The following is a 72,089-nucleotide window of genomic DNA, read 5'->3' on the forward strand; positions in this document are numbered from 1 at the left end:
CTAACCCTAACCCTAACCCTAACCCTAACCCTAACCCTAACCCTAACCCTAACCCTAACCCTAACCCTAACCCTAACCCTAACCCTAACCCTAACCCTAACCCTAACCCTAACCCTAACCCTAACCCTAACCCTAACCCTAACCCTAACCCTAACCCTAACCCTAACCCTAACCCTAACCCTAACCCTAACCCTAACCCTAACCCTAACCCTAACCCTAACCCTAACCCTAACCCTAACCCTAACCCTAACCCTAACCCTAACCCTAACCCTAACCCTAACCCTAACCCTAACCCTAACCCTAACCCTAACCCTAACCCTAACCCTAACCCTAACCCTAACCCTAACCCTAACCCTAACCCTAACCCTAACCCTAACCCTAACCCTAACCCTAACCCTAACCCTAACCCTAACCCTAACCCTAACCCTAACCCTAACCCTAACCCTAACCCCTAACCCTAACCCTAACCCTAACCCTAACCCTAACCCCTAACCCCTAACCCTAACCCCTAACCCTAACCCTAACCCTAACCCCTAACCCCTAACCCTAACCCCTAACCCTAACCCTAACCCTAACCCAGTACTCCAACCCTAACCCAGTACTCCAACCCTAACCCAGTACTCCAACCCTAACCCAGTACTCCAACCCTAACCCTAACCCTAGTACTCCAACCCTAACCCTAGTACTCCTGAAAAAATTAATACTCACAGGAAATTGAGTACTCTGGAAAATATTGGTACTCATGGAAAAATGAATACTCCTGAAAAACAAGTACTCTGGAAGAAATTAATACTCTGGCAAAATGGGTACTCTCAAAGAAATGAGTACTCTGGAAAAAGGAGTACTCCTGAAATAGTGCTACTCTGGAAAAAGAGTACTTCTGGGGAAAAAGGTACTTGTGAAATAAAGGTACTTAGGGTTAGGGATTAGGGTTAGGGTTTGGTGCTGGGGTTAGGGTTAGGGAATGGGAATGTAATGTTGGGGTTCTGGTTAGGGTAGGGATTTGGGGTTAGGGTTAGGGAATGGGAATGTAATGATGTTGGGGTTCTGATTAGGGTTAGGGGAGGGAAATGGGGTTGGGGGTGGCAACAGCTGGGGGAGGGCTAATTAGGGTTAGGGCAGGGAAGGGGGGATGGGGGTAGCAGCAGTGGGGGAGGGCTAATTAGGGTTAGGGCAGGGAAGGGGGGATGGGGGTAGCAGCAGTGGGGGGTGGACTAATTAGGGTTAGGGTAGGGAAATTGGGACGGGGTTGAAAACCCCGTTAAAGACAACCCTAATGGTCAAAATTAATGGTTAAAAGTAACCAACCCTAATCCAAGATGGCGGCCCCCATGCGGTCACGTGATTTATTTTCGACATGGCGGCGGTCACGTGATGTGGAGCAAAATGGCCGCGCCCGGCGTTCACTTCCGGCAACAACATGGCCGTGCCCGGCGTTCACTTCCGGCAACAACATGGCCGTGCCCGGCGTTCACTTCCGGCAACAACATGGCCGCGCCCGGCGCTCACTTCCGGCAACAACATGGCCGCGCCCGGGGGTAACTTCCGGCAACAAGATGGCCGCGCCCGGAGGTAACTTCCGGCAACAACATGGCCGCGCCCGGCGGTCACTTCTGGCAACAACATGGCCGCGCCCAGGGGTGACTTCCGGGAAAAGCAACATGGCGGCGCCCAGGAGAGCACGTGGTACGGGGACAAAATGGCGACGCCCGCCGGAATGACGTCACTTCCGGTAAAATGGCGGCCGGCCGGGGCCGGCCTGCTCTTTCGGGTTTCGGGGGGTTTCCGAGGGTGCCGGTGGCCGCGGAAGGCTATTCCGGTTCGCGTGCGGTCGGCGGCGTGGCGGGGAGCGGCTTCCGGGGCGCGGGGCGGGTGCCGGATTTTCGATCGGGCACTGGGAGGGACGGCTATACATGGGGGGTCCTTGTGGGGGTGTGTCGCTCTCGTGACGTCATGCGGCGACGCTGTGCATGCAGTGCGGCGGTGTGGACGGCAGGGGGCGCTGCAATTGGGGGCGCTGTAATAATTGCACTACGCGGAGTCGGACAGCAGGGGGCGCTGTTTCGGTGCTGTGGCGAGCAACGGGGGGCGGGGGCGGTGTGCAGGGTGGGGTGCTTCGTGACGGGGGCTGGTGGATTGGCAGCTAGGGGTGGGGGCTGTGTCTGGGAGGGGTGGCAGCTAGGGCTGGGCGGGGACAACAGGGGGTGGGGGCTTGGTTATGGGGGGTGGTGCATTGGTGTTGGTGGGGGTGGCCTCTGGGGAGTGGCAGCTGGGGTGGGGGACTAATTACCGGGTGGGTGCTGGGGCATCGGGGGGCACTGCCTCGGGGTGGGTGCTTGGGTATGGTGCCTAGTGACAGCTGTGACTCATCAGGCTTGATTGGCAGCAGGTGGGGGTACTGATTAGGGTTGGGTGGGGTTCCTATATAGTATATATAAAAAGAAGAAAAACTATATGTCTGGTGCAGCAGTAGAAAATTTCAGGCTCCCGGGGAGTAAATGCTTTGTTTTATAATTTTTTTTTTTTTTGCTTTACTCCCAGGGAGCCTGAAAGTTTCTACTGCTGCTTTTTTAAAACGAAAGCTGGAAAGGAAAACAAAGTTAGAAATAGAAAGAAATGAGAGAGAGAGAGAGAAAAGAGAGAAAAGAGAGAAGAGAGAGAAAAGAGAGAGAAAAGAGAGAAGAGAGAGAGAGAGAGAGAAAAAAGAGAGAAGAGACAAAAAAAGATTAAGAGAGACAAGAAAAAAAGTCAGAGACGACAGAAAAGAAAGAGAGAAAAATAGAGAGAAAAGAGAAAGAGAGAGAGAGAGAGAGAAAAGAAAGGATATGGAGAAAAAGGAGAGAAGAAAGAAAATAGAGATGACAGAGACACAAAAGAAGACAGAGAAAGACAAAAAGACAGAAGAAAAGACAGAGAAAAAAGAACACAGAGGAAAAAAAAGAAGTCAGAGAGACAGAGGAGAAGAAAACACAGAGAGAGAAACCAAGACAGAGACAGAAAAGAAAAGGAGGGTGGAAAAACTGAAGAACGGGAGTTAAAAGGGAAAAAAAAGTGGTTAGGATTAGAGTTACAGCAAAAACTCAGGGTAGAGTGAAAAAGGAAAAGACTAAGAGCAAAAACAGACAAACCAAGGAAAAGGAGAATGCAGACAGAAAAAGAAGCAAGAAGAGGACAGGTGAAAGTTATAAAGGAAAAGAAATAAGGTGCAAAGTAAAGAGAGAAATAGAACAGAGTTACAGAAGCAAGACAGCGTCAGAAAGAGTGAGACACAGAAACAGAGGGTGGGAGACAGATGGAAGTTAAGTGAAAAATAGAAAAGGAAAGTAAGGAGCAAAAGGAAGAAACACAGAGGAAAAAAATTACAAAACCACACCAAAAAAAGACAGGAGCCGTAGGGGGAAGGGGCGGTTTAGGGAAGGGCAGGGGGTATCTCTATTAGGGGTGATTCAACTTTATTACAGGAAATCAGCAAAAGACATAGACATAGAAACAGTGCATACAAATGCAAGCACAGATACAATCCATAGACACAACAATAAAATCTAATTCACGTACAAAGCAGTACAAAGCAGTACAAAGCAGTACAAAGCAGTACAAAGCAGTACAAAGCAGTACAAAGCAGTACAAAGCAGTACAAAGCAGTACAAAGCAGTACAAAGCAGTACAAAGCAGTACAAAGCAGTACAAAGCAGTACAAAGCAGTACAAAGCAGTACAAAGCAGTACAAAGCAGTACAAAGCAGTACAAAGCAGTACAAAGCAGTACAAAGCAGTACAAAGCAGTACAAAGCAGTACAAAGCAGTACAAAGCAGTACAAAGCAGTACAAAGCAGTACAAAGCAGTACAAAGCAGTACAAAGCAGTACAAAGCAGTACAAAGCAGTACAAAGCAGTACAAAGCAGTACAAAGCAGTACAAAGCAGTACAAAGCAGTACAAAGCAGTACAAAGCAGTACAAAGCAGTACAAAGCAGTACAAAGCAGTACAAAGCAGTACAAAGCAGTACAAAGCAGTACAAAGCAGTACAAAGCAGTACAAAGCAGTACAAAGCAGTACAAAGCAGTACAAAGCAGTACAAAGCAGTACAAAGCAGTACAAAGCAGTACAAAGCAGTACAAAGCAGTACAAAGCAGTACAAAGCAGTACAAAGCAGTACAAAGCAGTACAAAGCAGTACAAAGCAGTACAAAGCAGTACAAAGCAGTACAAAGCAGTACAAAGCAGTACAAAGCAGTACAAAGCAGTACAAAGCAGTACAAAGCAGTACAAAGCAGTACAAAGCAGTACAAAGCAGTACAAAGCAGTACAAAGCAGTACAAAGCAGTACAAAGCAGTACAAAGCAGTACAAAGCAGTACAAAGCAGTACAAAGCAGTACAAAGCAGTACAAAGCAGTACAAAGCAGTACAAAGCAGTACAAAGCAGTACAAAGCAGTACAAAGCAGTACAAAGCAGTACAAATATTAACACAAACATATAACCTTTTTCTATTTCCATTACATGTTAATCTATGGTTACAGGAAACCCAAAACAACAAAACCACAGAGAAAACAACACTCACCCACCACAGACACTCGCTTCAAATAGCACACAAACCCACCAGCCCTCTCACCAAAACTACTAAATTAAACCCCAGCAATCATTGGTCCACGGGAACGTGATTCCCGGGAGCCCCCAAAAAATCCTCCTGCCTGACGAAAACCCCGGTCCCTGGCCGTCCCGTGCCCGAACTTGGGCGATGAAAGTCGCCTCGCGGACCGACCGGGACCGAGGAAAAAAAAACCCAGCCGGGGGGAAAAAAAAAAACCCCCGGCTGGGGATTTTTTATTCTAATTGTAAAAATGAGTTGAAAAACCTGAAAAGCAAACAGCATACAAGATTACAACCCTACAGACCTTCAACAGGCACACACACACACACATAGACACACGTCAGCTTACACACAAACACACACTACCTCCCACATCAACCGCTCCGCTAACCCTCGGCACACATTCACACCGCTCCTCGGGAACGTGGTTCCCGGGAGCCCCCAAAAAATCCTCCTGCCTGACGAAAACCCCGGTCCCTGGCCGTTCCATGCCCGAACTTTGGCGATGAAAGTCGCCTCGCGGACCGACCGGGACCGAGGAAAAAAAAACCCAGCCGGGGGGAAAAAAAAAAAACCCCCCGGCTGGGGATTTTTTATTCTAATTTTAAAAATGAGTTGAAAAACCTGAAAAGCAAACAGCATACAAGATTACAACGCTGCAGACCTTCAACAGGCACACACACACACACATACACACACTTCAGCTTACACACAAACACACACTACCTCCCACATCAACCTCTCCGCTAACCCTCGGCACACATTCACACCGCTCCTCGGGAATGTGGTTCCCGGGAGCCCCCAAAAAATCCTCCTGCCTGACGAAAACCCCGGTCCCTGGCCGTTCCGTGCCCAAACTTGGGCGATGAAAGTCGCCTCGCGGACCGACCGGGACCGAGGAAAAAAAAACCCAGCCGGGGGGGAAAAAAAAAAAAACCCCCCCGGCTGGGGATTTTTTATTCTAATTTTAAAAATGAGTTGAAAAACCTGAAAAGCAAACAGCATACAAGATCACAACCCTGCAGACCTTCAACAGGCACACACACACACACATACACACACTTCAGCTTACACACAAACACACACTACCTCCCACATCAACCGCTCCGCTAACCCTCGGCACACATTCACACCGCTCCTCGGGAACGTGGTTCCCGGGAGCCCCAAAAAATCCTCCTGCCTGACGAAAACCCCGGTCCCTGGCCGTTCCGTGCCCAAACTTGGGCGATGAAAGTCGCCTCGCGGACCGACCGGGACCGAGGAAAAAAAAACCCAGCCGGGGGGGAAAAAAAAAAAAACCCCCCCGGCTGGGGATTTTTTATTCTAATTTTAAAAATGAGTTGAAAAACCTGAAAAGCAAACAGCATACAAGATTACAACCCTGCAGACCTTCAACAGGCACACACACACACACATACACACACTTCAGCTTACACACAAACACACACTACCTCCCACATCAACCGCTCCGCTAACCCTCGGCACACATTCACACCGCTCCTCGGGAACGTGGTTCCCGGGAGCCCCAAAAAATCCTCCTGCCTGACGAAAACCCCGGTCCCTGGCCGTTCCGTGCCCGAACTTCGGCGATGAAAGTCGCCTCGCGGACCGACCGGGACCGAGGAAAAAAAAACCCAGCCGGGGGGAAAAAAAAAAAAAACCCCCCGGCTGGGGATTTTTTATTCTAAATTTAAAAAAGAGTTGAAAAACCTGAAAAGCAAACAGCATACAAGATTACAACCCTACAGACCTTCAACAGGCACACACACACACACACATACACACACGTCAGCTTACACACAAACACACACTACCTCCCACATCAACCGCTCCGCTAACCCTCGGCACACATTCACACCGCTCCTCGGGAACGTGGTTCCCGGGAGCCCCCAAAAAATCCTCCTGCCTGACGAAAACCCCGGTCCCTGGCCGTTCCACGCCCGAACTTTAGCGATGAACGTCGCCTTGCGGACCGACCGGGACCGAGGAAAAAAAAACGCAGCCGGGGGGAAAAAAAAAAAAAAACCCCCGGCTGGGGATTTTTTATTCTAAATTTAAAAATGAGTTGAAAAACCTGAAAAGCAAACGTCACACACACGAGGTTAAATCCACTCACCCTGTGCTCACACACACAGAGACAAGCACACAGACAAACACAGCCACAGGCTCTCACACATGCTCACACGCTCTGCCCGCTTACACGCTCGCTGCAGCCCTTACCTGAGACGCTGAAGAACGTGCTTCGACGCATCTTCTGGCTGCCCCTCCCTGACATCAAATGGTAGATTAGGGAAATCGGTAGCCTCGGGGACCTGTGAGACAACAGAAAGTGGTCAGCAACTGCCAATCTGACAGCCGGGAATTGTCCCCGCTCTGAACCGATAAGTTTTCTACCCAAAACCCCACAAAACACAAAGCAACATAAAAATGTCTAGAACTGTTCCACCTAACTATGACTAGCTGCCAGGGCAGGGCAGCTCCGACCATAAGTGCTACAACATAGGTACACATAATATAAGCCAATGCACAAAGTGCCAGTACAGACAATAAAATGCAATGCACTTACATACATTATAAGTACATACAGTATAAGCCAACACAGGTACACACAATATAATCCAAGACAGGTACAACCAAGATAAGTACATACAGTATAAGCCAACACAGGTACATGCTAGATAAGCCAACAGAGGTACATGCAACATAAGTACATACAGTATAAGCCAACACAGGTACATGCAACCTAAGTGCATACAGTAAAAGCTGACACAAGTACATGCAATATAAGCCAACACAGGTACATACAATATAAGTACATACAGTATAAGCCAACACAGGTACATGCAAGATAAATACATAGACTATAAGCCAACACAGGTACATGCAAGATAAACCAACAGAAGTACATGCAACATAAGTACATACAGTATAAGCCAACACAGGTACATGCAACCTAAGTGCATACAGTAAAAGCTGACACAAGTACATGCAATATAAGCCAATACAAGTACATACAATATAAGTACATACAGTATAAGCCAACACAGGTACATGCAAGATAAATACATACAGTATAAGCCAACACAGGTACATGCAACCTAAGTGCATACAGTAAAAGCTGACACAAGTACATACAGTATAAGCCGACACAGGTACATACAATATAATTACATACAATATATGCCAACACAGGTACATACAATATAGGTAGATAGATACAATATAAAACAAGACTTAAGATCACTCTGGAAGATGAATTCCTGAGACCTATACCCTTTCAGAAGATGGAACCCACAGAACTACTGCAGTCACATCAGGAGGGTATAAGACACTGCTCTAGAAGTCAAAGAAAATGTCATGGGAAAAAAGGCACTACCGAAGCTGGTAGTGAGAAGGAAGACGGATGAGAACATCTTCTCTAATCCTACCTGGCTCAGAGTAAAAAGATAAAGAGGGCAGAATAAGGAAGATCCAGAAAGGCACAAGAGTAGAATATAGGCAATATAGCACACATTAGTGCCGACAAAGCGTCGAGACGTAAGAAAGGCCTTAGGCGTGAAAGACAATGGACACACACAACATAACACGGACGCAGATGACCTGACGCAAAGGCAAGCGGGAACTTTCCCCTTAGCGATCTGATATTGCAAACGCAAGATGAGCCACAGGAAAGGAAGACCTGGGATGATGGCACGTGATGATGAAATGTAGCTCGCAAAAAGAAGTTAGTGTCACAGCAGTTAGGAAGACCCTCCAGACGCTCGGCCGGCCGACGGAAGGAAGCGGACTTCCTGATGACCGTGGCGATGGCTGCGGACCCGAAGGCGAGCCCCTCGGGGGAAACGGCCGTGACTATGCCTAGTCGAGGAAAGCTGACGACGCAAAGTCCACGAGAACGTGGAGATGGGTCGGAACTGCCCTGCCCGGCAAAGGCTCTCGTGAGGCTGAGGACAAACCCTCTCTCTTTAATTTCAAAGAGCCCATCCCACTACAGACCTCTCAGCTAAGCTGACATGAAACTGCCCCCTGTGATAGTAAAGGCTTTTCCCCTTCTCCCAACCACTGGCCCCGACACTTAGCTTTTGGAAGACGAGCAGACAAAATCCATCCTCGGTCGGATGTGCCCGTTGAGATGTTCTTGATGTGTGTGCTTCGGTGCTGCCGCTTCCCAGCTGTGGCTACGAGCCTGCTCAGGGTACCTAAGATACAACAGAAAATGTGACTATTGCCCTCAAAAACAGTAATCCCTGGAACTCCTCCGCACCGTGGCCCCAGCTCACCTCAAAACTTGATTTGACTCAGGAGGCATCCCAGAAGACACCTGCAAAAAGAAAATGTACACACTTAGCATGCTGCTGCATAACGCTCCCCTATGACTCACCCTGCCTAAACACCGACTCACCTGCCCTCCTCTGTTCCTTGGTCATGCTTAGGGCAGCGACAGCACCTGCAAGGAAACAAAGCAAAAAAGCATGCTGACATACTGGGAAAACACAACCTCCCTACCGTGACAAGTATGCCACATCAATACCTTAGGCTTGCACCCGCCTCGCATGAGCAGCCTCGGCCGGGATAGATCACAAGTGGACCACCTAAAAGAATAAAAAAAAAGAAAAAAAACAAGAGGAGACAGTTAGAGCTGAACCAGAAACTGAGACCTCAGCAATAAAACTGCGTGTGTACGCTACGCAATGCTCACCTTGCCCGCTGGCCTGGACTGCAGCTCTCTGCCTTGACTTCCTAAAAGGAAAGGCAAAAGAGCTGTGACAGCCAGAATTTATGCTTCCTCTACAGAGGAAAACAGTGACTGACCTGCTTGGGGGAATCCCCTCACCCTAGATGCGGGGCTCTGCCCTGGAGTTGATCCTTCTGCATCTGAAAGACAGTTAGGAGAAAAGTCAAAGGGCTGCAGGATAACTTAGAGGCTCCACACATGTCATGTCCATTTACAAATCCCATCTAGAGGCCAACTAGACCCCACATTACAAATTACAAGCCCCCGAGACGCCTCCGATTGCACCCGGCTACGGGGCAGGGCGGAGCAGCTCCGGCACAAATGTGTGCAGACACCCGTGACACGGGACGGAACGAGACAAACAACGAGGACAAAACACACACAGAAACCTGTAGGCAAGGAAAATGACTGCAATGACTGATAAGATGAAAAATGAGATGACCAAGGTTAGACTGATGGTGAGCTGATGAGCCTCAGAGATGCCTGGCAAAAGAAAATGCTAAACTTAATGATTCAGTCCAAGAACTGCAAAGATGAATGCCCAGGAGCCCTAAAGTCACAATGCTCAAACTCAGCTCACATGCTCACAAGTGCTAGTCAGCCATAACGGAACCTTGCAGGGTGCAAGTGTCCATACAGCTGAGAACAAGACCTGAAAAGACCTCTGACAGGCTGCTTCTAAAAAGAGACGCAATTCTGATGCCTGTCTGGGCTCCCGGGTGAAGAGTTCCGTGGCACGGCTGCCAGGGCAAAGAACGCTGAGATCACGGATGCTAGGAAAGGTTACTGAGAGGCCCCTCATAATACTAAGATAAAGAGACATGACATATCCAGACAGACAACACACAAAAGACAAGGGACACAAGACACAACGGGACTGCTCTGCCCTGCTGCCCACCTCAGCACCGTAACCAAAACTGAGGCTTTGCTTTTGTGAGGCCTAAGGGGCCACATGTTGGCTACCCTCATCTCCAGAGCCAATTCAAACCCCCCACCCTAGGAGTCTGACCTAGCACCCCACTTTCATCCCCTCTGTGGTTCATAGCCCTCTACTTATCTCACAAACATCTGGCGATACTGCTCTGTATCGGGTGCGAAGGAAGGCGGCCTCAGCAGCTGCGGAGTTCCTGCTGCCACCGGGCTGGTGTCTCTCAGGCAGCTAGATTAAAGAAAACCAAACATCAGTGCCTGATCTTGGCACCGCATGGGCCAAAAGCCACAAGTCTGCTACTCACTGTTGTCCTACCAATGGCCGATCGCCTGGAGTCACACACATCAGCCATGCTGAGACACCGATGCCACCGTCACAGAGTACACCTGCATGAAGAGGACAGGAGATGATGTGGGATTGCTCAAAACTGCATGGACCCACGCTGCTAATCCCTACTTGCCCGACTTACCGGAATTCCTCAGTGGATCCGGACACCTACCCAGAAGACAGGGCTGACAAAGTCAGCGAACCCGGTCCTTCTTCTGGTGGGGGATGGCGGCTTGACGTGCTCAGAGCGGCTTGACTAAGGCACAAAAACAAGAATGGAGACTTAGACTTGCCCCGGGAAGTGAGACCTCAGCAACAAGGAAGGCTACTGATCACTGCTCACCTTGCCTTCTTGAACTTGACTGCTGAGATCCAGCTTTGCATCCTAAAAATAAAGACAAAGAACAGACCTGGAACAGGGTCACACTTACCACACACCCTGCACAGACAACTGTTGACTGACCTGATTTCAGGAACCCCCTCACCCAGGATGGGATGCACAGCCATGGATGCAATGCACCTGCACCTGAAAGAAAGTAAGAACATAGGTCAAATACCAGGAGGATAACTCAAAATCTGCAAAAACCTTCTATCAACCTAGGAATATCATCTAGAGTCGAAGTACACCCAACATTACAAATTCCAAGTCCGCAGGATTACTCCAATTACACCAGGCTAGGCAACAGGGCAGAGCAGCTCCGACACAAATGTGTGCAGACACCCGTGACACAGGAGACGCAGAACAGTACAAACAAAGGGCACAACACACAGACAAATATCTCTTGGCAAGGAAAATGGCTGCAAGGACTGAGAGAATGCAAAAGGAGATGACTGACTTCAAACTGACGGTCAGCTGATGAGGCTCAGAGAACCCTGGAGGAAGAAGATGCTAACTGAAGGATTTATTCCAAGAACAGCAAAGATCGATGCCTAGGAATCCTATGCTCAGAATCCTCTGCCTGCCCTCACATTCTTACAAGTCCTAATCCACCACAAAGGATCCAGGTGGGGCATAGCTGTCCGGACAGCTCCGAACAAGACCTGACAAGACACCTGACTGGATGCGTCCAAAGAGAGAACTTTTGACCGGGGAGCTCAGACAGGTATCAGAATCGCATCTATGGCCTGGGTGCCAGGCCAGGGAATGCAGAGATCACAGATGCTAACAAGGATGCCAGGTTTTCTGACAGGCCCCCCTAAGGTAAAAGACATGGCATACACAAACAACACATAATGCACAACAGACAAAGGACACGAGACACACCGGGACTGCTCTGCCCTGCGCTCCTCAGCACTGGGACCAAAAGTGAGACGTGGCTTTTATGGGGCCTAAGGGGCCACTTCATGAACACCCCCCACCTCCAAATTGGACTCAAATACCCCTCCCAGTAATTCCCAAACCAGCAACATGCCTTCATCCCCTCTGTGGGTCACAGCCCTCTACTTATCTCTCAGACATCCGGGGATGCCAGTCTGTCTCAGGTGCAGAGAAAGGCCACCTCGTCAGCTGGGAAGGTCCTGCTGGCACCGGGCTGATGTCTCTCAGACAGCTAGATTAAAGACAACCAAACATCAGTGCCTGACCTTGGCACCGCATCGGCCAAAACCCCACCACTCTGCTACTCACCAGGCTCCGAAGAAGGCCCGGCACCTCCGAACCCTGACCCTCTGCCACACCTGGAATGCAGCTGCACCTGAAAGAAAGTTAGAACATATGTCAAACACCACCAGGATAACTCACAAGCTGCAAACACCTTATGTCAATCTAGGAAGAGCATCTAGAGCCCAAGTACACCCCACATTACAAATTCCAACTCCCCAGGGTTTGTCCTATTGCAGCAGGCCAGGCGGTAGGGCAAAAGAGCTCCGGCACAAATATGTGCAGACACCCGTGACACGGAACGTGACCAACAGGGGGACGTGAAACACGACACATCATGCTTGCGGTGAGGGCCTCGAGGGAAGAGGGCAAAAGGGACCCCAAAGACACACCAGGTAACAGGCACAGATGACAACACCAGACACACCGGAGCTGTTCTGCACTGCCCACCTAAAAGCTGCCATCAAAAGTAGAGTCTCTCCCTTCACTTGTCCTAACATGCCCTTGGACATGATTGCTTCTGCCTCCGCTATTTGTTAAATCCGGCCCAAAAACTCCCAATCTCCTACACTCCCATCTCCAGGCCAAGGCCCCCGACTTATCTTTTGGATGATGAGTGATGGCAATCCACATTGGTCCTGAAATGAGTCTACCTCGGAGGGCCCGTGATAGCCTGTTAGCCTCTTGGTCAGCTACAAGAAAGAAAACCAAAACCAAAGTGTGAGTCCAGAATTATGGGGGACATACCCCAGCCAGTCAGCTACTTGCCCGTTCCTGAGTGTGCCTGGCTCCCTCAAGCTCCAGCTTCATCCTGATTCCAAGGCTGTGGCCTTCATTAGGGGTGGCACCTGGGTAAGAGAAAGGCAAAGTTAAAAGGCATTCCTGTGAGTGCAGTGGAGGACCTTGTGTGCTGCAAGACATGGGAATGCCTCTGCTAGGCTTCTGAACAGCCTTGTGTGCAGGGGCCCTCAAATAAACACCCTTTCTCACCCTGCTGCCTGCAAACCCCCTCCCAAGAACTCCTAACTGGATACCTGATCACCCTCTCTCTCCCAGTCACAATCCTCAACTCAGCTGAAGCCTCAATCTCAAACATCATCCTTGACACTGGGCAGATCTCTCCTGCAACATGATCAATCCGCTGAAATATTGTTGTTCTTGAGAGCTGAGCAATAACAACCACTTCTCTCTGCTGCTCACCTAGGCTGCTGGTATCCACATTGACTTCCTAAAAAAAAGACAAAGAACAGTGCTGTAACACAGTCACCATACACACTTCTGCTGCAGAGACAAATGGGGCCTCACCTGCTCGGGGCAACCCCCTCAATGGGATGGGGCCCTCTGGTACAGATTTAATCCATCTCAATCTGAAAAAAGAGGTAGGACAAGAGTCAAACTGTTGCAGGATAACTGAGGAGCTCCAGATATCGTGTGTCCATCGACAAATCCCACCTAGAGTCCAACTACACCCCACATTACACATTCCAAGTCCCCAGGACTTCTCCTATCGCACCAGGCTATGCGGCAGGGCAGAGCAGCTGCGGCACATATGTGTGCTGACACCCGTGACACAGGACAGGCAGGACAGGACAGACAACGGGGACACAACAGGAACAGTAATCTCTTGGCAAGGAAAATGGCTGCAAGGACTGAGAGAATGTAAAAGGAGATGACTGAGTTCAAACTGACAGTCAGCTGATGAGGCTCAGAGAACCCTGGAGGAAGAAGATGCTAACTGAAGGATTTATTCCAAGAACAGCAAAGATCGATGCCTAGGAATCCTATGCTCAGAATCCTCTGCCTGCCCTCACATTCTTACAAGTCCTAATCCACCAAAATGGATCCAGGTGGGGCACAGCTGTCCCTACAGCTCCGAAAAAGACCTGGCAAGACACCTGACTGGATGCTTCCAAAGAGAGAAGAGAGTCTGATGCCTGTCTGAGCTCCCCAGTCAAAAGTCCTCTGGCCGGGCTGCCAGGCCAGGGAATGCAGTGATCACAGATGCTAACAAGGATGCCAAGGTTTCTGACAGGCCCCCCCTAAGGTAAAAGACATGGCATACACAAACAACACATAATGCACAACAGACAAAGGACACGAGACACACCGGGACTGCTCTGCCCTGCGCACCGCAGCACTGGGATCAAAAGTGAGACGTGGCTTTTATGGGGCCTAAGGGGCCACTTCATGAACACCCCCCACCTCCAAATCGGACTCAAAAACCCCTCCCAGTCATTCCCAAACCAGCACCATGCCTTCATCCCCTCTGTAGGTCACAGCCCTCTACTTATCTCTCAGACATCTGGGGATGCCAGTCGGTCTCAGGTGCATAGAAAGGCCACCTCGTCAGCTGGGAAGGTCCTGCTGGCACCGGGCGGGTGTCTCTCAGACAGCTAGATTAAAGACAACCAAACATCAGTGCCTGACCTTGGCACCGCATCGGCCAAAACCCCACCACTCTGCTACTCACCAGGCTCCGAAGAAGGCCCGGCACCTCCGAACCCTGACCCTCTGCCACACCTGGAATGCAGCTGCACCTGAAAGAAAGTTAGAACATATGTCAAACACCACCAGGGTAACTCAAAAGCAGCAAACACCTTATGTAAATCTAGGAAGAGCATCTAGAGCTCAAGTACATCCCACATTACAAATTCCAACTCCCCAGGGTTTGTCCTATTGCAGCAGGCCAGGCGGTAGGGCAAAAGAGCTCCGGCACAAATATGTGCAGACACCCGTGACACGGAACGTGACCAACAGGGGGACGTGAAACACGACACATCATGCTTGCGGTGAGGGCCTTGAGCAGAAAAGGCAAAAGGGACCCCAAAGACACACCAGGTAACAGGCACACGGCACAACACCAGACAGACCGGAGCTGTTCTGCACTGCCCGCCTAAAAGATGCCATCAAAAGTAGAGTCTCTCCCTTCACTTGTCCTAACATGCCCTTGGACAAGATTGCTTTTCCCTCCACTATTTGTTAAATCTGGCCCAAAAACTCCCAATCTGCTACACTCCCATCTCCAGGCAAAGGCCCCCGACTTATCTTTTGGATGAGGAGTGATGGCAATCCACGTTGGTGCTGAAATGAGTCTACCTCGGAGGGCCCCTGATAGCCTGTTAGCCTCTTGGTCAGCTAAAATAAAGAAAACCCAAACAAAAGTATGAGTCCAGAATTATGGGGGACATATCCCAGCCAGTCAGCTACTTGCCCTCTCCTGACTGTGCCTGGCTCCCTCAGGCTCCAGCTTCATCCTGATTCCAAGGCTGTGGCCTGCATTAGGGGCGGTACCTGGGTAAGAGAAAGGCAAAGTTAAATGGCATTGCTGTGAGTGCAGTGGATGACCTTGTGTGCTGCGAGACATGGGAATGCCTCTGCTAGGCTTCTGAACAGCCTTGTGTGAGGGGGCCCTCAAATAAACAAATAAACACCCTTTCTCACCCTGCTGCCTGCAAACCCCCTCCCAAGAACTCCTAACTGGATACCTGATCACCCTCTCTCTCCCAGTCACAACCCTCAACTCACCTGAAGCTTCAATCTCAAACATGATCCTTGACACTGGGCAGATCTCTCTTGCGACATGACCCATCTGCGGAAAAATTGTTGTTCTTGAGAGCTGAGCAATAAGAACCACTTCTGTCCGCTGCTCACCTTGGCTGCTGGTATCCAGATTGACTTCCTAAAAAGAAAGACAAAGAACAATGCTTTAACACAGTCACCATACACCCTTCTGCTGCAGAGACAAATGGGGCCTCACCTGCTCGGGGAAACCCCCTCACCCGGGATGGGGCCCTCTGGCACAGATTCAATCCATCTCAATCTGAAAAAAAAAGATAGGACAAGAGTCAAACTGTTGCAGGATAACTGAGGAGCTCCAGATATCCTGTGTCCATCTACAAATCCCACCTAGAGTCCAACTACACCCCACATTACACATTCCAAGTCCCCGGGATTTCTACTATTGCACCAGGCTATGCGGCAGGGCAGAGCAGCTCCGGCACAAATGTGTGCTGACACCCGTGACGCAGGACGGACAGGACATGACAAACAAAGCACACAACACACAGACAGAAATCTACCGGCAAAGAAAATGGGCGCAAGGACTGATAGAATGCAAAAGGACATGACCGAGTTGAAACTGATGGTGAGCTGATGAAGCTCAGAGAACCCTGGAGGAAGAAGATAACTGAAGGATTTATTCCAAGAACAGCAAAACCGGATGCCTAAGAATCCTATGGTCGGAATCCTCTGCCTGCCCTCACATTCTTACAAGTCCTAATCCACCATAATGGATCCAGGTGGGGCATAGCTGTCCCTACAGCTCAGAACAAGACCTGACAAGACACCTGACTGGATGCTTCCAAAGAGAGAAGAGAGTCTGATGCCTGTCTGAGCTCCCCAGTGCAAAGTTCTGTGGCCAGGCTGCCAGGCCAGGGAATGCAGAGATCACAGATGCTAACAAGGATGCCAGGGTTTCTGACAGGCCCCCCTAAGGTAAAAGACATGGCATACACAAACAACACATAATGCACAACAGACAAAGGACACGAGACACACCGGGACTGCTCTGCCCTGCGCTCCTCAGTACTGGGATCAAAAGTGAGACGTGGCTTTTATGGGGCCTAAGGGGCCACTTCATGAACACCCCCCACCTCCAAATCGGACTCAAAAACCCCTCCCAGTCATTCCCAAACCAGCACCATGCCTTCATCCCCTCTGTGGGTCACAGCCCTCTACTTATCTCTCAGACATCTGGGGATGCTGGTCCCTGTCAGGTGCAAAGAAAGGCCACCTCGTCAGCTGGGAAGGTCCTGCTGGCACCGGGCGGGTGTCTCTCAGACAGCTAGATTAAAGACAACCAAACATCAGTGCCTGACCTTGGCACCGCATCGGCCAAAACCCCACCACTCTGCTACTCACCAGGCTCCGAAGAAGGCCCGGCACCTGCTAACCCTGACCCTCTGCCACACCTGGAATGCAGCTGCACCTGAAAGAAAGTTAGAACATAGGTCAAACACCACCAGGGTAACTCACAAGCTGCAAACACCTTATGTCAATCTAGGGAGAGCATCTAGAGCCCAAGTACAGCCCACATTACAAATTCCAACTCCCCAGGGCTTGTCCTATTGCAGCAGGCTACACGGCAGGGCAGAACAGCTCCGGCACAAATATGTGCAGACACCCGTGACACGGAACGTGACAAACAGGGGAACGAGAAACACGAGACATCATGCTTGTTTTGAGGGCCTCTAAGGGGAGAAGGCAAAAGGCATGCCAAAGACACACTAGGGAACACGGCACAGTGGACAACATGACGCAGACCGGAGCTGTTCTGCGCTGCCCGCCGGAAAGCTGCCATCAAAAGTAGAGCCTCTCCCTTTAGCTGTCCTAAGAGGCCCTTGGACAAGATTGCTTTCCCCTCTGCTAATTTTTAAATCTGGCCCAAGAACTCCAAATGGGCTACTCTCCCATCTCCAGGCCGTGGCCCCCGACTTATCTTTTCGATGATGGGTGATGGGAATCCATGTTGCACCTGAAATAAGTCTGCCTCCGAGGGCCTCGTAATGACCTGCGTGCCTCTCGGTCAGCTACAATAAAGAAAACCGAAACCAAAGTGTGAGTCCAGAGTTATGTGGGCCAAATCCCAGCAAGGCAGCTACTTGCCCTCTCCTGAGTGGGCCTGGCTCCCTCAGGCTCCAGCTTCATCCTGACTCCAAGGCTGCAGCCTTTATTCAGAATGGCAACTGGGTTAAACAAAGGGAATGTCAAATGGCATTCCTGTGACTGCAGTGGATGACCTTGTGTGAGAAAGACATGAAAATGCCCCTGCTATGCTTCTGAAAACCTTGGGTGGGGGAGCCCTCAAATAAACACCCTTTCACACCCTGCTGCCTACAAACCCCCCCACCCAAGAACTCCCAACTGGATACCTACTCACCCTCACTGCACCTACTCTCAATTCTCAAAACCCCTGAAGCCCCAATCTCACGCATCTTCTTGGACACAGGGACGATCCCTCTTATGACATGATTAATCTGCTGAAAAATGTACTGGAGTTGACACACCCCGAAATCTGTGAAAGCTGCCCTCCTACTAAAAACAATGGAAGAAAAAAAAAAAAAAAAAAACAAACACAAGAACAAAACCAGAAACTACAAACATACTTTACCCCCCCTAAACACAAAACTCAAAACCACAAACCTAAATACTCCCTGTATTCCATGGCGCTTTCTTCACTGTATTTCCCAAGCCTCTGTTACTTTAGATGCCCAGAAACACCTGCTGAAAATGAGCTGAGATAAGCTAAAAGAGACTCTTCACTGAAATGAGAGGAGAGCTCTTACCCCAGCAGTTCCCAGGGAGGGAATGAAGGCCCCCAGCCAAGGCTGGGGTTAATATACCCCTGATAGTGCCCGCCTCTTGTTCCCATGATGCCCTGGAAAAGGGAGGGGACTAATCCCACCGGGTATAAAAGCCCTCAGAAGAGCTGCAGCAGTTTGGCTCCTCTGACTCAGATTCAAGAGGAGCAAAGGGCTTGTTAAAGAAGAAAGCTCTTCATTGAAAAAACAGTGCTTTCCATTTTCACAGCGACTACTTGCAGCAGAAGAACAGAAAACTGGTAAGACATTAAACTTTTTCTTAAAGTTACATAGATAGATACATTGGGTGATAAGCTGCTACCTTACATAATTAGTCTTTGGTAATTGCTAAGTAGAACATCATGTAGGACTGAGTAGGGTGGAGAAGAAGGATAATGACATAAATAGTCTAAGTCCCATTGGGACTCCTAATTAGGCCTAACTGCATTAGAAATAAAAATGGGAAAAAAAACCTCCTGGGTGGCTTATGTGTTAAGTACACGCCGGGCTCGCTCTTCTCTAAGATACCGGTTCCAAAGGCACGGAAAAAAAGTGGCCAGAAATGAATACTTAAATGCTAAAAATGCTGAAAAAGACACAGCTTCCTTCAAGTGAACCCATAAAAATTAGACAGCGGGGCAGTTAGCTCCACTGAAACTGATAACATGACAAATAAACTGATTCTACCCTATAATTCGTTCTCCAAAAATATTGTGAAACAAAGGGTTCTCCTCAATTTAAATCCCTCAGGCAATGAAAAAACAGAATTTTTTCTGTCAATCAAAACCCTTAACAACGAGGGACAGCTGGGGAAGGTTTGCAGGAGGCACTTAAGACTCACAAAGCCACCTGACTTTGGAGTGGTGACGGCTTGTGTCTGTGAGACGTCTGGCGCGAGGCACGTTTTTCAGCAAGCGGCCGGCCGCTCTGGTCCGTAGATCTCTGAACGCCGGTGCTGGCCCTTTTCCCTAGCAATGGCAGCTAACTAACTCAGGTTCGAGATGGCAATTTGCAAGAGGCACTTGGCACTACCAAAGTACCTTGAGGTGTCCCTGGTGCCAGCTGGAATCTGGAAGGCATACTTCACAAAATAGAATTTCAGCAGACACCGCACCGCTCCGGGCTACAGGCCCGTGAACGCGAACACCGGCCCTTTCCCCTGGCAAACGAAACTCACCTGCCCGGGTTGGTTCAGAGGAGGCGCTTGGGACTGACCACGCGGCCTGATTTTGCAGAGGTGCCGGTGTGGGCTTGAGAGGCATCCTGCACCATGCAAAATATGAGGAGCCGGCTGGCACTCGTGGCGCCTGAGTCCTTACCAAAAATGCCACCCCGTTTCCTAGGTAAACAAAACTAACCGTTCTGGGTTCCTGGTGTCCCTTTGCAGGAGGCGCTTGTTATTGTTAATGCAGCCTGAGTGTTCACTGCTGCCGGCTTGGGTCTGCAAGGCATCTGGCGCAATGCAGAATTTTAGGAGCCAAACAGCCGCTCCAGGCCGCGGGCACCCAATCACCAAAGCAAGGTCTTTTCCCTGGAAAGAAAATGCAACAGACTACGTTCCCGATGGCAGATTGCGGGAGCGCCTTAAGACGCTCAAACCAGCCTGACCTGCAAGTTGTGCCAGCTTACGACCTGGAAGCATCCTGTGCAATAGGGAATTTCAACAGGCAGCGGAACACGCTGGGCCTGAGGCGCCTGAAAAAAAATGCTGACCCGTTGCCCTGGGAAACGACGCTCAACGGCGCAGGGTCCTGATGGCAGACTCCGGGAGACGCTGGGCGCTGTCAAAGTAGCCAGACTTTGCAGTGGTGGCGGCTAGAGTCCGGGAGGCAACCTCTGCAATGCAGAAGTTCAGCAGGCGATGGGCCTCTCCGGACAACTGGCCCCTCAACACGGAGACCGGCCTTTTCCCCTATCGATCCACACTCACCAGATCACGTTCCAGATGGCAGATTACAGAAGCCACTTAGCGCTGTGAAACCAGCTAGAGTTGGAACTGATTCCACCTGAGGTCTAGGGGGCACCTGCGCAAGGCAAAAGGTCAGTAGGCGGACGGCCCCTAGGACCTGAACGCAATAGGCAGCCCTTTACACAGGGAAGTGTAACTCACCGGCCGAGGTTCCTGATGGCAGACGGCAGGAGACGCGTGCTGAGGAAAAAGCAGCTGGAGTTGGAACTCGTGCCACCTTGGCTCGAAGAGGCATATTTGGCAATACAGAAATTTCAGCAGGCAGCCAGCAACTCCGGGCAAGGCCTCCTGAACACCAATGCCGGCCCTTTCCCAGAAGAAGACAACTCAGCATCCCAGGCTCCTGATGGAATATTGCTGGAGCCATTTGGGACCCTCAAACGAGACTGACTGTACGGGGGTGGCAGCTTGGGTCTGGGAGCCATCCTGCGCAATGCAGAATTTTAGCCGGCTGATGGCCACGAAGGGCCCCTGGGCCCTGAATGTGAACACCAGCCCTTTTCTCAGGTAAGCGTGACTCAGCTGCCAGGTTCCTGATGGGAGATAGGAGACACGTGCCGAGGCCAAAGCAGCTGGTATTGGGACAGGGGCCAACTGGGTCTGGGAGGCAGATTGGGAAATGCAGAAGTTCAGAAGGCAAACAGCCGGCCACTCCGGGCCAAACGCCCCTGAACACTAATGCTGACCCTTTTCCCAAGTAAAGAAAACCGAGCAACCCGGGTTCCTGATTTCAAATTGCTGGAGGCGCTTGGGAGTCTCAAACCGTCTCGACTCGGCACCTATGGCAACTTGGATCTGGGAGGCATCCTGCGCAATGCGGAATTTCAGGAGCTAGCCGTCCACTAAGGGCCCCCGGCCCCTGAACAGGAACGCCAGCCCATTTCTCAGGGAAGCGTTACTCAGCCACCCGGGTTCCTGATGGCAGATGGCAGGAGACACGTGCCGAGGGAAAAGGAGCTGGACTTGGAACTGGTGCCGGCTTGGGTCTGGGAGGCACATTTGGCAATGCAGAATTTCAGCAGGCAGTCAGCCGCTCGAGGTAAGGCCTCCTGAACAACGCCAGCCCTGTCCCAGAAGAAGAAAACTCAGCAGCCCAGGTTCCTGATGGAATATTGCTGGAGCTATTTGGGACCCTCAAACCAGCCTGACTAGGCGGCGGTGGCAGCTTGGGTCCGGGAGGGATCCTGCGCAATACAGAATTTCACCAGACAGCCGTCCACAAAGGGCCCCTGTGCCCTGGACACAAATGCCACCCGTTACCCCAGGTAAGTGTAACTCACCAGCTCGGGTTCTTCATGGAAGATTGCTGGGGACATTCTGAACCTTCAAACCAGCCTGACTTTGCGGTGCCGGCAGCTAGGGTCTGGGAGGCATACTGTGCGATGCAGAATTTCAGATGGCAGACAGCCAGCCCCTCTGGACCAGAGGCTCCTAAACACTAGTGCTGTCCCTTTTCCCAGGTAAGCAAAACTCAGCCCCCCAGGTTCCTTGTTGCAGATTAGTGGAGGCACTTGGGACTCTCAAATGAGCTCGACGCGAGTGAGGTGGCAGCTTTGGTCGGGGAGGCATCCTGAGCAATGCAGAACTTCAGCAGGCAGACAGCTGGCTGCTCCGGGCCACGGGATCCTTAAAATTAGTCCTGTCCCTTTTCCCAGATAAGGAAAACTCAGCCACCCAAATTCCTGGTGGCATATTGTTCGAGGCGCTTGGGACTCTCAAAAAGATCAACTAGGCACAGGTGGCAGCTTGGGGCTGGGACGCATCCAGACCAATGCAGAATTTCAGGACACAGCAGGCCACTACGGGCCACTAAGGGCCCGGGACACCAATGCTGCCCATTACACAGGGAAGTGTAACTCAGCAGCTCAGGTTCCTGAAGGAAGATTGCTGGAGCCACTTGAGACTCCCAAACCAGGTTGACTTTGCGGTGGTGGCAGCTGGGGTGCGGGAGGCATCCTGCCCAATGTGGAATTTCACCGGGCGGCCGGCCGCTAAGGGCCCCTGGGCACTGGACAAAAATGCCGCCCATTACGCAGGGAAATGTAACCCAGCCACCTGGGTTCCTGATGGCAGATGGCAGGAGACACGTGCCGAGGACAAAGCAGCTGGAGTTGGAACTGGTGCCGGCTTCCGTCTGGGAGGCACGTTTGGCAAAGCAGAAATATCAGCAGGCAGCCAGCCAATACAGTCAGGGCCTCCTGAACACAAATGCCAGCCCTGTCCCAGAAGAAGAAAACTCAGCACCCCAAGTTCCTGATGGGAGATTGCTGAAGCCATTTGGGAGCCTCAAAGCCTCCTCACTCTGCAGCGGTGGCAGCTTGGGTCAGGGTGGCATCCTGCGTAATGCAGAAATTCAGCACAGAGCAGGTCACTAAGGGCCCCTGGGCCCTGAAAAAAGATGCTGCCCTTTACACAGGGAAGTGTAACTCACCAGCTCAGGTTCTTGATGGCAGATTTCTGGGGCCATTTGGGACCCTCAAACCAGCCTGACTCTGCGGTGGAGGCACCTTGGTCCGGCAGGCATCCTGCGCAATGCGGAATTTCAGCAGGCAGACAGCCACTCCAGGCAAGACCTCCGGAACACCACTGCCAGCCCTTTCCCAGAAGAAGAAAACTCAGCAGCCCAGGTTCCTGATGGCATATTGCTGTAGGAGCTTGGGAGTCTCAAACAAGTTCGACTCAGGTGAGGTGGCAGCCTGGGTCTGGGAGGGATCCTGCGCATTGCAGAATTTCAGAATGCAACCGGCCACTAAAGGCCCATGGGCCCTGTATACCAAAAATGCCCTTTACACAGGGAAGTGGAACTCACCAGCTCCGGTTCCTGATGTCAGATTGGTGGAGCCATTTGGGACCCTCAAACCAGCCTGACTTTTAGGTGGTGGCAGCTTGGGTCTGGGAGGCATCCTGTGCAATGTGAAATTTCAGCAGACATCCGGCCACTCCTGTCCCCAGCCTCATGAAGACACATGCTGACCCTTTACCCAGGTGAGCAAAACTCAACCCCCAGGTTCCTTGTTGCAGATTGGTGGAGGCGCTTCGGACTCTCAAACCAGCTCGACTCGGCTGAGGTGGCAGTTTGGGTCTGGGAGGCATCCTGCGCAATGTGGAATTTCAGAAGTCAGCCGGCCACTAAGGGCCCCTGGGCCCTGAAAAACAAAGCCGCCCTTTACACAGGGAAGTGTCACTCGCCAGCACAGGTTCCTGATGGCAGATTGCTGGAGTTACTTGGGACTCTCAAACCAGCCTGACTTTACGGTGGGGGCAGCTTGGGTCTGGGAGGCATCCTGTGCAAACCTAAATTTCAGAAGGCAGCCGGCCCCTCCAGTCCCCAGGCTCCTGAACAGTCATGCTAACACTTTCCTCAGGTAAGCAAAAGTCAGGAGCCCAAGTTCCTGGTGGCATATTCCTCGAGGCGCTTGGGACTCTCAATCGAGCTCAACTCGGCTGTTGCAGCAGCTTGGGTCTGGGAGGCATCAGGCGCAATGTGGAATTTCAGAAGTCAGCCGGCCACTAAGAGCCCCCAGGCCCTGAAAACCAAAGCCGCCCTTTACACAGGGAAGTGTAACTCACCAGCTCAGGTTCCTGATGGCAGATTGCTGGGCCCATTTGGGACCTTCAAACCAGCCTGACTTTGCGGTGGTGGCAGCTTTGGTCGGGGAGGCATCCTGCACAATCTTAAATTTCAGAAGACAGCCGGCCCCTCCGGTCCCCAGGCTCCTGAACAGTCATGCTGACCCTTTCCCCAGGTAAGCAAAAGTCAGCAGCCCAAGTTCCTGGTGGCATATTCCTCGAGGCGCTTGGGACTCTCAATCGAGCTCAACTCGGCTGTTGCAGCAGCTTGGGTCTGAGAGGCATCCTGCGCAATGTGGAATTTCAGAAGTCAGCCGGCCACTAAGGGCCCCTCGGCCCTGAAAAACAAAGCCGCCCTTTACACAGGGAAGTGTAACTCACCAGCTCAGGTTCCTGATGGCAGATTGCTGGGCCCATTTGGGACCTTCAAACCAGCCTGATTTTGGGGAGGTGGCAGCTTTGGTCGGGGGGGCATCCTGCGCAATCCTAAATTTCAGAAGACAGCCGGCCCCTCCGGTCCCCAGGCTCCTGAACAGTCATGCTGACCCTTTCCCCAGGTAAGCAAAAGTCAGCAGCCCAAGTTCCTGGTGGCATATTCCTCGAGGCGCTTGGGACTCTCAATCGAGCTCAACTCGGCTGTGGCAGCAGCTTGGGTCTGGGAGGCATCCTGCGCAATGGAGAATTTCAGCAGGCAGACGGCCGGCCACTCCAGACCGCAGGTCCCTGATCATTAGGGCTGACCCTTTCCACACGTAAGCAAAAGTCAGCAGTCCAAGTTCCTGGTGGCAGATTGTTTAAGGCGCTTGGGACTCTCAATCGAGCTCAACTCGGCTGTGGCAGCAACTTGGGTCTGGGAGGCATCCTGCGCAATGTGGAATTTCAGAAGTCAGCCGGCCACTAAGGGCCCCCGGTCCCTGAAAACCAAAGCCGCCCTTTACACAGGGTAGTGTAACTACCAGCTCAGGTTCCTGATGGCAGATTGCTAGGCCCATTTGGGACCTTCAAACCAGCCTGACTTTGCGGTGGCGGCAGCTTTGGTCGGGGAGGCATCCTGCGCAATCTTAAATTTCAGAAGACAGCCGGCAACTCCGGTCCCCAGGCTCCTGAACAGTCATGCTGACCCTTTCCCCAGGTAAGCAAAAGTCAGCAGCCCAAGTTCCTGGTGGCATATTCCTCGAGGCGCTTGGGACTCTCAATCGAGCTCAACTCGGCTGTGGCAGCAGCTTGGGTCTGGGAGGCATCCTGCGCAATGTGGAATTTCAGAAGTCAGCCGTCCACTAAGGGCCCCCGGCCCCTGAAAACCAAAGCCGCCCTTTACACAGGGAAGTGTAACTACCAGCTCAGGTTCCTGATGGCAGATTGCTGGGCCCATTTGGGACCTTCAAACCAGCCTGACTTTGCGGTGGTGGCAGCAGGGGTCGTGGAGGCATCCTGCGCACTGCAGAATATGAAGAGCCAGCCAGCCACTAAGGGCCCCTGGGCACTGGAACCAAATACCGCCCATTACACAGGGAAGTGTAACTCACCAGCACAGGTTCCTGATGGCAGATGGCTGGAGGCACTTGAGACCCTCAAACCAGCCTGACTTTGCGGTGGTGGCAGCTTTGGTCGGGGAGGCATCCTGCGCAGTCTTAAATTTCAGAAGACAGGCAGCCCCTCCGGTCCCCAGGCTCCTGAACAGTCATGCTGACCCTTTCCCCAGGTAAGCAAAAGTCAGCAGCCCAAGTTCCTGGTGGCATATTCCTCGAGGCGCTTGGGACTCTCAATCGAGCTCAACTCGGCTGTGGCAGCAGCTTGGGTCTGGGAGGCATCCTGCGCAATGGAGAATTTCAGCAGGCAGACGGCCGGCCACTCCAGACCGCAGGTCCCTGATCATTAGGGCTGACCCTTTCCACACGTAAGCAAAAGTCAGCAGTCCAAGTTCCTGGTGGCAGATTGCTCAAGGTGCTTGGGACTCTCAAATGAGCTTGACTCAGGTGAGGTGGCAGCTTGGGTCTGGGATGCATCCTGCACAATGTGGAATTTCAGAAGTCAGCCGGCCACTAAGAGCCCCTGGGCCCTGAAAACAAAAGCCGCCCTTTACACAGGGAAGTGTAACTACCAGCTCAGGCTCTTGATGGCAGATTGCTGGAGTTACTTGGGACTCTCAAACCAGCCTGACTTTGCGGTGGTGGCAGCTTGGGTCTGGGAGGCATCCTGCGCAATGTGGAATTTCAGAAGTCAGCCGGCCACTAAGGGCCCCTGGGCCCTGAAAACCAAAGCCGCCCTTTACACAGGGAAGTGTAACTCACCATCTCAGGTTCCTGATGGCAGATTGCTGGGCCCATTTGGGACCATCAAACCAGCCTGACTTTGCTGTGGTGGCAGCTTTGGTCGGGGAGGCATCCTGCGCACTGCAGAATATGAAGAGCCAGCCAGCCACTAAGGGCCCCTGGGCACTGGGACCAAATGCCGCCCATTACACAGGGAAGTGTAACTCACCAGCTCAGGTTCTTGATGGCAGATTGCTGGAGGCAATTGGGACCCTCAAACCAGCCTGACTTTGCGGTGGTGGTAGATTTGGTCGGGGAGGCATCCTGCGCAATCCTAAATTTCAGAAGACAGCCGGCCCCTCCGGTCCCCAGGCTCCTGAACACTAATGCTGACCCTTTCCCCAGGTAAGCAAAAGTCAGGCGCCCAAGTTCCTGGTGGCATGTTCCTCGAGGCGCTTGGGACTCTCAATCGAGCTCAACTCGGCTGTGGCAGCAGCTTGGGTCTGGGAGGCATCCTGCGCAATGTGGAATTTCAGAAGTCAGCCGGCCACTAAGGGCCCCTGGGCCCTGGAAACCAAAGCCGTCCTTTACACAGGGAAGTGTAACTCACCAGTTCAGATTCCTGATGGCAGATTGTTGGGCCCATTTGGGACCTTCAAACCAGCCTGATTTTGGGGAGGTGGCAGCTTTGGTCGGGGGAGTATACTGCGCAATCTTAAATTTCAGAAGACAGGCGGCCCCTTCCGTCCCCAGGCTCCTGAACAGTCATGCTGACCCTTTCCCCAGGTAAGCAAAAGTCAGCAGCCCAAGTTCCTGGTGGCATATTCCTCGAGGCGCTTGGGACTCTCAATCGAGCTCAACTCGGCTGTGGCAGCAGCTTGGGTCTGGGAGGCATCCTGCGCAATGTGGAATTTTAGAAGTCAGCCGGCCACTAAGGGCCCCTGGGCCCTGAAAACCAAAGCCGCCCTTTACACAGGGAAGTGTAACTCACCAGCTCAGGTTCTTGATGGCAGATTGCTGGAGTTACTTGGGACTCTCAAACCAGCCTGACTTTAGGGTGGGGGCAGCTTGGGTCTGGGAGGCATCCTGCACAATGTGGAATTTCAGAAGTCAGCCCGCCACTAAGGGCCCCAGGGCCCTGAAAACCAAAGCCGCCCTTTACACAGAGAAGTGTAACTCACCAGCTCAGGTTCTTGATGGCAGATTGCTGGAGGCACTTGGGACCCTCAAACCAGCCTGACTTTGCGGTGGTGGCAGCTTTGGTCGGGGAGGCATCCTGCGCAATCCTAAATTTCAGAAGACAGACGGCCCCTCCGGTCCCCAGGCTCCTGAACAGTCATGCTGACCCTTTCCCCAGGTAAGCAAAAGTCAGCAGCCCAAGTTCCTGGTGGCATATTCCTCGAGGCGCTTGGGACTCTCAATCGAGCTCAACTCGGCTGTGGCAGCAGCTTGGGTCTGGGAGGCATCCTGCGCAATGGAGAACTTCAGCAGGCAGACGGCCGGCCACTCCAGACCACAGGTCCCTGATCATTAGGGCTGGCCCTTTCCCCAGGTAAGCAAAAGTCAGCAGTCCAAATTCCTGGTGGCAGATTGCTCAAGGCACTTGGGACTCTCAAATGAGCTTGACTCAGGTGAGGTGGCAGCTTGGGTCTGGGAGGCATCCTGCACAATGTGGAATTTCAGAAGTCAGCCGGCCACTAAGGGCCCCTGGGCCCTGAACAACAAAGCCGCCCTTTACACAGGGAAGTGTAACTACCAACTCAGGTTCCTGATGGCAGATTGCTGGGCCCATTTGGGACCTTCAAATCAGCCTGACTTTGCGGTGGTGGCAGCTGGGGTCGGGGAGGCATCCTGCGCACTGCAGAATATGAAGAGCCAGCCGGCCACTAAGGGCCCCTGGGCACTGGAACCAAATGCCGCCCATTACACAGGGAAGTGTAACTCACCAGCACAGGTTCCTGATGGAAGATTGCTGGAGTTACTTGGGACTCTCAAGCCAGCCTGACTTTACAGTGGGGGCAGCTTGGGTCTGGGAGGCATCCTGCGCAATGTGGAATTTCAGAAGTCAGCCGGCCACTAAGGGCCCCTGGGCCCTGAAAACCAAAGCCGCTCTTTACACAGGGAAGTGTAACTCACCAGCTCAGGTTCTTGATGGCAGATTGCTGGAGGCACTTGGGACCCTCAAACCAGCCTGACTTTGCGGTGGTGGTAGATTTGGTCGGGGAGGCATCCTGCGCAATCCTAAATTTCAGAAGACAGCCGGCCCCTCCGGTCCCCAGGCTCCTGAACAGTCATGCTGACCCTTTCCCCAGGTAAGCAAAAGTCAGCAGCCCAAGTTCCTGGTGGCATATTCCTCGAGGCGCTTGGGACTCTCAATCGAGCTCAACTCGGCTGTGGCAGCAGCTTGGGTCTGGGAGGCATCCTGCGCAATGGAGAACTTCAGCAGGCAGACGGCCGGCCACTCCAGACCACAGGCCCCTGATCATTAGGGCTGACCCTTTCCCCAGGTAAGCAAAAGTCAGCAGTCCAAGTTCCTGGTGGCAGATTGCTCAAGGCGCTTGGGACTCTCAAATGAGCTTGACTCAGGTGAGGTGGCAGCTTGGGTCTGGGAGGCATCCTGCACAATGTGGAATTTCAGAAGTCAGCCGGCCACTAAGGGCCCCTGGGCCCTGAAAAACAAAGCCGCCCTTTACACAGGGAAGTGTAACTACCAGCTCAGGTTCCTGATGGCAGATTGCTGGGCCCAATTGGGACCTTCAAACGAGCCTGACTTTGCGGTGGTGGCAGCTGGGGTCGGGGAGGCATCCTGCGCACTGCAGAATATGAAGAGCCAGCCGGCCACTAAGGGCCCCTGGGCACTGGAACCAAATGCCGCCCATTACACAGGGAAGTGTAACTCACCAGCACAGGTTCCTGATGGAAGATTGCTGGAGTTACTTGGGACTCTCAAACCAGCCTGACTTTACAGTGGGGGAAGCTTGGGTCTGGGAGGCATCCTGCACAATCTTAAATTTCAGAAGACAGCCGGCCACTCTGGTCCCCAGGCTCCTGAACAGTAATGCTGACACTTCCCCCAGATAAGCAAAACTCAGATGCCCAGGTTCCTTGTTGCAGATTGCTGGTGGCGCTTGGACTCTCCAACGAGGTCGACTCGGCTTAGGTGGCAGCTTATGTCTAGGAGGCATCCTGCGCAATGCGGAATTTCAGAAGGCACACAGACAGCCACTCCGGGCCACAGGCTCTCTAAAACTAATGATGACCCTTTCCCCAGGTAAGCACAAGTCAGCAGCCCAAGTTCCTGGTGGCATATTCCTCGAGGCGCTTGGGACTCTCAAACAAGCTCGACTCAGCTGAGGTGGCAGCTTGGATCCGGGAGGCATCCTGCGCAATGGAGAACTTCAGCAGGCAGACGGCCGGCCACTCAGACCACAGGCCCTGATCATTAGGGCTGACCCTTTCCCCATGTAAGCAAAAGTCAGCAGCCCAAGTTCCTGGTGGCAGATTGCTCAAGGCGCTTGGGACCCTCAAATGAGCTTGACTCAGGTGAGGTGGCAGCTTGGCTCTGGGAGGAATCCTGCGCCATGTGAAATTTCAGCAGGCAGCCGGCCACTCCAGGCCGCAGGTTCCTGAAAACTAATGCTGCCCCTTACCCAGGTAAGAAAACCTCAGCCCCCCATGTTCCTAGTTGCAGATTGGTGGAGGCACTTGGGACTCTCAAACGAGCTCGACTCGGCTGAGGTGGCAGCTTGGCTCTGAGAGGCAGCCTGCGCAATGCAGAATTTCAGCAGACAGCCGGTCACTAAGGGCCCCTGAGTCCTCAACACCAATGCTGCCCTTTACACAGGGAAGTGTAACTCACCAGCACAGGTTCCTGATGGCAGATTGCTGGACACATTTGGGGGCCCTCAAAGCAGCCTGACTCTCCAGTGCTGGCAGCTTGGGTCTGGGAGGCATACTGCGCAATGCAGAATTTCAGCAGGCAGACGGCTGGCCACTCTGGGCCACAGGCTCCTGAACACTAGTTCTGTCCCTTTTCTCAGGTAAGCAAAACTCAGCCTCCCAGGTTCCTTGTTGCAGATTGCTGGTGGTACTTGGGACTCTCAAATGAGCTCGATTTGGCTGAGGTGGCAGCTTACATCTAGGAGGCATCCTGTGCAAGGCAGAATATCAGAAGTCACACAGACAGCCACTCCGGGCCACCGGCTCTCTAAAACTAATGCTGACCCTTTGCCCAGGTAAGCAAAACTCAGCCCCCCAGGTTCCTTGTTGCAGATTGATGGAGCTGCTTGGGACTCTCAAACAAGCTCGTCTCAGGTGAGGTGGCAGCTTGGGTCTGGGAGGCATCCAGGTGTTCCCCCCGACCCTGTGAGAAGCTCTCGCAGTCCTTCCATGAGACAGTGCCGGGAGCGGCCCATAAACCCCTCCACTCAGCAGCTCCATGCAAAAGGGAGCTGAGGCAAAGCCTCCCCCTAAAACAGCCTCGCCCCGGCAGGAGCCGCCCCCCTCATCATCCTCACACTCACACCTGGGCTGCTCCGAGCCCCCATCATCCTAACAGCTCATACCTGGGCTGCTCCCAGCCCCCATCATCCTCACACTCACACCTGGGCTGCTCCGAGCCCCCATCATATATTTTTCATATTTATATTCACATGTATATTTAGAATTTATATTACTGGATAATAAAAATTATATTACATATTGCATCTCTTCATGTTACTTACATAGATTTCTATTTCTATTTCTATTCATAGTTTGGTATTATATAATAAATATATAGAGATATAAAGATATATTTCTGTATGTCGATTTACATTTCTATAGTACTTATATTATTTAAAATAAAACCCCTGCCTCTAATGACATAAAAAGCTAAGACACCCCTTTCTTTAAAACACATTTAAAATTTTAAAAATAATTTTGTTTGTCATAATTCTATTCACATCTATATTTGTAATTTTCATTTGTTATATTTATAGATACTATATATATTGGAGAGAATACCTTTTTATATAATAATAGATACATTCTTTTGACACAATATATTTCTTTTACTTATATAAATATATATTAAATATTTATTGATATCGACATATATCTGATATATTTGCATTTCTAGTTTTATATTTTTTATGAAATCTCCAGCCCATACCCCAATAAAAGCCAAACAATCCCCAATTCATTTAAACTGTATTTAAACATAAATCCTGTCACAGCTGCGTTGCTCAGCAGTGCCCCAAGCTAATCTGACACTTGTCCATCTCCTGGACCTGAAACTGAACCCGCTCACCTTGATCGCACCTGGCAGAACCATTTTCGTACCTTTTTCTGGCATGTCTTGTTTTTGGTTTTTTTTGTCTTGAGTTTTTGTGCCCTTTATTGCCCCTCTTTCTTGCCGTGTTTCTTGGGGCTTTTACTCCCTTTTTCCTTGATTTTTTTCTGGCATTTCTTGGGGTTTTTTCTTCGTTTCTTCTTGCCCATTTTGGTGTTTATTCTGGTTTTTCCTTGCCCCCCTTGGGGGTTTTTTTTCAGTTTGTTTTTTTTTTTTTTTTCTTCCCCATCTTGGTTTTTTGTTGTGATTTTGTTTCTTGCCCATCTTGGGTTTTTTCTCTGGTCTGTTTTCAGGGATTTTTCTTGCCCATCTTGGTTTTCTTCTGTGGGTTTGTTTTTTGTTGTTTTTTTTTTCTTTTCTTTTTCTTTTTTTTTCCCCTAGGTTTCTCCTTGCCCTCCTTGTTTTTGGTTTTTTTTGTCTGTCTTCCTTCCTTCCTTCTTTCTTCCTTTCAGTTCCTTTCCTTATTTTCTTTTTTTCTTTCTCTTCCTTTCTTTCTTTCTTTCCCTGTATTTCTAATCTTGGTTTTCATTTCTAGCTTTAGAATAAAAAAGCAGCAGTAGAAACTTTCAGCCTATCTGGGATTAAAAAAACTCCAAAATGAAAATGATTTAAAGAAAACTATTTATTTCCTGGGAACCTGAAATTTTCTACTGCTGCACGTGACATAGAGCGTTTATTCCTTCTTATAGATAGTTGATATTTCATACTTACTTTATACAGCGCTCCCTGCACCGGCGCGCTGCAGGCACAGCGCCCCCTGCTGTCTGCACAGGCGCACTGCAGGCACAGCGGTGCGGCGACGTTCAGTTCTGTTTAATGAAACTCGGCTTGGTTCAGCTTGGTTCGGCTCTTGGTCGAAACTCATTTAAGTTCGGCTCTTCGGAACAATTCGCACAGTACCGCTTTACGGCACCTTTTACGACAGTCGCGCTTTACGGTAGTCTTTACGACAGTCGCGCTTTACGGCAGTCTTTACGACAGTCGCGCTTTACGACACCTGTTACGACAGTCGCGCTTTACGACAGTCTTTACGACAGTCGCGCTTTACGGCACCTTTTACGACAGTCGCGCTTTACGGCAGTCTTTACGACAGTCGCGCTTTACGGCACCTTTACGACAGTCGCGCTTTACGGCACGTTTTGCGACAGTCGCGCTTTACGGCACCTTTTACGACAGTCGCGCTTTACGGCGCCTTTTACGACAGTTTTTTTTCTTGCCCAGTTTGGAGTTTTTCCTGGGTTTTTTTTGCCAGTCTTGCGGGGTTTTTTCCAGGTTTATTCTTGCCCATCTTGAATTTTTTTTCTGGGTTTTTTCTTGCCCATCTTGGTGGTTTTTTTCCCTTTTTTTTTTCCTTTTTTTTTTTTCTTGGTTTTTTCAGGTTTTTTTCTGGTCCATCTTGCTTTTTTTCTTGCCCATCTTGGGGGGATTTTCTGTGATTTTTCTGGGGTTTTTGAGGATCTTCTCCTTGCCCATCTTGGTTTTTTTTTTTGCGTTTTTTTCCTGCCAGTCTGGGGTTTTTGTTCTTGGTTTTTTTCTGGGTTTTTCCTTGCCCATCTTGGGATTTTTTTTCCGTTTTTTTTTCCTGGTTTATTTTTCCTGGTTTTTCCTGCGTTTTTTCTGGTCCATCTTGTGGGGTTTTTTTGGGATTCTTCTTGCCCATCTTGAGGTTTTTTTCCTGGTTTTCTGTGGGTGTTTTCTGCGTTTTTTCTTGCCCATCTTGGGGTTTTTTTCTGGGTATTCTCGCCCATGTTTGGTTTTTTTCCTTGGTTTTTTCTGGGTTTTCCTTGCCCACCTTGGGGGTTCTTCCAGTTTCTTTTTCCTGTTTTTTTTTTTTTCTGGGTTTTTTCTGGGCTTTTCTTGCCCATCTTGGTTTTTTTCCTGGTTTTTTCTTGCCCATCTTGGGGTTTTTAGCGTTTTTTCCCGGGTTGGCTCTTGCCCCTCTTGAGATTTTTTCCCTGGGATTGTTCTGGGTTTTTTCTTGATTTTTTTCTTCCCCATCTTGCAGTTTTTTTCCTGGATTTTTGTGGGGTTTCTTTGTTGCCCATTTTGGGTTTTTTTTCTGCTTTTTTCTGGGTTTTTCTTGCCCATCTTGGGTTTTTTTACTGGGTTTTTTGGGCCTTTTCTAGCCTATCTTGGAGTATTTTTCTGGGTTTTTACTTGGCCGGGACCAAAAAAACAAAAAACAGCCAGGGTGGAAGGCAGCTGGGGATTTTTTATTCTCAATTTAACAATGAGTTGCAAAACCTGAAAAGCAAAAGTCATATACACAAGGTTAAATCCAGTCAGCATGCGCTCACACACGCAGAGACGAGCAGACAGACACAGCCACGTGCTCTCACACACACTCCTTCTTACACGCTCACTGTGGCCCTTCCCTGAGATGCTGAAGAAGGTGCTTTGACACATCTTCTGGCTACCACTCCTTGAGGTAAATGGCAGATCCTGGGAAATCAGCAGCCTTGGGGACCTGTGAGACAACAAGAAGGGTCAACAAGTGGCTATCTGACAGCTAGGACTTGTCCCCACTCTGGACTGATGAATTTTCTACCCAAAATCCCACAAAAGACAGATGAACAGTAAAGTTGTTATAACTGTTCTACCTAACTGTGACTATGTGCCAGGGCAGGGCAGCTCCGATCATAAGTGGTACAGTCTACACACAATATAAGCTGACGCATACAGTGCAAGTGTACATAGAGTGTAGTACACACAATATAAGGCGACATGCTTATGTGCAGTGTAAGTACAGACAATATAAGGCAATGCACTTACATTGCATGTACCTATGCTGGCTTATACTGTACGTACTTATACTGTATGTAAGTACATACAATATAAGCCAACATAGGAACATACAATATAAACCACGACTTAAGAAAACTCTCTGGAAGATTACTTATTGAGCCCTGTACCCTTTGAGAAGATGGAACCTATAGAACTACTGCAGTCACGTGAGGAGGGTGTAAGATGCTCCCTCTAGAAGTCCAAGAAAATGGAAAAAAAAGCACTACCACAGCTGATAGTGAGAAGGAAGATGGATGAGAACATCTTGTCCCTGTGAGACATTCCTGTCTCAAAGAGTAAAAATGTAAAGATGCTGGAATAAGGGATATCCGGCAAGGAATGTGAGTAGAACATGGCACAGAAGAGAGCCGATAAAGCATTGAGATGTAACAAAGGCCTATGCCGTGGAAGACAATGGACACACACACCATAACAGAGACACAGATGACATAACACAGAGACAAGTTGCAACTGCTTGGCACTTTCCATTTAGGGACCCGAGAGTCCTAGCACAAGACGAGCCAGAGGCCAATGAGGCCAAGGGAAAGGAAGCCCTATGACAACAGCACGTGATGATGAAATGCAACTCATTAAAGGAAGTTAGGGCCAAAGCAGTTAGGAGGATGCTCGAGAGGCTCAGCAAGCCTAGAGAAGGAAGCGGACTGCCAGGTGACTGCAGCTACAGCTCCGGACCTGAAGGCAAGCTCCACGGGGGAAAGAGCCGTGACGACTTCAAGTCGAGGAAGGCAGATGACGCAAAGTTCACGAGAATGTGGAGATGGGTAGGAACTGCCCTGCCCGGCAAAGGCTCTGGTGAGGCTGAGGAGAAACCCTCTCCCTTTACTTCCAGGGAGCCTGTCCCACTACAGACCTCTCCGCTAAGCTGACATCAGATTGCCTCCTGTGATAGTAAAGGCTTTTCCCCTTCTCCCAACCACTGGCCCCGACACTTAGCTTTTGGAAGACAAGCGGACAAAATCCATCCTCGGTCGGACGTGGACGTTGAGACGTTCTCAATGTGTGCGCTTCGGTGCTGCCGCTTCCAAGCGGTGGCTACAAGCCTGCCCAGGGTACCTAAGGCAAAACAGAAAAGGTGACTATTGCCCTCAAAAACAGTAATCCCCGGGACTCCTTCGCACCCCTGCCCCAGCTCACCTCAAGTCTTGATTTGACTCCAGAGGCCGCCCGGAAGATACCTGCAAAAAGAAAATGTACACATTTAGCATGCTGCTGCATAACGCTCACCTAGGAATCAGCCCGCCTAAACTCCGAGTCACCTGCCCTCCTCTCTTCCCCGGCATGCCTAGGGCAGCGACAGCACCTGCAAAGAAACAAAGCAGAAAAGCATGCTGACATACTGTGAAAACACAACCTCCCAACCCTGACAAGTATGCCACACTGATACCTTAAGCTTGAACCCACCTGGCATGGGCATGCTGGGCTAGGATAGATGGCAAGCAGTCCATCTAAAATAAAAAGAGGAATAATACATACCTAGAGCTGCACCAGAAACTGAGACCTCAGCAATAACAACTGTTTCGGTACCCTACTCAATGCTCACCTTGCCCACTCAGCCTTGACAGCTGCTCTCTGCCTTGACTTCCTAAAAATAAAGACAAAGAGCAGAGCTGCAGCAGCCACAATTTATGCTTCCTCTGCAGAGACAAACAGTGACTGACCTTCACAGGGGAATCCCCTCACCCAGAATGGGGGGCTCTGCCCTGGATTTATCCTTCTGCAACTAAAAGAAAGTTAGGATGAAAGTGAAAGGGCTGCAGGATAACTTATGGGCTCCACGTATCCTGTGTCCATCTACAAATCCCATCTAGAATCCAACTACACATTACAAATTCCAAGTCCCTGAGACTTCTCATATTGCACCAGGATATGCAGCAGGGCAGAACAGCAGCTCCAGCACAAATGTGTGCAGACACCCGTGACACAGGACAGACAAGACGTGACAAACACTGGGGACACAACAGGAACGGAAATCTCTTAGCAAGGAAAATGGCTGCAAGGACTGAGAGAATGCAAAAGAAGAAGAGTTGAAGCTGATGGCGAGCTGATGAGGCTCAGAGAACCCTGGAGGAAGAAGATGCAAACAGAATGATTTATTCCAAAAACTGCAAAGATGGATGCCCGAGAATCCTACAGTCAGAATCCTCTCCCTAACCTCACATCCTTACAAGTCCTACTCTGCTATAATGGATCATTGCGCAGCATGGCTGTCTGTACAGCTCAGAACAAGACATGACAAGACATTTGACTGGACGCTTCTAAAGAGAGATGCATTTCTGATGCCTGTGTGAGCTCCCCAGTCAAAAGATCTATGGCATGAGTGCCAGGGCGAGGAACGCTGAGATCACGGATGCTAGGAAAGGTTTCTGAGAGGCCCCTCACAGGGCTAAGATAAGAGACATGAGATATCCAGGCAACACACAATACACAAAAGACAAGTGACACGAGACACACCGGGACTGCTCTGCCCTGCTGCGCACCTCAGCACTGTGACCAAAAGGGAGACTTTGCTTTTATGGGGCCTAAGGGGCAACATCTTGGCTAACCTCATTGCCAGAGCCAACTCAGACCCCCACCTCAGGGAGTCCTGACAAAGCACCCCACGTTCATCCCCTCTGAGGGTTGCAGCCCTCTGCTTATCTCTCCGACATCAGGGGATGCCAGTCCGTCTCAGGTGCATGGAAAGGCCACCTCGTCAGCTGGGAAGGTCCTGCTGGCACCGGGCGGGTGTCTCTCAGACAGCTAGATTAAAGACAACCAAACATCAGTGCCTGACCTTGGCACCGCATCGGCCAAAACCCCACCAGTCTGCTACTCACCATGCTCCTAGGAATGCCCAGCACCTCCTAACCCTGACCCTCTGCCATGGATGCAATGCATCCACACCTGAAAGAAAGTTAGAACATATGTCAAACATCTCAACAATAACTTTAACTTTCAAGCTGGAAACACCTTATGTAAACCTAGGAATAGCACCTAGAGCCCAAGTAGAGCCCACATTCAAATTTCAACTCCCCAGGCTTGTCCCATTGCAGCACGCCATGCGGCAGGGCAGAACAGCTCCGGCACAAATACCTGCAGACATCCGTGACACAAAACGTGACAAACAGGGGGACACCAAACACAACACATCATGCTTGTGGTGAGGGCCTCGAGGGAAGAGGGCAAAAGGGACCCCAAAGACACACTAGGGAACACAGCACACCAGACAACAGGACACAGACCGGAGCTGTTCTGCACTGCCCGCCTGAAAGCTGCCATCAAAAGAAGAGCCTCTCCCTTTAGCTGTCCTAACAGGCCCTTGGAGAAGATTGCTTTTCCCTCTGCTGGTTTTTAACTCTGCCCCAAGAACTCCCAACCTGCTACACTCCCATCGCCAGGCCATGGCCCCCGACTTATCTTTTGGATGATTGGTGAGGGGAATCCACGCTGCACCTGAAATGAGTCTGCCTCGGAGGGCTCTGTGATGGCCTGTTAGCCTCTCAGTCAGCTACAATAAAGAAAACCAAAACCAAAGTATGAGTTCAGACTTATGTGGGCCAAATCCCAGCAAGGCAGCTACTTGCCCTTTCCTGAGCGTGCCTGGCTCCCTCAGGCTCCAGCTTCATCCTGATTCCAAGGCTGTGGCCTTCCATAGGAGTGGCACCTGGGTTAGAGAAAGGCAAAGTTAAATGGCATTGCTGTGACTGCAGTGGATGACCTTGTGTGCTGTAAGACATGGCAATGCCTCTGCTAGGCTTCTGAACAGCCTTGTGTTGGGGGGGCCCTCAAATAAACAAATAAACACCCTTTCTCACCCTGCTGCCTGCAAACCCCCTCCCAAGAACTCCTTACTGGATACCTGAACACCCTCTCTCTCCCAGTCACAATCCTCAACTCACCTGAAGCCTCAATCTCAAACATCATCCTTGACACTGGGCAGATCCCTCTTGTGACACAATGAATCTGCTGAAAAATGGTTGTGCTTCAGAGCTGAGCAATAACAACCACTTCTCTCCGCTGCCCACCTTGACTGCTGGCATCCAGATTGACTTCCTAAAAAGAAAGACAAAGAAAAGAGCTGTAACACAGTCACCATACACACTTCTGCTGCAGAGACAAATGGGGCCTCACCTGCTCGGGGCAATCCCCTCACCCGGGATGGGGCCCTCTGGCACAGATTTAATCCATCTCAATCTGAAAAAAAAGGTAGGACAAGAGTCAAACTGTTGCAGGATAACTGAGGAGCTCCAGATATCCTGTGTCCATCTACAAATCCCACCTACAGTCCAACTACACCCCGCATTACACATTCCAAGTCCCCAGGACTTCTCCTATCGCAGCTGGCTATGCCGCAGGGCAGAGCAGCCCTGTCCCAAAAGTGTGCAGACACCCGTGACACAGGACAGACAGGACAGGACAGGACAGACAACGGGGACACAACAGGAACAGAAGTCTCTTGGAAAGGAAAATGGCTGCAAGGACTGAGAGAACGCAAAAGGAGATGACCGAGCTGAGACCGATGGTGAGCTGATGAGGCTCAGAGAACCCTGGAGGAAGAAGATGCTAACTGAAGGATTTATTCCAATAACTGCAAAGATCGATGCCTAGGAATCCTATGGTCAGAATCCTCTGCCTGCCCTCACATTTTTTACAAGTCCTAATCCACCATAATGGACCAGGTGGGGCATAGCTGTCCGGACAGCTCAGAACAAGACCTGACAAGACACCTGACTGGATGCTTCCAAAGACAGAAGAGAGTCTGATGCCTGTCTGAGCTCCCCAGTCAAAAGTTCTGTGGCCCGGGTGCCAGGCCAAGGAATGCAGTGATCACAGATGCTAACAAGGATGCCAAGGTTTCTGACAGGCCCCCCTAAGATAAAGATATGGGATACACAAACAACACATAATGCACAACAGACAAAGGACACGAGACACACCGGGACTGCTCTGCCCTGCACACCTCAGCACTGGGATCAAAAGTGAGACTTGGCTTTTATGGGGCCTAAGGGGCCACTTCATGAACACACTACCCCCCCCCCCCCCCCCAAAATTGGACTCAAAAACCCCTCCCAGTCATTCCCAAACCAGCACCATGCCTTCATCCCCTCTGTGGGTCACAGCCCTCTACTTATCTCTCAGACATCTGGGGATGCTGGTCCCTGTCAGGTGCAAAGAAAGGCCACCTCGTCACCTGGGAAGGTCCTGCTGGCACCGGGCTGGGGTCTCTCAGAAAGCTAGATTAAAGAGAACCAAACATCAGTGCCTGACCTTGGCACCGCATCGGCCAAAACCCCACCACTCTGCTACTCACCGTGCTCCTAAGGAGGCCCGGCACCTCCTAACCCTGACCCTCTGCCACACCTGGAATGCAGCTGCACCTGAAAGAAAGTTAGAACATATGTCAAACACCACCAGGGTAACTCACAAGCTGCAAACAACTTATGTCAATCTAGGAAGAGCATCTAGAGCCCAAGTACACCCCACATTACAAATTCCCACTCCCCATGGCTCGTCCTATTGCAGCAGGCCAAGGGAAGGGCAGAACAGCTCCGGCACAAACGTGTGCACACACCCGTGAACCGGAACGTGACAAACAGGGGGACATGAAACACGACACATCATGCTTGTGGTGAGGGCCTCGAGGGAAGAGGGCAAAAGAGACCCCAAAGACACACCAGGGAACACAGCACACGAGACAACACCAGACAGACCGGAGCTGTTCTGCACTGCCCGCCTGACATCTGCCATCAAAAGTAGAGCCTCTCCCTTTACCTGTCCTAAGAGGCCCTTGGAGAAGATTGCTTTTCCCACGGCCAATTTTTAAATCTGGCGCAAGAACTCCCAACCTGATACTCTCCCATCTCCAGGCCGTGGCCCCAAACTTATCTTTTGGATGATGGGTGATGGGAATCCACGCTGCACCTGAAATGAGTCTGCCTCGGAAGGCTCTGTGATGGCCTGTGAGCCTCTCGGTTAGCTGCAATAAAGAAAACCAAAACCAAAGTGTGAGTCCAGAGTTATGTGGGCCAAATCCCTGCAAGTCAGCTACTTGCCCTTTCCTGAGTGTGCCTGGCTCCCTCAGGCTCCAGCTTCATCCTGATTCCAAGGCTGTGGCCTTCATTAGGGGTGGCACCTGGGTAAGAGAAAGGCAAAGTTAAATGGCATTCCTGTGAGTGCAGTGGAGGACCTTGTGTGCTGTAAGACATGGGAATGCCTCTGCTAGGCTTCTGAACAGCCTTGTGTGGGGGGGCCCACTCAAATAAACAAACAAACACCCTTTCTCACCCTGCTGCCTGCAAACCCCCTCCCAAGAACTCCTAACTGGATACCTGAACACCCTCCCTCTCCCAGTCACCATCCTCAACTCACATGAAGCCTCAATCTCAAACATCATCCTTGACACTGGGCAGATCCCTCTTGTGACATGATGAATCTGCTGAAAAATTGTTGTGCTTGAGAGCTGAGCAATAACAACCACTCCTCCCCGCTGCCCACCTTGACTGCTGGCATCCAGATTGATTTCCTAAAAGAAAGACAAAGAACAGAGCTGTAACACAGTCACCATACACACTTCTGCTGCAGAGACAAACGGGGCCTCACCTGCTCGGGGCAATCCCCTCACCGGGGACGGGGCCCTCTGGCACAGATTTAATCCATCTCAATCTGAAAAAAAAGTTAGGACAAGAGTCACACTGTCGCAGGATAACTGAAGAGCTCCAGATATCCTGTGTCCAGCTACAAATCCCACCTAGAGTCCAACTACACCCCACATTACAAATGCCAAGTCCCCAGGACTTCTCCTATCGCACCAGGCTATGCGGCAGGGCAGAGCAGCCCCGGCACAAATGTGTGCAAACAGCCGTGACACAGGACAGACAGGACAGGACAGGACAGACAACGGGGACACAACAGGAACAGAAATCTCTTGGCAAGGAAAATGGCTGCAAGGACTGAGAGAATGCAAAAGGAGATGACCGAGCTGAGACCGATGGTGAGCTGATGAGGCTCAGAGAACCCTGGAGGAAGAAGATGCTAACTGAATGATTTATTCCAATAACTGCAAAGATGGATGCCTAGGAATCCTACCGTCAAAACCCTCTACTTAACCTCGTAATATTACAAGTCCTAATCCACCATAACGGATCCAGGTGGGGCATAGCTGTCCGTACAGCTCAGAACAAGACCTGACAAGACACCTGACTGGATGCTTCCAAAGAGAAAAGAGAGTCTGATGCCTGTCTGAGCTCTGAGTAAAAAGTTCTGTGGCCTGGGTGCCAGACCAGAGAATTCAGAGGTCACAGATGCTAACAATGATGCCAGGGTTTCTGACAGGCCCCCCTAAGATAAAGACATGGCATACACAAACAACACATAATGCACAACAGACAAAGGACACGAGACACACCGGGACTGCTCTGCCCTACGCTCCTCAGCACTGTGATCAAAAGTGAGACGTGGCTTTTATGGGGCCTTAGGGGCCACTTCGTGAACACCCCCCACCTCCAAATTGGACTCAAAAACCCCTCCCAGTCATTCCCAAACCAGCACCATGCCTTCATCCCCACTGTGGGCCACAGCCTTCTACTTATCTCTCAGGCATCTGGGGATGCCAGTCTGTGTCACGTGCATAGAAAGGCCACCTCGTCAGCTGGGAAGGTCCTGCTGGCACCGGGCTGGGGTCTCTCAGACAGCTAGATTAAAGAGAACCAAACATCAGTGCCTGACCTTGGCACCGCATCGGCCAAAACCCCACCACTCTGCTACTCACCGCGCACCTAAGAAGGCCCGGCACCTCCTAACCCTGACCCTCTGCCACACATGGAATGCACCTGAAAGAAAGTTACAACATATGTCAAACACCACCAGGGTAACTCACAAGCTGCAAACACCTTACGCCAACCTAGGAATAGCATCCAGAGCCCAAGTACACCCCACATTACAAATTCCAACTCCCCAAGGCTTGTCCTACTGCAGCAGGCCATGCGGCAGGGCAGAACAGCTCCGGCACAAATGTGTGCTGACACCCGTGACACAGGACAGGCAGGACAGGACAGGACAGGACAGACAACGGGGACACAACAGGAACAGAAACCTCTTGGGAAGGAAAATGGCTGCAAGGACTGAGAGAATGCAACAGGAGATGACTGAGTTCAAACTGACGGTCAGCTGATGAGGCTCAGAGAACCCTGGAGGAAGAAGATGCTAACTGAATGCAGTTATTGGAATAAATCAAAGATGGATGCCTAGGAATCCTACAGTCAAAGCCCTCTACCTAACCTCGTAATATTACAAGTCCTAGTCCACCATAATGGATCCAGGTGGAGCATAGCTGTCCGGACAGCTCAGAACAAGACCTGACAAGACACCTGACTGGATGCTTCCAAAGAGAAAAGAGAGTCTGATGCCTGTCTGAGCTCCCCAGTCAAAAGTTCTGTGGCCTGGGTGCCAGGACAAGGAATGCAGAGATCAGAGATGCTAACAATGATGCCAAGGTTTCTGACAGGCCCCCCTAAGGTAAAAGACATGGGATACACAAACAACACATAATGCACAACAGACAAAGGACACGAGACACACCGGGACTGCTCTGCCCTGCACACCTCAGCACTGGGATCAAAAGTGAGACTTGGCTTTTATGGGGCCTAAGGGGCCACTTCATGAACACACTACCGCCCCCCCCAAAATTGGACTCAAAAACCCCTCCCAGTAATTCCCAAACCAGCACCATGCCTTCACCCCCACTCTGGGCCACAGCCCTCTACTTATCTCTCAGACATCTGGGGATGCCGGTCCCTGTCAGGTGCAAAGAAAGGCCACCTCGTCACCTGGGAAGGTCCTGCTGGCACCGGGCTGGTGTCTCTCAGACAGCTACATTAAAGAGAACCAAACATCAGTGCCTGACCTTGGCACCGCATCGGCCAAAACCCCACCACTCTGCTACTCACCGCGCTCCTAAGAAGGCCCGGCACCTCCTAACCCTGACCCTCTGCCACACCTGGAATGCAGCTGCAACTGAAAGAAAGTTAGAACATATGTCAAACACCACCAGGATAACTCACAAGCTGCAAACACCTTATGTCAATCTAGGAAGAGCATCTAGAGCCCAAGTACACCCCACATTACAAATTCCCACTCCCTATGGTTTGTCCTACTGAAGCACGCCATGCAGCAGGGCAGAACAGCTCCGGCACAAATACCTGCAGACACCCGTGACACAGAACGTGACAAACAGGGGGACATGAAACACGACACATCATGCTTGTGGTGAGGGGAGAAGGCAAAAGGGACCCCAAAGACACACCAGGTAACACAGCACACGAGACAACACCAGACAGACCAGAGCTGTTCTGCACTGCCCGCCTGACATCTGCCATCAAAAGTAGAGCCTCTCCCTTTACCTGTCCTAAGAGGCCCTTGGAGAAGATTGCTTTTCCCACTGCCAATTTTTAATTCTGGCACAAGAACTCCCAACCTGATACACTCCCATCTCCAGGCCGTGGCCCCAAACTTATCTTTTGGATGATGGGTGATGGGAATCCACGCTGCACCTGAAATGAGTCTGCCTCGGAAGGCTCTGTGATGGCCTGTGAGCCTCTCGGTCAGCTACAATAAAGAAAACCAAAACCAAAGTGTGAGTCCAGAGTTATGTGGGCCAAATCCCACACAGGCAGCTACTTGCCCTTTCCTGAGCGTGCCTGGCTCCCTCAGGCTCCAGCTTCATCCTGATTCCAAGGCTGTGGCCTTCATTAGGGGTGGTACCTGGGTAAGAGAAAGGCAAAGTTAAATGGCATTCCTGTGAGTGCAGTGGAGGACCTTGTGTGCTCTAAGACATGGCAATGCCTCTGCTAGGCTTCTGAACAGCCTTGTGTGGGGGGGGCCTCAAATAAACACCCTTTCTCACCCTGCTGCCTGCAAACCCCCTCCCAAGAACTCCTAACTGGATACCTGATCATCCTCCCTCTCCCAGTCACAATCCTCAATCACCTGAAGCCTCAATCTCAAACATCATCCTTGACACTGGGCAGATCCCTCTTGTGACATGATGAATCTGCTGAAAAATTGTTGTGCTTGAGAGCTGAGCAATAACAACCACTTCTCTCCCCTGCCCACCTTGACTGCTGGCATCCAGATTGACTTCCTAAAAAGAAAGACAAAGAACAGAGCTGTAACACAGTCACCATACACACTTCTGCTGCAGAGACAAACGGGGCCTCACCTGCTCGGGGCAATCCCCTCACCCGGGACGGGGCCCTCGGGCACAGATTTAATCCATCTGAATCTGAAAAAAAAGTTAGGACAAGAGTCACACTGTTGCATGATAACTGAAGAGCTCCAGATATGATGTGTCCATCTACAAATCCCATCTAGAGTCCAACTACACCCCACATTACAAATTCCAAGTCCCCAGGACTTCTCCTATTGCACCAGGCTGTGTGGGAGGGCAGAGCAGCCCCGGCAAAAATGTGTGCTGACACCCGTGACACAGGACAGACTGGACAGGACAGGCAACGGGGACACAACAGGAACAGAAATCTCTTGGCAAGGAAAATGGCTGCAAGGACTGAGAGAATGCAAAAGGAGATGACCGAGCTGAGACCGATGGTGAGCTGATGAGGTTCAGAGAACCCTGGAGGAAGAAGATGCGAACTGAAGGATTTATTCCAAGAACAGCAAAGATCGATGCCTAGGAATCCTATGGTCAGAATCCTCTGCCTGCCCTCACATTTTTTACAAGTCCTAATCCACCATAATGGATCCAGGTGGGGCATAGCTGTCCGGACAGCTCAGAACAAGACATGACAAGACACCTGACTGGATGCTTCCAAAGAGAAAAGAGAGTCTGATGCCTGTCTGAGCTCCCCAGTCAAAAGTTCTATGGCCTGGGTGCCAGGCCAAGGAATGCAGAGATCACAGATGCTAACTAGGATGCCAGGGTTTCTTAAAGGCCCCTCTAAGGTAAAAGACATGGGATACACAAACAACACATAATGCACAACAGACAAAGGACACGAGACACACCGGGACTGCTCTGCCCTGCACACCTCAGCACTGGGATCAAAAGTGAGACTTGGCTTTTATGGGGCCTAAGGGGCCACTTCATGAACACCCCCCACCTCCAAATTGGACTCAAAAACCCCTCCCAGTCATTCCCAAACCAGCACCATGCCTTCATCCCCTCTGTGGGTCACAGCCCTCTACTTATCTCTCAGACATCTGGGGATGCTGGTCCCTGTCAGGTGCAAAGAAAGGCCACCTCGTCAGCTGTGAAGGTCCTGCTGGCACCGGGCTGGTGTCTCTCAGACAGCTAGATTAAAGAGAACCAAACATCAGGGCCTGACCTTGGCACCGCATCAGCCAAAACCCCACCACTCTGCTACTCACCGTGCTCCTAAGGAGGCCCGGCACCTCCTAACCCTGACCCTCTGCCACACCTGGAATGCAGCTGCACCTGAAAGAAAGTTAGAACATATGTCAAACACCACCAGGGTAACTCACAAGCTGCAAACACCTTATGTCAATCTAGGAAGAGCATCTAGAGCCCAAGTACACCCCACATTACAAATTCCCACTCCCTATGGTTTGTCCTACTGCAGCAGGCCATGTGGCAGGGCAGAACAGCTCCGGCACAAATGTGTGCACACACCCGTGAAACGGAACGTGACAAACAGGGGGGACAAGAAACACGACACATCATGCTTGTGGTGAGGGGAGAAGGCAAAAGGGACCCCAAAGACACACCAGGTAACACAGCACACGAGACAACACCAGACAGACCAGAGCTGTTCTGCACTGCCCGCCTGACATCTGCCATCAAAAGTAGAGCCTCTCCCTTTAGCTGTCCTAAGAGGCCCTTGGAGAAGATTGCTTTTCCCACTGCCAATTTTTAAATCTGGCGCAAGAACTCCCAACCTGATACTCTCCCATCTCCAGGCCGTAGCCCCCGACTTATCTTTTGGATGATGGGTGATGGGAATCCACGCTGCACCTGAAATGAGTCTGCCTCGGAAGGCTCTGTGATGGCCTGTGAGCCTCTCGGTCAGCTACAATAAAGAAAACCAAAACCAAAGTGTGAGTCCAGAGTTATGTGGGCCAAATCCCACCAAGTCAGCTACTTGCCCTTTCCTGAGTGTGCCCGGCTCCCGCAGGCTCCAGCCCCATCCTGATTCCAAGGCTGTGGCCTGCATTAGGGGTGGTACCTGGGTTAGAGAAAGGCAAAGTTAAATGGCATTGCTGTGAGTGCAGTGGATGAACTTGTGTGCTGCAAGACATGGGAATGCCTCTGCTAGGCTTCTGAACAGTCTTGTGGGGGGGGCCCTCAAATAAACACCCTTTCTCACCCTGCTGCCTGCAAACCCCCTCCCAAGAACTCCTAACTGGATACCTGAACACCCTCCCTCTCCCAGTCACAATCCCCAACTCACCTGAAGCCTCAATCTCAAACATCATCCTTGACACTGGGCAGATCGCTCTTGTGACAAGATCAATCTGCTGAAAAATTGTTGTGCTTGAGAGCTGAGCAATAACAACCACTTCTCTCCGCTGCCCACCTTGACTGCTGGTATCCAGATTGACTTCCTAAAACAAAGACAAAGAACAGAGCTGTAACAGTCACCATACACACTTCTGCTGCAGAGACAAATGGGGCCTCACCTGCTCGGGGCAATCCCCTCACCCGGGATGGGGCCCTCTGGCACAGATTTAATCCATCTGATTCTGGAAAAAAAGTTAGGACAAGAGTCAAACTGTTGCAAGATAACTGAAGACCTCCAGATATGATGTGTCCATCTACAAATCCCATCTAGAGTCCAACTACACCCCACATTACAAATTCCAAGTCCCCAGGACTTCTCCTATTGCACCAGGCTGTGTGGGAGGGCAGAGCAGCCCCGGCACAAATGTGTGCTGACACCCGTGACACAGGACAGGACAGACAACGGGGACACAACAGGAACAGAAACCTCTTGGCAAGGAAAATGGCTGCAAGGACTGAGAGAATGCAACAGGAGATGACTGAGTTCAAACTGACGGTCAGCTGATGAGGCTCAAAGAACCCTGGAGGAAGAAGATGCTAACTGAATGCAGTTATTGGAATAAATCAAAGATGGATGCCTAGGAATCCTACAGTCAAAACCCCCTACCTAACCTCGTAATATTACAAGTCCTAATCCACCATAATGGATCCAGGTGGGGCATAGCTGTCCGGACAGCTCAGAACAAGACCTGACAAGACACCTGACTGGATGCTTCCAAAGACAGAAGAGGGTCTGATGCCTGTCTGAGCTCCCCAGTCAAAAGTTCTGTGGCCCGGGTGCCAGGCCAGGGAATGCAGAGATCAGAGATGCTAACAAGGATGCCAAGGTTTCTGACAGGCCCCCCTAAGATAAAGATATGGGATACACAAACAACACATAATGCACAACAGACAAAGGACACGAGACACACCGGGACTGCTCTGCCCTGCACACCTCAGCACTGGGATCAAAAGTGAGACGTGGCTTCTATGGGGCCTAAGGGGCCACTTCATGAACAACCCCCACCTCCAAATTGGACTCAAAAACCCCTCCCAGTCATTCCCAAACCAGCACCATGCCTTCATCCCCTCTGTGGGTCACAGCCCTCTACTTATCTCTCAGACATCTGGGGATGCCGGTCCCTGTCAGGTGCAAAGAAAGGCCACCTCGTCACCTGGGAAGGTCCTGCTGGCACCGGGCGGGTGTCTCTCAGACAGCTAGATTAAAGAGAACCAAACATCAGTGCCTGATCTTGGCACCGCATCAGCCAAAACCCCACCACTCTGCTACTCACCGCGCTCCTAAGAAGGCCCGGCACCTCCTAACCCTGACCCTCTGCCACACCTGGAATGCATCTGCACCTAAAAGAAAGTTACAACATATGTCAAACACCACCAGGGTAACTCACAAGCTGCAAACACCTTATGTCAACCTAGGAATAGCATCCAGAACCCAAGTACAGACCACATTAAAAATTTCAACTCCCCAAGGCTTGTCCTACTGCAGCAGGCCATGGGCAGGGCAGAACAGCTCCGGCACAAATGTGTGCACACACCCGTGACACAGAACGTGACAAACAGGGGGGACAAGAAACACGACACATCATGCTTGTGGTGAGGGCCTCGAGGGAAGAGGGCAAAAGGGACCCCAAAGACACACCAGGGAATACGGCACACGAGACAACACCAGACAGACCAGAGCTGTTCTGCACTGCCCGCCTGACATCTGCCATCAAAAGTAGAGCCTCTCCCTTTAGCTGTCCTAAGAGGCCCTTGGAGAAGATTGCTTTTCCCACTGCCAATTTTTAAATCTGGCGCAAGAACTCCCAACCTGATACTCTCCCATCTCCAGGCCATGGCCCCCGACTTATCTTTTGGATGATCGGCGATGTGGATCCACGTTGCACCTGAAATGAGTCTGCCTCGGAGGGCTCTGTGATGGCCTGTGAGCCTCTCGGTCAGCTGCAATAAAGAAAACCAAAACCAAAGTGTGAGTCCAGAGTTATGTGGGCCAAATCCCTGCAAGTCAGCTACTTGCCCTTTCCTGAGCGTGCCTGGCTCCCTCAGGCTCCAGCTTCATCCTGATTCCAAGGCTGTGGCCTTCATTAGGAGTGGCACCTGGGTAAGAGAAAGGCAAAGTTGAATGGCATTGCTGTGAGTGCAGTGGATGACCTTGTGTGCTGTAGAGACATGGGAATGCCTCTGCTAGGCTTCTGAACAGCCTTGTGTGGGGGGGCCCTCAAATAAACAAACAAACACCCTTTCTCACCCTGCTGCCTGCAAACCCCCTCCCAAGAACTCCTAACTGGATACCTGAACACCCTCCCTCTCCCAGTCACCATCCTCAACTCACCTGAAGCCTCAATCTCAAACATCATCTTGGACACTGGGCAGATCCCTCTTGTGACATGATCAATCTGCTGAAAAAAATGTTGTGCTTGACACAGCTTGGCATTTCAGGGAGTTGCACTCCTCAATTAAAAAACAAAAACAAAAAAAAAGAAACAAACAAAACCCCACAAAAACAATAAAACCCAAAACACCTAACTCCCCACAGAAACAATAAAAACCACAGAAAACATCAAAAAACCCAAAAAACCCACGAAAACCAACCAAAACTCACCCCAAAAAAAACCCCAAAAAAGCAAACATTCCACCAAAATAATCTAACAAAAAAAAAAAAACCAGAGCAAAACTAAAAATTACAAAACCACCTTACCACCCCTAAACACAAAACCCAAAATCACAAATCTAAATACTCCCTGTATTCCATGCTATTTTCTTCACAGAATCTTCCAAGCCTCTGTGCTTTAGATGCCCAGAAACACCTGCTGAAAACAAGCTGAGACGAGCTGAAAGAGCCTCTTCCCTGAAATGAGAGGAGAGCTCTTACCCCAGCACATCCCCGAGAGGGAATGAAGCCCCTCAGCCACGGCTGGGGTTAATATACCCCTGATTGTGCCCCGCCTCTCGTTCCCATGGCACCCAGGAAAAGGGAGGGGGCGAATCCCACCAAGCCCTCAGAGCAGCTGCAGCTGTTTAGCTCTGACTCAGATTCAAGGGCAGTAAAGGGCTTGTTATAGAAGAAAACTCTTCAGAAAAAAAGCAGTACTTTCTTTTTTGCAACAACTACTTAGAGCAGAAGAACAGAAAACTGGCAAGATATAAAACTTTGTGGTAAGGTTACATAGCTGGATAAATTGGGTGATTGGGTAATTTGCTGTTACCTTACATAATTATTCTGTGTTTAACAAAAGCCATCTAATAAATTCACACCCAAAACTCCAGCCCAGCTGGCCCTACCAAATCTCTATGTTTATGCATACAGTAAACAAAACCAAAATCCCAGTAATACCTATGAGAACTCTGTGAAAGAAACCTATTGAAATTGATCCTACCTCAAATACAAAACAACCCATCCAAAGTTAGCTTCACTCAAAAAACAATTTACACAGAGTTAATAATACCAAGAAATAAAACAACACACCATATATCACCAATGAATATAACAGTGAAGAAAAAAAAACACTTTTTTTTTTGTTTTTTAAACTAACTTCTTTTATTAGCTAGAACAAAAGATTTTGCCAGGACTGTAACAACAACAACTTCTCCTTCTGAAATGTCCCTTCTTCTTCCCAAATTCCTTACAACTTCTGAATTTACATCCAAGCAAAAAGCAAAATTCGTGCACTTGTGCATTCGATGCTCCTGTCAGATTCTCTGTTTCCCTCCACATCTTCTTACACTTTCAGTCTTCACGCTGTCCTGCCGTGATGAGTTTGACGGAAGAATTGGTAAACGTTAAGAGAGGATTTCCCTGCCTCCCTCCCCAGAGCTGTTTTCCTTAGTGCATTTCACTCAATCCCAAGCCGGCAATGATGCACGCTCACCTCAAGGCTCACAGCTGCTCGGCTAAACTCGGCTGTAATCAGCTACACTCGGCCATTGTCATCTGCATTCGGCTGGACTCGACCCTTCGGCACGGCTCGGCTCCCTTCGGCCGAACTCGGAGCTGTTCTGTGCGCTCGGGGCGCCTCGGCTCGCTTCGGCCGAACTCGGAGCTGATCAGTGCGCTCGGGGCACCTCGGCTCGCTTCGGCCGAACTCGGAGCCGCTCAGTGCGCTCGGCGCGGCTCGCCTCGCTTCGGCCGAACTCAGAGCCGCTCTCTGCGCTCGGGGCGCCTCGGCTCACTTCGGCAGAACTCGGAGCCGCTCTCTGCGCTCGGCGCGGCTCGCCTCGCTTCGGCCGAACTCGGAGCCGCTCTGTACAATCGGCGCGGCTCGGCTCGCCTCGCTTCGGCCGAACTCAGAGCCGCTCAGTGCGCTCGGCGCGGCTCGCCTCGCTTCGGCCGAACTCAGAGCCGCTCAGTGCGCGCGGCTCGGCTCGCCTCACTTCGGCCGAACTTGGAGCCGCTCAGTGCGCTCGACACGACTCCGCTCGGCTCCCTGACGGCGGGCAAGCGGCGGCGCCTCACGTTAAACTCGCCCGGCTCGGGGCTCTCCTGCTGCCGCGTCCCGCGGGCGGCCCGGCCATCGCACGGACACGATCGGGAGCGCGGCGTGGCACAGGAGCTCACTGGGCTGTGACCGCACTCGCGCTAATTAGCGCGCACGAGAGCAGCGGGCTCAGTTCGGCTGAGCTCGGCTCGGTTCAGGCAGCCTCGCAAGCCTGGCCTTGGTTCGCTCGAGGCCGTCAGGTTCGGCCGAGCTCGTTCCATTCGGCCGAAGGAGGCGTCGTTCGCTCGTGTTTTTACAAATATCTTTCTATATTGACTGTATATTTCTATCTTTAGTTTTGTACTTCTATAATACTTCCATTATTCCAAATAAAAACCCCGTCCCTAACCAAATAAATAAAAAAACCCCCTTCTTTTAAAGGATATTGAAATATTTTTTATTTATACTTTGTATAATTATACATTCATATTTTAATTTATCGTTTCTTTGGATGTATTACATTAATAATGATATATATTATATATATAAAATTTTAAAATAGATTTAAATTATTATTTAAATTATGTATAATATCTACTGCTACAATTAATTTTTTCTTATATTTTTAATTTTTATATTTATCTGTATGTATTTATTATATATTTCTAAACTTAGATTTCTACCTTTATATTATTTGTATTTATAATTCTTACAATCAAAACCCTGCCTATGGACCAATAAAGAAAACCCGCTTTATTTAAGTATTTTAAAAATATTTTCATGCTTATAATTGTCATATTTATATTTATAATTTGTTCAATATTAGATGAGAACACACCTGCTCCTGCACCCCAGTGGGGCTCCGTCTCCTGGGGACCTTGGGGCGCCCCAACGGCATCAGAGCCCCGAGTCTTCACCCCCTTCTCCACTATTTAGAAACTACACTGGAACTTTTTTCTGGAAACAAAGACATTACCTAAATCCTCTCCCCGTGTCCCAGACAGATAGATATTCAGTTATTAGTTGGCTGGGCAGCAGTTTCTTAAATAGAATGATAAACAAGATGTGAACATTTCAGCTACAAGCAAATAGGCAAATCTGAACAAGGTACTGATGGCCAGCCACTGAAGTTATTTTGAAGCAATTTTTTAAACAACAAAATACTGATACCACAAAAATAAAGCAAAAAGCTAACTACTGGCTAAGAAAAAATTAACTTTTGACAGCAACAACATTCCAAATACACAGGCTTTTTCCCGATGTCATACCTTATAACTACCTCTCTTGGGAATTCTCATCATGTATCCCAAAAGGAATAAATACCTCAGAGCGTCCTAAAGCAAAAAGTAGCACACATGAGCTCCTCACACTCCCGGGAGGCCGGCACAGCGTGCACTGAGTCTGCAATGAATTCTGCTCAGTGAGGGTCTGCAAACAAAGGTTCAACTCATGAACTGAACTGATTTTAAAGGGAGGTTTTCTAAGCACTGAAGCACAACAAAGAACAAGCAACAACAATTCTTAAAAAAACCCGTAGGAGAGCAGAAAAGAAGGGGCGCTCCCCAAATGAAAGCCTTCGACTGATGGGAAAGGGCAATTTCGACCTCCATTCAAACCCTTGAAAAGGAGGGACACCAGGGCTGCCCCCTCCATTTAAACCCGAGGGTGTTGAAAATGGGGTGGGCTGCCTTCAAATCAAACCCATAACACCACAAGAATACTTTTCCCATTCCCCTTAGAATAGAACGCAGGGATTCCCTGTCACCCCCGGGATACCCCTAACAGCCTGGAAAAGGCAGCTTTTCCTGCAATCAACACCCTTAAAACCACAAGTGAAGAGGGATCCCCTCAGTTCAAACACAGACAATAAGAGAAGAGGAGCTGCTTCCTTCTCCTTAATCCCTTTTGTCCTCATAAGCTCCACTTTTGTTCCTGGGGAACCGGGGAGGGACTGGCAAGATGAAATTGGAAAGGGGAAGGAGAAAAGTCCCCGCTCCAAACCCACACGGGCTCACCTGTTCGGCTGCTGCTCCCCGGCACAAAGATTCGTCCCTCGGCGCCTCCTTTAAGCGATGCTCCACGTACCCAAGCGCAGATCCAGGTCTTCCCCCCGACCCTGTGGGAAGCTCTCGCAGTCCTTCCATGAGACAGCGCCGGGAGCGGCCCATAAACCCCTCCACTCAGCAGCTCCGTGCAAAAGGGAGCTGAGGCAAAGCCTCCACCTAAAACAGCCTCGCCCTGGCAGGAGCCGGCCCCTCATCATCCTCACACTCACACCTGGGCTGCTCCGAGCCCCATCATCGTCACAGCTCACACCTGGGCTGCTCCGAGCCCTCATCATCGTCACAGCTCACACCTGGGCTGCTCCGAGCCCTCATCATCCTCACACTCACACCTGGGGTGCTCCGAGCCCCCATCATATATTTTTCATATTTATAGTCGCATGTATATTTAGAATTTATATTACTGTATAATAAAAATTATATTATATATACCTCTCTTCATGTTACTTTACATAGATTTCTATTTCTATTTCTCTTCATAGTTTGGTATTATATCTTTATATCTCTATATATTTATTATATATTTCCGTATGTCGATTTACATTTCTATAGTACTTATATTATTTAAAATAAAACCCCTGCCTCTAACGAAATTAAAAGCAAAGACACCCCTTTCTTTAAAACACATTTAAAATTTTAAAAATAATTTTGTTTGTCATAATTCTATTCACATCTATATTTGTAATTTTCATTTGTTATATTTATAGATATTATATATATTGGAGAGAATACCTTTTTATATAATAATAGATACGTTCTTTTGACACAATATATTTCTTTTACTTATATTTTTATGTATTAAATATTTATTGATATCGACATATATATGATATATTTGCATTTCTAGTTTTATATTTTTTATGAAATCTCCAGCCCATACCCCAATAAAAGCCAAACAATCCCCAATTTATTTAAACTATATTTAAACATAAATCCTGTCACAGCTGCATTGCACAGCAGTGCCCCAAGCTAATCTGACACTTGTTCATCTCCTGGACCTGAAACTGAACCCGCTCACCTTGATCGCACCTGGCAGAACCATTTTCGTACCTTTTTCTGGCATGTCTTGTTTTTGTTTTTTTTTTGTCTTGAGTTTTTGTGGGCTTTATTGCCTCTCTTTCTTGCCTTGTTTCTTGGGGCCTTTACTCCCTTTTTCCTTGATTTTTTTCTGGCATTTCTTGGGTTTTTTCTTTGTTTCTTCTTGCCCATTTTGGTGTTTTTTCTGGTTTTTCCTTGCACCCCTTGGGGGTTTTTTTTCTGTTTTGTTTTTTTTTTTTTTTTCTTTTCCTTCTGGGTTTTTCTTTGCCATCTTGGTTTTTTGTTCTGATTTTTTTTTCTTGCCCATCTTGGGTTTTTTCCCTGGTCTGTTTTCAGGGATTTTTCTTGCCCATCTTAAGGTTATATTCTGGGCTTTTTCTTGCCATTCTTGGGGGTTTTTTTGCGGGGGGGGTGGTTTTCTTGCCCATCTCGAGGTTTTTTTCTGTGGGTTTGTTTTTTGTTGGGTTTTTTTTCTTTTCTTTTTTTTCCCCCTAGGTTTCTCCTTGCCCTCCTGGTTTTTGTCTTTCTTTCTTTCTTTCTTTCTTTCTTTCTTTCTTTCTTTCTTTCTTCCTTTCTTCCTTTCTTCCTTCCTTCCTTCCTTTCCTTCCTTTCCTTCCTTTCCTTCCTTTCCTTCCTCCTTTCCTTCCTCCCTTCCTTCCTCCTTTCCTTCCTCCCTTCTTTCTTTCTTTCCCTGTATTTCTAATCTTAGTTTTCCTTTCTAGCTTTAGAAGAAAAAAGCAGCAATAGTAACTTTCAGGCTACCTGGGATTAAAAAAACTCCAAAACAAAAATGATTTAAAGAAAACTGTTTATTCCCTGGGAGCCTGAAATTTTCTACTGCTGCACGTGATATAGAGCTTTTAGTTCTTCTTATAGATAGTTGATGTTTTAAACTTACTCTATACAGCGCTCCCTGCCGTCTGCACCAGTGCACTGCAGGCACAGCGCTGCGGCGTCGTTCGGTTCTGTTTAATGAAACTCGGCTGAATTCGGCTTGGTTCGGCTCTTGGTCTAAACTCGTTCAAGTTCGGCTCTTCGGCCGAACTTGGCACGGTTGGCTAAACTTGGTCATATTCGGCACATTGTGTAAAAGCGGCTCAAGTCGGCTACACACGGCTATCGGTTCCAGTCGGCTATGATCGGCTCTTGGTGTAAACTCGGCTGTTTTCAGCCACACTCGGCTCTTCGGAACAATTCGCACAGTCGCGCTTTACGGCACCTTTTACGACAGTCGCGCTTTACGGCAGTCTTTACGACAGTCGCGCTTTACGGCACCTTTTACGACAGTCGCGCTTTACAGCAGTCTTTACGACAGTCGCGCTTTACGGCAGTCTTTACGACAGTCGCGCTTTACTGCACCTTTTACGACAGTCGCGCTTTACGGCAGTCTTTACGACAGTCGCGCTTTACTGCACCTTTTACGACAGTCGCGCTTTACGACACCTTTTACGACAGTCGCGCTTTACGGCAGTCTTTACGACAGTCGCGCTTTACGGCACCTTTTACGACAGTCGCGCTTTACGGCACCTTTTACGACAGTCGCGCTTTACGGCCGTATTTACGACAGTCGCTATTTACGGCACCTTTTACGACAGTCGCGCTTTACGGCAGACTTTACGACAGTCGCACTTTACGGCAGTCTTTACGACAGTCGCGCTTTACGGCACCTTTTACGACAGTCGCGCTTTACGGCAGACTTTACGACAGTCGCGCTTTACGGCAGACTTTACGACAGTCGCGCTTTACGGCAGTCTTTACGACAGTCGCGCTTTACGGCACCTTTTACGACAGTCGCGCTTTACGGCAGTCTTTACGACAGTCGCGCTTTACGGCACCTTTTACGACAGTCGCGCTTTACGGCAGTCTTAACGACAGTCGCGCTTTACGGCAGTCTTTACGACAGTCGCGCTTTACGGCACCTTTTACGACAGTCGCGCTTTACGGCAGTCTTTACGACAGTCGCGCTTTACGGCAGTCTTTACGACAGTCGCGCTTTACGGCAGTCTTTACGACAGTCGCGCTTTACGGCAGTCTTTACGACAGTCGCGCTTTACGGCACCTTTTACGACAGTCGCGCTTTACGGCACCTTTTACGACAGTCGCGCTTTACGGCACCTTTTATGACAGTTTTTTTTCTTGCCCAGTTTGGAGTTTTTCCTGGGGTTTTTTTGCCAGTCTTGGGGGGTTTTTTCCAGGTTTATTCTTGCCCATCTTGAATTTTTTTTCTGGGTTTTTTTCTGGGTTTTTTCTTGCCCATCTTGGTGGTTTTTTTCCCTTTTTTTTTTCCTTTTTTTTTTTTTCTTGGTTTTTTCAGGTTTTTTTCTGGTCCATCTTGCTTTTTTTCTTGCCCATCTTGGTGGTTTTTTTCCCTTTTTTTTTTTCCTTTTTTTTTTTTTTTCTTGGTTTTTTCAGGTATTTTTCTGGTCCATCTTGCTTTTTTTCTTGCCCATCTTGGGGGGATTTTCTGTGATTTTTCTGGGTTTTTTGAGGATCTTCTCCTTGCCCATCTTGGTTTTTTTTTTTTGCGTTTTTTTCCTGCCAGTCTGGGGTTTTTGTTCTTGGTTTTTTTCTGGGTTTTTCCTTGCCCATCTTGGGATTTTTTTTCCGTTTTTTTTTTCCTGGTTTATTTTTCCTGGTTTTTCCTGCGTTTTTTCTGGTCCATCTTGTGGGGTTTTTTTGGGATTCTTCTTGCCCATCTTGAGGTTTTTTTCCTGGTTTTCTGTGGGTGTTTTCTGCGTTTTTTCTTGCCCATCTTGGGGTTTTTTTTTGGGTATTCTCGCCCATGTTTGGTTTTTTTCCTTGGTTTTTTCTGGGTTTTCCTTGCCCACCTTGGGGGTTCTTCCAGTTTCTTTTTCCTGTTTTTTTTTTTTTTTCTGGGTTTTTTCTGGGCTTTTCTTGCCCATCTTGGTTTTTTTTCCTGGTTTTTTCTTGCCCATCTTGGGGTTTTTAGCGTTTTTTCCCGGGTTTGCTCTTGCCCCTCTTGAGATTTTTTCCCTGGGATTGTTCTGGGTGTTTTCTTGATTTTTTTCTTCCCCATCTTGCAGTTTTTTTCCTGGAGTTTTGTGGGGTTTCTTTGTTGCCCATTTTGGGGTTTTTTCTGCTTTTTTCTGGGTTTTTCTTGCCCATCTTGGGTTTTTTTACTGGGTTTTTTGGGCCTTTTCTAGCCTATCTTGGAGTATTTTTCTGGGTTTTTACTTGGCCGGGACCAAAAAAACAAAAAACAGCCAGGGTGGAAGGCAGCTGGGGATTTTTTATTCTCAATTTAACAATGAGTTGCAAAACCTGAAAAGCAAAAGTCATATACACAAGGTTAAATCCAGTCAGCATGCGCTCACACACGCAGAGACGAGCAGACAGACACAGCCACGTGCTCTCACACACACTCCTTCTTACACGCTCACTGTGGCCCTTCCCTGAGATGCTGAAGAAGGTGCTTTGACACATCTTCTGGCTGCCGCTCCTTGAGGTAAATGGCAGATCCTGGGGAAATCAGCAGCCTCGGCAACCTGTGAGACAACAGGAAGGGTCAACAAGTTGCTATCTGACAGCTAGGACTTGTCCCCACTCTGGACTGATGAATTTTCTACCCAAAATCCCACAAAAGACAGATGAACAGTAAAGTTGTTATAACTGTTCTACCTAACTGTGACTATGTGCCAGGGCAGGGCAGCTCCGATCATAAGTGGTACAGTCTACACACAATGTAAGCTGACGCATACAGTGCAAGTGTACATAGAGTGTAGTACACACAATATAAGGTGACATGCTTACATGCAGTGTAAGTACAGACAATATAAGGCGATGCACTTACATTGCATGTACCTATGCTGGCTTATACTGTACGTACTTATACTGTATGTAAGTACATACAATATAAGCCAACATAGGAACATACAATATAAACCACGACTTAAGAAAACTCTCTGGAAGATTACTTATTGAGCCCTGTACCCTTTGAGAAGATGGAACCTATAGAACTACTGCAGTCACGTGAGGAGGGTGTAAGATGCTCCCTCTAGAAGTCCAAGAAAATGGAAAAAAAAGCACTACCAAAGCTGATAGTGAGAAGGAAGATGGATGAGAACATCTTGTCCCTGTGAGACATTCCTGTCTCAAAGAGTAAAAATGTAAAGATATTGGAATAAGGGATATCCGGCAAGGAATGTGAGTAGAACATGGCACAGAAGAGAGCCGATAAAGCATTGAGATGTAACAAAGGCCTATGCCATGTAAGACAATGGACACACACACCATAACAGAGACACAGATGACATAACACAGAGACAAGTTGCAACTGCTTGGCACTTTCCCTTTAGGGACCCGAGAGTCCTAGCACAAGACGAGCCAGAGGCCAATGAGGCCAAGGGAAAGGAAGCCCTATGACAACAGCACGTGATGATGAAATGCAACTCATTAAAGGAAGTTAGGGCCAAAGCAGTTAAGAGGATGCTCAAGAGGCTCAGCAAGCCTAGAGAAGGAAGCGGACTGCCAGGTAACTGCGGCTACAGCTCCGGACCTGAAGGCAAGCTCCACGGGGGAAAGAGCCGTGACGACGTCAAGTCGAAGAAGGCTGATGACGCAAAGTTCACAAGAATGTGGAGATGGGTAGGAACTGCCCTGCCCGGCAAAGGCTCTGGTGAGGCTGAGGAGAAACCCTCTCCCTTTACTTCCAGGGAGCCTGTCCCACTACAGACCTCTCCGCTAAGCTGACATCAGATTGCCTCCTGTGATAGTAAAGGCTTTTCCCCTTCTCCCAACCACTGGCCCCGACACTTAGCTTTGGAAGACAAGCGGACAAAATCCATCCTCGGTCGGACGTGGACGTTGAGACGTTCTCAATGTGTGTGCTTCGGTGCTGCCGCTTCCAAGCTGTGGCTACAAACCTGCCCAGGGTACCTAAGGCAAAACAGAAAAGGTGACTATTGCCCTCAAAAACAGTAATCCCCGGGACTCCTTCGCACCCCTGCCCCAGCTCACCTCAAGTCTTGATTTGACTCTGGAGGCCGCCCGGAAGATACCTGCAAAAAGAAAATGTACACACTTAGCATGCTGCTGCATAACGCTCACCTAGGAATCAGCCCGTCTAAACTCCGAGTCACCTGCCCTCCTCTCTTCCCCGGCATGCCTAGGGCAGCGACAGCACCTGCAAAGAAACAAAGCAGAAAAGCATGCTGAGATACTGTGAAAACACAACCTCCCAACCCTGACAAGTATGCCGTACTGATACCTTAAGCTTGAACCCACCTGGCATGGGCATGCTGGGCTAGGATAGATGGCAAGCAGTCCATCTAAAATAAAAAGAGGAATAATACATACCTAGAGCTGCACCAGAAACTGAGACCTCAGCAATAACAACTGTTTCGGTACCCTACTCAATGCTCACCTTGCCCACTCAGCCTTGACAGCTGCTCTCTGCCTTGACTTCCTAAAAATAAAGACAAAGAGCAGAGCTGCAGCAGCCACAATTTATGCTTCCTCTGCAGAGACAAACCGTGACTGACCTTCACAGGGGAATCCCCTCACCCAGAATGGGGGGCTCTGCCCTGGATTTATCCTTCTGCAACTAAAAGAAAGTTAGGATGAAAGTCAAAGTGCTGCAGGATAACTTATGGGCTCCACGTATCCTGTGTCCATCTACAAATCCCATCTAGAATCCAACTACACATTACAAATTCCAAGTCCCTGAGACTTCTCATATTGCACCAGGATATGCAGCGGGGCAGAACAGCAGAACAGCAGCTCCAGCACAAATGTGTGCAGACACCCGTGACACAGGACAGACAAGACGTGACAAACACTGGGGACACAACAGGAACGGAAATCTCTTAGCAAGGAAAATGGCTGCAAGGACTGAGAGAATGCAAAAGAAGAAGAGTTGAAGCTGATGGCGAGCTGATGAGGCTCAGAGAACCCTGGAGGAAGAAGATGCAAACAGAATGATTTATTCCAAAAACTGCAAAGATGGATGCCCGAGAATCCTACAGTCAGAATCCTCTCCCTAACCTCACATCTTTACAAGTCCTACTCTGCTATAATGGATCATTGCGCAGCATGGCTGTCTGTACAGCTCAGAACAAGACATGACAAGACATTTGACTGGACGCTTCTAAAGAGAGATGCATTTCTGATGCCTGTGTGAGCTCCCCAGTCAAAAGATCTATGGCATGAGTGCCAGGGCGAGGAACGCTGAGATCACGGATGCTAGGAAAGGTTTCTGAGAGGCCCCTCACAGGGCTAAGATAAGAGACATGAGATATCCAGGCAACACACAATACACAAAAGACAAGTGACACGAGACACACCGGGACTGCTCTGCCCTGCTGCGCACCTCAGCACTGTGACCAAAAGGGAGACTTTGCTTTTATGGGGCCTAAGGGGCAACATCTTGGCTAACCTCATTGCCAGAGCCAACTCAGACCCCCACCTCAGGGAGTCCTGACAAAGCACCCCACGTTCATCCCCTCTGAGGGTTGCAGCCCTCTGCTTATCTCTCAGACATCAGGGGATGCCTGTGTCAGGTGCAAAGAAAGGCCACCTCGTCAGCTGGGAAGGTCCTGCTGGCACCGGGGCTGGTGTCTCTCAGATAGCTAGATTAAAGAGAACCAAACATAAGGGCCTGACCTTGGCACCGCATCGGCCAAAACCCCACCACTCTGCTACTCACCGCGCTCCTAAGAAGGCCCGGCACCTCCTAACCCTGACCCTCTGCCACACATGGAATGCATCTGCACCTGAAAGAAAGTTAGAACATATGTCAAACACCACCAGGGTAACTCACAAGCTGCAAACACCTTATGTCAATCTAGGAAGAGCATCTAGAGCCCAAGTACACCCCACATTACAAATTCCAACTCCCTATGGTTTGTCCTACTGAAGCACGCCATGCAGCAGGGCAGAACAGCTCCGGCACAAATACCTGCAGACACCCGTGACACAGAACGTGACAAACAGGGGGACAAGAAACACGACACATCATGCTTGTGGTGAGGGCCTCGAGGGGAGAAGGCAAAAGGGACCCCAAAGACACACCAGGGAACACGGCACACGAGACAACACCAGACAGACCAGAGCTGTTCTGCACTGCCCGCCTGACATCTGCCATCAAAAGTAGAGCCTCTCCCTTTACCTGTCCTAACAGGCCCTTGGAGAAGATTGCTTTTCCCACGGCCAATTTTTAAATCTGGCGCAAGAACTCCCAACCTGATACTCTCCCATCTCCAGGCCGTGGCCCCCGACTTATCTTTTGGATGATCGGCGATGTGGATCCACGTTGCACCTGAAATGAGTCTGCCTCGGAGGGCTCTGTGATGGCCTGTGAGCCTCTCGGTCAGCCGAAATAAAGAAAACCAAAACCAAAGTGTGAGTCCAGAGTTATGTGGGCCAAATCCCTGCAAGTCAGCTACTTGCCCTTTCCTGAGCGTGCCTGGCTCCCTCAGGCTCCAGCTTCATCCTGATTCCAAGGCTGTGGCCTTCCTTAGGAGTGGCACCTGGGTTAGAGAAAGGCAAAGTTAAATGGCATTCCTGTGAGTGCAGTGGAGGACCTTGTGTGCTGCAAGACATGGGAATGCCTCTGCTAGGCTTCTGAACAGCCTTGTGGGGGGGGGCCCTCAAATAAACAAACAAACACCCTTTCTCACCCTTCTGCCTGCAAACCCCCTCCCAAGAACTCCTAATTGGATACCTGAACACCCTCCCTCTCCCAGTCACAATCCTCAATCACCTGAAGCCTCAATCTCAAACATCATCCTTGACACTGGGCAAATCCCTCTTGTGACACAATGAATCTGCTGAAAAATTGTTGTGCTTGAGAGCTGAGCAATAACAACCACTCCTCCCCGCTGCCCACCTTGACTGCTGGCAGCCAGATTGACTTCCTAAAAGAAAGACAAAGAACAGAGCTGTAAACACAGTCACCATACACACTTCTGCTGCAGAGACAAATGGGGCCTCACCTGCTCGGGGCAATCCCCTCACCCGCGACGGGGGCCTCTGGCACAGATTTAATCCATCTCAATCTGAAAAAAAAGTTAGGACAAGAGTCAAACTGTTGCAGGATAACTGAAGAGCTCCAGATATGATGTGTCCATCTACAAATCCCACCTAGAGTCCAACTACACCCCACATTACAAATGCCAAGTCCCCAGGACTTCTCCTATTGCACCAGGCTGTGCGGCAGGGCAGAGCAGCCCCGGCACAACTGTGTGCTGACACCCGTGACACACGACAGGCAGGACAGGACAGGACAGACAACGGGGACACAACAGGAACAGAAATCTCTTGGCAAGGAAAATGGCTGCAAGGACTGAGAGAATGCAAAAGGAGATGACCGAGCTGAGACCTATGGTGAGCTGATGAGGCTCAGAGAACCCTGGAGGAAGAAGATGCTAACTGAAGGATTTATTCCAAGAACAGCAAAGATCGATGCCTAGGAATCCTATGGTCAGAATCCTCTGCCTGCCCTCACATTTTTACAAGTCCTAATCCACCATAATGGATCCAGGTGGGGCATAGCTGTCCCTACAGCTCAGAACAAGACCTGACAAGACACCTGACTGGATGCTTCCAAAGACAGAAGAGAGTCGGATGCCTGTCTGAGCTCCCCAGGCAAAAGTTCTGTGGCCAGGCTGCCAGGCCAAGGAATGCAGAGATCACAGATGCTAACTAGGATGCCAAGGTTTCTGACAGGCCCCCCTAAGGTAAAAGACATGGGATACACAAACAACACATAATGCACAACAGACAAAGGACACGAGACACACCGGGACTGCTCTGCCCTGCACACCTCAGCACTGGGATCAAAAGTGAGACTTTGTCTTTATGAGGCCAAAGGGGCCACTTCATGAACACCCCCCACCTCCAAATTGGACTCAAAAACCCCTCCCAGTAATTCCCAAACAAGCACCATGCCTTCACCCCCACTGTGGGTCACAGCCCTCTACTTATCTCTCAGACATCTGGGGATGCTGGTCCCTGTCAGGTGCAAAGAAAGGCCACCTCGTCACCTGGGAAGGTCCTGCTGGCACCGGGCTGGGGTCTCTCAGACAGCTAGATTAAAGAGAACCAAACATCAGTGCCTGACCTTGGCACCGCATCGGCCAAAACCCCACCACTCTGCTACGCACCGCGCTCCTAAGAAGGCCCGGCACCTCCTAACCCTGACCCTCTGCCACACAGGGAATGCATCTGCACCTGAAAGAAAGTTACAACATATGTCAAACACCACCAGGGTAACTCACAAGCTGCAAACACCTTATGCCAACCTAGGAATAGCATCCAGAGCCCAAGTACACCCCACATTACAAATTTCAACGCCCCAAGGCTTGTCCTACTGCAGCAGGCCATGGGCAGGGCAGAACAGCTCCGGCACAAATGTGTCCACACACCCGTGAAACGGAACGTGACAAACAGGGGGGACAAGAAACACGACACATCATGCTTGTGGTGAGGGCCTCGAGGGGAGAAGGCAAAAGGGACCCCAAAGACACACCAGGGAACACGGCACACGAGACAACACCAGACAGACCAAAACTGTTCTGCACTGCCCGCCTGACATCTGCCATCAAAAGTAGAGCCTCTCCCTTTACCTGTCCTAACAGGCCCTTGGAGAAGATTGCTTTTCCCACGGCCAATTTTTAATTCTGGCGCAAGAACTCCCAACCTGATACTCTCCCATCTCCAGGCCGTGGCCCCCGACTTATCTTTTGGATGATCGGCGATGTGGATCCACGTTGCACCTGAAATGAGTCTGCCTCGGAGGGCTCTGTGATGGCCTGTGAGCCTCTCGGTCAGCTGCAATAAACAAAAACCAAAACCAAAGTGTGAGTCCAGAGTTATGCGGGCCAAATCCCTGCAAGTCAGCTACTTGCCCTTTCCTGAGTGTGCCTGGCTCCCTCAGGCTCCAGCTTCATCCTGATTCCAAGGCTGTGGCCTTCCTTAGGAGTGGCACCTGGGTTAGAGAAAGGCAAAGTTAAATGGCATTCCTGTGAGTGCAGTGGAGGACCTTGTGTGCTGCAAGACATGGGAATGCCTCTGCTAGGCTTCTGAACAGCCTTGTGGGGGGGGGCCTCAAATAAACAAACAAACACCCTTTCTCACCCTGCTGCCTGCAAACCCCCTCCCAAGAACTCCTAACTGGATACCTGAACACCCTCCCTCTCCCAGTCACCATCCTCAACTCATCAGAAGCCTCAATCTCAAACATCATCCTTGACACTGGGCAAATCCCTCTTGTGACACGATGAATCTCCTGAAAAATGGTTGTGCTTGAGAGCTGAGCAATAACAACCACTTCTCCCCGCTGCCCACCTTGACTGCTGGCAGCCAGATTGACTTCCTAAAAGAAAGACAAAGAACAGAGCTGTAACACAGTCACCATACACACTTCTGCTGCAGAGACAAATGGGGCCTCACCTGCTCGGGGCAATCCCCTCACCCGCGACGGGGGCCTCTGGCACAGATTTAATCCATCTCAATCTGAAAAAAAAGTTAGGACAAGAGTCAAACTGTTGCAGGATAACTGAAGAGCTCCAGATATGATGTGTCCATCTACAAATCCCACCTAGAGTCCAACTACACCCCACATTACAAATGCCAAGTCCCCAGGACTTCTCCTATTGCACCAGGCTGTGCGGCAGGGAAGAGCAGCCCCGGCACAACTGTGTGCTGACACCCGTGACACACGACAGGCAGGACAGGACAGGACAGACAACGGGGACACAACAGGAACAGAAATCTCTTGGCAAGGAAAATGGCTGCAAGGACTGAGAGAATGCAAAAGGAGATGACCGAGCTGAGACCTATGGTGAGCTGATGAGGCTCAGAGAACCCTGGAGGAAGAAGATGCTAACTGAAGGATTTATTCCAAGAACAGCAAAGATCGATGCCTAGGAATCCTATGGTCAGAATCCTCTGCCTGCCCTCACATTCTTACAAGTCCTAATCCACCATAATGGATCCAGGTGGGGCATAGCTGTCCCTACAGCTCAGAACAAGACCTGACAAGACACCTGACTGGATGCTTCCAAAGACAGAAGAGAGTCGGATGCCTGTCTGAGCTCCCCAGGAAAAAGTTCTGTGGCCCGGGTGCCAGACCAGGGAATGCAGAGATCACAGATGCTAACAAGGATGCCAGGGTTTCTGACAGGCCCCCCTAAGATAAAGATATGGGATACACAAACAACACATAATGCACAACAGACAAAGGACACGAGACACACCGGGACTGCTCTGCCCTGCACACCTCAGCACTGGGATCAAAAGTGAGACTTTGTCTTTATGAGGCCAAAGGGGCCACTTCATGAACACCCCCCACCTCCAAATTGGACTCAAAAACCCCTCCCAGTAATTCCCAAACAAGCACCATGCCTTCACCCCCACTGTGGGTCGCCGCCCTCTACTTATCTCTCAGACATCTGGGGATGCTGGTCCCTGTCAGGTGCAAAGAAAGGCCACCTCGTCAGCTGGGAAGGTCCTGCTGGCACCGGGCTGGGGTCTCTCAGACAGCTAGATTAAAGAGAACCAAACATCAGTGCCTGACCTTGGCACCGCATCGGCCAAAACCCCACCACTCTGCTACGCACTGCGCTCCTAAGAAGGCCCGGCACCTCCTAACCCTGACCCTCTGCCACACAGGGAATGCATCTGCACCTGAAAGAAAGTTACAACATATGTCAAACACCACCAGGGTAACTCACAAGCTGCAAACACCTTATGCCAACCTAGGAATAGCATCCAGAGCCCAAGTACACCCCACATTACAAATTTTAACTCCCCAAGGCTTGTCCTACTGCAGCAGGCCATGGGCAGGGCAGAACAGCTCCGGCACAAATGTGTCCACACACCCGTGAAACGGAACGTGACAAACAGGGGGGACAAGAAACACGACACATCATGCTTGTGGTGAGGGCCTCGAGGGGAGAAGGCAAAAGGGACCCCAAAGACACACCAGGGAACACGGCACACGAGACAACACCAGACAGACCAGAGCTGTTCTGCACTGCCCGCCTGACATCTGCCATCAAAAGTAGAGCCTCTCCCTTTACCTGTCCTAACAGGCCCTTGGAGAAGATTGCTTTTCCCACGGCCAATTTTTAAATCTGGCGCAAGAACTCCCAACCTGATACTCTCCCATCTCCAGGCCGTGGCCCCCGACTTATCTTTTGGATGATCGGTGATGGGAATCCACGCTGCACCTGAAATGAGTCTGCCTCGGAGGGCTCTGTGATGGCCTGTGAGCCTCTCGGTCAGCTGCAATAAAGAAAATCAAAACCAAAGTGTGAGTCCAGAGTTATGTGGGCCAAATCCCTGCAAGTCAGCTACTTGCCCTTTCCTGAGCGTGCCTGGCTCCCTCAGGCTCCAGCTTCATCCTGATTCCAAGGCTGTGGCCTTCCTTAGGAGTTGAACCTGGGTTAGAGAAAGGCAAAGTTAAATGGCATTCCTGTGAGTGCAGTGGAGGACCTTGTGTGCTGCAAGACATGGGAATGCCTCTGCTAGGCTTCTGAACAGCCTTGTGGGGGGAGCCCTCAAATAAACAAACAAACACCCTTTCTCACCCTTCTGCCTGCAAACCCCCTCCCAAGAACTCCTAACTGGATGCCTGAACACCCTCCCTCTCCCAGTCACAATCCCCAACTCACCTGAAGCCTCAATCTCAAACATCATCCTTGACACTGGGCAGATCCCTCTTGTGACATGATCAATCTGCTGAAAAAAATGTTGTGCTTGACACAGCTTGGCATTTCAGGGAGTTGCACTCCTCAATTAAAAAACAAAAACAAAAAAAAGAAACAAACAAAACCCCACAAAAACAATAAAACCCAAAACACCTAACTCCCCACAGAAACAAAAAAAAACACAGAAAACATCAAAAAACCCAAAAAACCCACGAAAACCAACCAAAACTCACCCCAAAAAAAAACCCAAAAAAACAAACATTCCACCAAAATAATCTAACAAAAAAAAAAAACCAGAGCAAAACTAAAAATTACAAAACCACCTTACCACCCCTAAACACAAAACTCAAAATCACAAATCTAAATACTCCCTGTATTCCATGCTATTTTCTTCACAGAATCTTCCAAGCCTCTGTGCTTTAGATGCCCAGAAACACCTGCTGAAAACAAGCTGAGACGAGCTGAAAGAGCCTCTTCCCTGAAATGAGAGGAGAGCTCTTACCCCAGCACATCCCCGAGAGGGAATGAAGCCCCTCAGCCACGGCTGGGGTTAATATACCCCTGATTGTGCCCCGCCTCTCGTTCCCATGGCACCCAGGAAAAGGGAGGGGGCGAATCCCACCAAGCCCTCAGAGCAGCTGCAGCTGTTTAGCTCTGACTCAGATTCAAGGGCAGTAAAGGGCTTGTTATAGAAGAAAACTCTTCAGAAAAAAAGCAGTACTTTCTTTTTTGCAACAACTACTTGGAGCAGAAGAACAGAAAACTGGCAAGATATAAAACTTTGTGGTAAGGTTACATAGCTGGATAAATTGGGTGATTGGGTAATTTGCTGTTACCTTACATAATTATTCTGTGTTTAACAAAAGCCATCTAATAAATTCACACCCAAAACTCCAGCAGCCCAGCTGGCCCTACCAAATCTCTATGTTTATGCATACAGTAAACAAAACCAAAATCCCAGTAATACCTATGAGAACTCTGTGAAAGAAACCTATTGAAATTGATCCTACCTCAAATACAAAACAACCCATCCAAAGTTAGCTTCACTCAAAAAACAATTTACACAGAGTTAATAATACCAAGAAATAAAACAACACACCATATATCACCAATGAATATAACAGTGAAGAAAAAAAAACACTTTTTTTTTTTGTTTTGTTTTTTAAACTAACTTCTTTTATTAGCTAGAACAAAAGATTTTGCCAGGACTGTAACAACAACAACTTCTCCTTCTGAAATGTCCCTTCTTCTTCCCAAATTCCTTACAACTTCTGAATTTACATCCAAGCAAAAAGCAAAATTCGTGCACTTGTGCATTCGATGCTCCTGTCAGATTCTCTGTTTCCCTCCACATCTTCTTACACTTTCAGTCTTCACGCTGTCCTGCCGTGATGAGTTTGACGGAAGAATTGGTAAACGTTAAGAGAGGATTTCCCTGCCTCCCTCCCCAAAGCTGGTTTCCTTAGCGCATTTCACTCAATCCCAAGCCGGCAATGATGCACGCTCACCTCAAGGCTCACAGCTGCTCGGCTAAACTCGGCTGTAGTCGGCTAAACTCGGCCACTGTCATCTGCATTCGGCTGGACTCGACCCTTCGGCACGGCTCGGCTCGCTTCGGCCGAACTCGGAGCCGATCAGTGCGCTCGGGGCGCCTCGGCTCGCTTCGGCCGAACTCGGAGCCGCTCTGTGCGCTCGGTGCGGCGCGGCTCGCCTCGCTTCGGCCGAACTCGGAGCCGCTCTCTGCGCTCGGGGCGCCTCGGCTCACTTCGGCAGAACTCGGAGCCGCTCTGTGCGCTCGGCGCGGCTCGCCTCGCTTCGGCCAAACTCGGAGCCGCTCTGTACGATCGGCGCGGCTCGGCTCGCCTCGCTTCGGCCGAACTCGGAGCCGCTCTCTGCGCTCGGTGCGGCTCGGCTCGCCTCGCTTCGGCAGAACTCGGAGCCGCTCTGTGCGCTCGGCTCGGCTCGGCTCGCTTCGGCCGAACTCGGAGCCGCTCTGTACGTTCGGCGCGGCTCGGCTCGCCTCGCTTCGGCCGAACTCGGAGCCGCTCAGTGCGCTCGACGCGACTCCGCTCGGCTCCCTGAGGGCGGGCAAGCGGCGGCGCCTCACGTTAAACTCGCCCGGCTCGGGGCTCTCCTGCTGCCGCGTCCCGCGGGCGGCCCGGCCATCGCACGGACACGATCGGGAGCGCGGCGTGGCACAGGAGCTCATTGGGCTGTGACCGCACTCGCGCTAATTAGCGCGCACGAGAGCAGCGGGCTCGGTTCGGCTGAGCTCGGCTCGGTTCAGGCAGCCTCGCAAGCCTGGCCTCGGTTCGCTCGAGGCCGTCAGGTTCGGCCGGTCTCGCCTTGGTTCGGCTGAGCTCGTTCCATTCGGCCGAAGGAGGCGTCGTTCGCTCGTGTTTTTACAAATATCTTTCTATATTGACTGTATATTTCTATCTTTAGTTTTGTACTTCTATAATACTTCCATTATTCCAAATAAAAACCCCGTCCCTAACCAAATAAATAAAAAAAGCCCCTTCTTTTAAAGGAAATTGAAATATTTTTTATTTAGACTTTGTATAATTATACATTCATATTTTAATTTATCGTTTCTTTGGATGTATTACATTAATAATGATATATATTATATATATAAAATTTTAAAATAGATTTAAATTATTATTTAAATTATGTATAATATCTACTGCTACAATTAATTTTTTCTTATATTTTTAATTTTTATATTTATCTGTATGTATTTATTATATATTTCTAAACTTAGATTTCTACCTTTATATTATTTGTATTTATAATTCTTACAATCAAAACCCTGCCTATGGACCAATAAAGAAAACCCGCTTTATTTAAGTATTTTAAAAATATTTTCATGCTTATAATTGTCATATTTATATTTATAATTTGTTCAATATTAGATGAGAACACACCTGCTCCTGCACCCCAGTGGGGCTCCTTCTCCTGGGGACCTTGGAGCGCCCCAACGGCATCAGTGCCCCGAGTCTTCACCCCCTTCTCCTCTATTTAGAAACTACACTGGAACTTTTTTCTGGAAACAAAGACATTACCTAAATCCTCTCCCCGTGTCCCAGACAGATAGATATTCAGTTATTAGTTGGCTGGGCAGCAGTTTCTTAAATAGAATGATAAACAAGATGTGAACATTTCAGCTACAAGCAAATAGGCAAATCTGAACAAGGTACTGATGGCCAGCCACTGAAGTTATTTTGAAGCAATTTTTTAAACAACAAAATACTGATACCACAAAAATAAAGCAAAAAGCTAACTACTGGCTAAGAAAAAATTAACTTTTGACAGCAACAACATTCCAACCACACAGGCTTTTTCCCGATGTCATACCTTATAACTACCTCTCTTGGGAATTCTCATCATGTATCCCAAAAGGAAGAAATACCTCAGAGCGTCCTAAAGCAAAAAGTAGCACACATGAGCTCCTCACACTCCCGGGAGGCCGGCACAGCGTGCACTGAGTCTGCAATGAATTCTGCTCAGTGAGGGTCTGCAAACAAAGGTTCAACTCATGAACTGAACTGATTTTAAAGGGAGGTTTTCTAAGCACTGAAGCACAACAAAGAACAAGCAACAACAATTCTTAAAAAAATCTGCAAGTTTTATTTAGCATATATGCGACTGATTTCCACGCTGTGGCTTCTCACTTTGATTCGTCTGTAGGTTCAGGAAGATGACAATGCACACTCTGCCTTCCCTGAGCCCCCCACAGCAACTGAGCGCTGCTCCGTGTGCTCAGATCATCAGGAACTGCATTACACGTGCCCGGATGGACTGGAACTGCTCTGCTGCAGATTCAGGAGACGATGGCAGAGAGGGGCTGGCCGAGGCGTCGTCCCAATTCCATTGCTGTGTGACGAGAAGCGGTTTGTTCCCAACAGCTGCAACAATCCCCAGCTCCCTTCCGTGGTGAGTACCGATGGCACACAAATGGCAGCCTGAGGAAATCGTATTCTGGGCTCTAAGTGCTTGGGACGGGGTCTGATTTTTTGTTTTGCATCTGTATGATGATTAGTACGACAGGGCCCTGATTGATGACATGGCAGCACAGAATTAAAAACTCCTCGACAGGATTACATCGACTTCTAGGAAAAGACAAAAGCCTAGGACCCTTCTGAAATCTATTTTTAATGCGAAGCACACGGATTGTCACTATGCTGCGCCTTCCAGCTTTTCAAAGCAGCTTACTTCTGAAGACCAGAAAACATTTATTTCTACAGAAACAATGGGCAACCCCCAGGCTAATCTCAGCACTACTGTTTAATAGGGGATCTGCCAGCATGCCAGTCCAGCTTCAAGTGTGCTTTATTTCAGTCTAACATCCCCTCAAAATTCTTCTCACATCTCCCAACACTGACATCTTATTTTCCCCTAAAGCTTCTCATCATTAGCAATTTCCAAGTAACATGGTATTTTTACAACATTCAAAAATGTCATGCTGGACTGTGCTAGAGAGTAATTTGCATATATAAGCTTAGCAAAGTTTGAATTGACTTGTCCAGAGAAAAAACCTACAAGTGAACACCTACACCTGCCTACAAAGAGCTAACAAGCCCCTGGCAGCTGCCAGCATCAAGGCACAGCGGATGTTTCTAATACAGGGTAAGGATAACAATATCACATTCTGTTCTCTCCAGCTTCTTTTCCCTGCAGTCATATTTTGCTGCTTATGATTTTTTTAGTCTCTGTATCTTCTTGGACAGCACCGAGCCCGACGACGAGGATATGAGAGTCTTTCCCTGTCGGACGGAGAGAACCAGGAAAACAGTTAAAATAAGAACAGGGCAGTTTGAAATTCATACTTGCAACGAGAAGCAGTGCCTAACAAACAGAACAAAAGTAAACAAAGCATGGTACCTCCCTGGGGACAGAAGACTTATAAACTCTCCAGAATTT

General features: G+C 49.8%; 3 long non-coding RNA genes across 3 annotated transcripts; all 3 read right to left on the minus strand.

The window, feature by feature from the left end:
* Positions 1-33,855: 33,855 nt before the first annotated feature.
* On the minus strand, positions 33,856-34,354 carry LOC134433570 (uncharacterized). The gene is made up of 2 exons (XR_010031639.1): positions 34,019-34,354; positions 33,856-33,907 (listed from the first exon to the last, which is right to left on the minus strand). It is a non-coding gene; the product is annotated as an uncharacterized LOC134433570 (long non-coding RNA).
* Positions 34,355-35,697: 1,343 nt separating this feature from the next.
* LOC134433568 (uncharacterized) lies at positions 35,698-37,087 on the minus strand. The gene is made up of 3 exons (XR_010031638.1): positions 36,009-37,087; positions 35,870-35,913; positions 35,698-35,768 (listed from the first exon to the last, which is right to left on the minus strand). It is a non-coding gene; the product is annotated as an uncharacterized LOC134433568 (long non-coding RNA).
* Positions 37,088-57,725: 20,638 nt separating this feature from the next.
* LOC134433571 (uncharacterized) lies at positions 57,726-57,997 on the minus strand. The gene is made up of 2 exons (XR_010031640.1): positions 57,889-57,997; positions 57,726-57,777 (listed from the first exon to the last, which is right to left on the minus strand). It is a non-coding gene; the product is annotated as an uncharacterized LOC134433571 (long non-coding RNA).
* Between the last annotated feature and the right edge of the window lie 14,092 nt (positions 57,998-72,089).

This window comes from Melospiza melodia, unplaced genomic scaffold (genome assembly GCF_035770615.1).
Source record: "Melospiza melodia melodia isolate bMelMel2 unplaced genomic scaffold, bMelMel2.pri scaffold_205, whole genome shotgun sequence".
NCBI classification, from domain to species: domain Eukaryota; kingdom Metazoa; phylum Chordata; class Aves; order Passeriformes; family Passerellidae; genus Melospiza; species Melospiza melodia.